Genomic DNA, 69,616 nt, shown 5'->3' with positions numbered 1-69,616 from the left:
CACAAAAGGGTACTTCACAAAGAGGGGAATGCAAATGCAACCTCCTAGATAACTAATTAACTGAAGGAGACAGACAAAGGGGAAGCAGCTTCCCATCTGTGGAAAGAGATGTCATTTTGTAGAGGCTCTAATTAGTTCTGCCCCGTCCCGCAGCCGCTCAGCTGCAGCGCTCGCAGGCTGCTCCTGCTCACAGCTCAGGTGAACAAGGGAGAGCAAAGCTGGGGGAAAAACTGCTTCACCATGCCAAAGTCCCCACAGGGCTTGTGTTTTCAGCAGGGAGCCAAGCAGCAAACAAAGCTGGGGTTATTTTTTGGAGGTGGCCTGGGCAGCCGTGCAGAGCCATCCAGCGCTGGCCACAAGGAGATCACATAATCACAGAACTACTCAGGCTGGAAAAGACCTCAAAGATCATCGAGTCCAACAATTAATCCAGCACTGCCAGGTCCACCATTATACCCAGCTCTTCCGTGGAGAGGGATTTCTGTGGATGCCCCATCCCTGGAAGTGTCCCAAGGTCGGTTTGGACAGGGCTTGGAGCAACCTGGTCTAGCCCTGGCCAAGGTGTCCCTGCTCATGGCAGGAGGGGTTGAACTCAGTAATCCTTATATTCCCTTCCAGCCCAAACCATTGTCTGATTTCCCTCCCTCCTCAAAGCTTTCCAGCCAATTTTGGGCACAAGCATTAGGTTTTGGGCTGTATGCCTTCTTGGGACTAAGGCACAGCTCACACGGACGTGCTCTCCAAGGAATGTGGCACCTGGAAGGAGCACTGGGGTCCATCCCCACTGTGCCACCACCTCCATCTGCTCCTTCCAAGCTGTTCTTTTGCAATATCCAGCTTTTCTTCTGCTCCTCTGCCTGCAAGGGTCCCTTTGCAGCCCCCAGGCTGCAGGAGCCCAGCAGGGTTAAGGCTGAACAGGGCGTGCCATGGGAATTAGTCACCACCAGGACCTCAGTCAAGTGTTTGATTCCATGCCCTTTTCCAAAGACATTTGTACTTGAAAAAGCTGAAGAATTATGAGCTCCCTGCTAGCAGACATGACTCAGAGGAGTGGGGGGCACACGTCACTTGAGTGAGAAGTGTCTTCTGCAGTGTGGATGAGGAGGGGAGAGGGGCTGCTGACAAAGAGGGGTTTGCAGGGAAAAACACCCAAATGGCTTCAGTTTGTGCTGCCAACGGCTTTGCTACAGCAGGAGTGGCTCAGATCACTGATGGGGAGAGCCCACCAGTGAAACTGCTCTGGAGGCTTGGCCAAGGTCTGATGTGCCCTGGTCCCAACCACCAGAGCAGCTCTGGCATTCAGTGCACGGAGCAAATCTGTGCCTGAAACATGGAGCAGGACAATACTCTGCTGCCAAAGGCCACACTGTCCCTCACAGCGCTGTCCTGCCCCTGTGAATGGCAGGAACTCGCTCAGCAAGGAGTTCATGGGACATTGCCAATCCCCTGGAGCTGGCTTTGGACACCACGTGCCTTTGCCAGGCATTACCTGTGACCTGCCTGGTGCACAGGCTTGTGCAGGGAGCACCAGGAGCACAGATATGTGGGGGATGCCCAAGTCCCTGTGTCCACCACAGCAGGTCACTGTGGGGATATCATAGGGGGAAGTTCACAGGAAAAAATTGATAATTGAGTCATCCCTTCTCAACCCATCATTTCCCACCTGCATCCAGCAGTGGAATCACTGGAAATTACCAGACTGGGCATTGTCAGCAGCCAGGAGATGCTGTGCAGAGGGAGTGGGGACAGAAATAAAGTTTATAGGGATACAAGCCTTGAACTTTCTCCGGGCTGACTTAGAGTGCATTACCGGAATGGTGGGGATCGGCTGCCAAGCGGAGGCATTTGGAAATCCTCCCAGCTCTTTCCCAAAGTGGACAAGGAGGAGGAGTTCCCTGAGCTGAGCTGGGTTCCTCCAACCCCTGTGAGGCCCCCGCAGGACAGGCTGGAAGAGGGGACCTGTGGGACCCGGATGGCTGGGACAGGAACGGTGACTTTGCACAATGTGTGCCTCGGTGACTCGTGACACTGCAGCTGCTGGCACAGGCTCTCTGGAGCTGGCTGCACCCGGGTATTATTAGAGCTGATGGTTTTATTTCTGCTCCAGCCAAAGCTCAGCTGGTGCAGTTTGAGCTCTGATGCTGTGATGGGTGCTGGATGCATCCTGTCCCTTCAGAAACACTTGGTGCTGACAGTCACCATGTCCCCTGCTTGTCACCTCCCAGCCATGCAGCTTCCTACAGCAGGGTATTTCCTAATCCTCCTTTTGTTATCACTGAAAAATAAGAAAAGCAATGACCATAAATGATACTAAGCCAGGGCACCAGCTCTGTCAGATGATATAACCCTCCTTATTTACATTCCCTGGGGAAATTTCCTCCCCACTTTGCAGAGATTGAGTTCTCAGAAATCCCTTTGCTACTCTCCTACCAGGGAGTGTGGGGGGAGTGAAATAAGAGCCTACAAATCATCTGTATCAAGTTGCAGCACATCCCTCCACCACTCCTCCGGGGTCAAGCACCTGTGACTGGGCTGGCCTGGGCTTGCAGAGGAGGGAAGCAGGGAAAAAACAGGGCCAAGAATTGGCAAGGGAAAGCAGCTGGGCAAAGTGGGCACTGCTAGGAGTCCAGAAAGACAGGGGATCCCTCTGTGCCATCCCAGCATCTGTTGGGGGGCATTTATGGCAGCACAGAGCAGCAGTTCCTGGCAGCACAGAGCCTGCTCCTTGGAGCTGCTCAAGACTTCCCCCAGCACAGCACTGAGCCTGCGCCTGGAGAAATGGAAACACAGAGGGAAAGTCATTAAGAGCTCTTCCATTAACACCACTGCTGCCAGGCCCAGGGAGGCTGGCTTCTGTCAGATCATGTTATCACCATGACTTCGCTGTTTCCGAACCTTGCTTCCCAAAAGAGCAGCCGCCCCCTCACCCTTTCAATCCTCAGCTATTTTTATTTCACTCCTTGAGATAAAGCTACATGTGTGGGGGAGGTATTTACACACACATGAGAAAGTATCAATGCACATAAAAATAACCTGATGATTTGAGAAAGGCATTTCACTTCCACAGAGCTCTGTGTTCCATTATAAACAGAAAATGCTGGAGTTACTGAGGCCTGCAGGAGGTTCAGCATTGCTCTCAGTGTGGATGCAGAGAACATTCTCTCTGCCCATGCACAGGGTCTGCAGCTGGGGGAAGCAGGCAGTGGGAATGTGCTAAAGGGGGGGAAAAGTGAGATTTTTATGTTCTTAAGAAGTTTATGGCTCGCTGTGAGGCAGATACAGCAGAGATGAATTCCTACAGAAACCCTCCCAATACTCTTATTTCATTCAGGACACATTTCCAGATGTGTAAGTGCCTGTCTTCACATTGCTTTCATCTTTGAAATACCTTTTCTAAGAGAACTAGGGAGGAGAAAGATAAGCACCCAGTGCCTCCAGCCACAAGCTGCTGCTGCCTGCTCTGGGAGCTCAGCTGTGCCCAGGTGTGAGGGCAGGGCAGCATCTGCCCATCCCATAGGTGAGCTGCCCAGGGGCTCACATGCCTGCTGCACACCCCATGGGATGATTCAGCATCCACTGATCCCCAAATTTGGGATCCATCGGGCAAGACCACCCTCTGAGCAGCCTCGGGAGGGAGTGAGCTCACTCACACAGGCAGGCAGGTCCAGCCCGGCTCAGGGAAGAATCTCTGCCAAAACACGGCGGCTCCTGAGCCCTGGGGCCGTGCTCTCCGTGTCCCTACAAGCCACAGCACGCCAGGACATGGCTGCAGCAGCCAGGGAGCAGAGCCGAGCAGCACAGAGCATCCTGGCCGGGCTGTGCTGGGGCTGCTCTGCCAGCCTTGCTGTGCCTCTCCTTTGAGCCACACGCAGTTCTTGGGGACAGGCGACAGCCTCGCTGCATTAACAGCGCTCCACCGCATGGTATTACTGTTATTATCTGGGTTTGTGGTATAATAGGTAGCACTCCAGCCCTCCCTCCAAAATAACCTGGCGTTGGGAGCAATTTAGAGCAAAGATTGGGATATTTGCTGAGCATCCCACGCTGGGATAAACGCGGCAGCGCAGCCCTGAGCCGCGGGAGCGGAGCCGCAGGACTCTGCCTCCAAATCGCTCCCTAATTGCAGGAGAGATAACAGGAAAAGGCTCCGGGCTCCAGCACAGCCTGCCCGGCCAAGGTTGTTTAAAAATACCCAGTCCCAGCCCCCGTGGTTCCTGCAGCTCTGCTGGGAGTCGGGAAGCCCACGCTGGTCATGAGCAGGTGCTCCTTGCAGGCTCAGCCTTTTGAAAAAGCTGCTGGGATCTTGCCCAGGGTCTCTCCTCCCAAAATCTAAGCCAGATCCCAGCTGGGAAGCGCTGTAAAAAACCGCAGCCACATGCCCCGGCAGTGACCTCCGTTTGGTGTTGAGCACAAAGCCAGCTCACCACCCATGGGGAGCATCACCCCGCCTGCTCACGGACCCATCCCACCCGCGGGATGAATCCGACAGCACCGGAAAGGGTTTTTAAAGGACTAAGTAAAAATAACCTGCCCGGAGATGGGCTGGAGGCACATCTGCCCCAGGGGATGGGATGACCCAGCTGTGGTGCAGGTGCTGCCCACGCCTCTGTGCCCACCAGCACAAGCAGGGAGGCAGCGATGGGCAGGGAAAAGGCGTCCCGGGAATGCCAGCACATCCCCCCGGGAGGAACACAGCCAAGGCTGGAATACTTGCTGCTATTGCTCACGGTGTGCCCTGAGCCCATCCCCGGGAAGTGGGACCCGTCCGAGGGGACAAACCAGCCCGCACACCTTTGCTGGGCAGTGACTCACCCAGCTTAAGTAAACAGCCGGGTAAACAGGCTCGTTTTACTTTCAAAACAAAAACAAGGAGCCGCAAAGCCCAGCTCGTCCTCCCTGAGCGAGGCCCGTGTGTAATCCTTGGCTTTGTCCTCCGGCTGCTTCCGAGAGGTGCCAGCGCTTTAAAGCCTGGCAGCCGCTACGAGACAAAGCGACATATTTAGCTCAGGAGCGAAAATGCTGCTCGCCTGGGAATGCCAAGGAGCAGGAAAACAAAAAGCACCTGCGGGGGAAATGCTGGAGAGGCTCTGAAATCTCACCTCAGCCTGTCCCTAAGGCAGGACAGCTCTGGGCATGGCTGGACTTAGGGGGATTCGTGCATTTGAGGGTCTCTGTGTGCTGCTGGAGGTGGCTTTCCAAGGAGAAATGCAGCTCCAGACACGGCACTGCACTCACACTGCAACCCCCGAGGCTGAGCCCTGCCACCCGAGGTTTGCCCATGGCTGCTTTGGTAGAAATGGGTTTGGGAAACCCCTCCAGAAATCCCTGTCACCTTCCCAGGGAGTGGGTGTGGAGGAGCCCTGACCTGACCCTGCTGGGTTTGGGTGTTAAATGCCCTCAGATGAATCAATTTCCCAAGCCAGGAGCTGTAAGGATCTCACTGCTTCATGGCTCCTCTTATGTCATTTCAGCAGCATGTGGTGGAAGTGGGGGGAGGAAAAACCTATAAAATGTTTAACATCCCTTTAGCTTCGATTTATCTCGAGAGAATTCAAACAGCACAATTTCCTCCCGCCATCTGGGTGCCACTTTAAAAGACGTTTTCTCATATCACTGCAATTTCAGAAAATCTTGTTGTACATCTATGGAAATGTGAGATGCTTCCCCTAAATTGTGCATCAGCATGAAGCTTTTTAAACCTCAACAGCAGCTATGATATATTTTGACAGCTCCCAGACGGCTCCTGAGAGAATTTCCCTGCTCCAACACAAGCAGTGCAGGGGGGCCCAGCTTTAGGAGCTGCAGTCCTGCAAGGCAAAGCTATCTGCTTGGTTTTGTACCAATTTCTGCTTGGTTTTGCCTTGTTTTGCTTCAGCACTGTGAAGAAGTTTCCCTTGCAGGTCTCGCCTGAACACTTGAAGCTGCAGGCACACATGTTCATGATGAGTATTTCCCACTCATGCACCCCAAAATAGTTTAGAAACACATTGAACTGCTCCAAAACCTTAGAGACATCTCAAAGGTCCTGATAAACATCCCACAGTGGGGAGTCTGGAAGAGGAGAAAGGCTCCAGTGATGTCACTGCTGCTCTCAGCCTTTCCTAGATACCCCAAATAAGTGCAGGGAGAGCTGTTCTGTGCACACAGCCCCAGAAATCCAACTCCACAGGAGAGGGAAGGCTTTTTCTTCAGCAGCCCTCTCTCAGGGGAGACTCCCAGCCCTCAGCTAGGTAAGAAAGACACCCCAGGCCCCAGCTGCCAGCCTGAGCTTTGCTGAGCCCCCTGAGCCTCAGCCCTGCCAGCCCCCTCCAAACCCAAACACTGATTCACAGCCAGAGGAAGCACCCCAAGAACGAATCAAAGGGTTAACACAGGCCAGGGTGTTTGGTGTCAGTCCCCTTAGAGCTCAATAATCACAGACACACAGCAGAACTCTGGAGCAGGAGCTGGGCCAGGGGATGAGCTGTGTTGGGACAGGGGCTGAGTGTCCACTCCTGCACGGGGAGAGGGCTCAGATCTGGGGTGAAACCAGGACAGGGGGGTGCAAAGAGCCCCCACCATGGAATTACCACAGCACTGCTCACCCCAACACATCCCCACTGCTGCACAGCCCCAGCAATGGGACAGCCCCAGGATGGAGGAGTCACTCTGTCCCACTGGGACACACTGGGAAGGGACAGAGGCATTCGAGAATGGGAGAGATTTTGGTCTAAATCCAGGGGGTTTGCTTAGTTTTGAAGATATTAGTGATTTTTCCCACATGGCTCCAACATGGCAAAGAAGGGTCCCTAATAAAAGCTGGAGCTGACACTGAGCTAAACCCCTGCCACAGACAAGCAAAGTTTTTATCATCAAAAACCCGCAGATTTTAGAGGGGTCTGGTAGCTCACCTAGGGTATGGACTAAACTTGGGTTTGGTAAACCCAGAACCGGGTCTAAACCTGGAAATCAAACCTGGACGGATCTAAACCATGACCCAGTCTCATCTTAGAGCAAGAAGCCCTGTCTTGAGCAATTCCTGCCACTCACAGTTCAGGGAAATCAGGGACATTTCCAATGGAGAAATGGGTCGTCCCTGTGGGACCTAAAAGCCCACATCACATCACAAGAGCCTCAGTTTCCCCAAAGACACCTTGAAACCAGGATGCATCTTTCAGGTTTGCCCCAATGCCATCAGAAACCAGCCCTGGGGACTCAGGTGGGTGCTGGTTCTGTGGTGTTCCTCCCAAGTGTGGCTCCAGCAGGATGCAGCCCCTGGCAGCTGGCTGGGAGGAGTTGAAATGCTGAGCACGCCTTCCCGACATTCACCCTGATTTTCAGAAATTGCACTAAATCAGTATTGCTGCAAATTGCCCTCTTTTTTTGGCTCCAGCTTGATGTAAAAAGGAAAACAAATGGAGTTTTAAAATGCAGCTAATCAAGGAGTTAAAGAGAGGTTAATCCTAATGGATTAATCAACTTGCAGGAGGATGGAAGGAGGCTCTGGTGAGAAGGAGCAGAGAAGCAGCCAAGCCTGGTTCTTCTCCCAGGGGTGATGGAAAGGTTCAGAGAGAGTGTGGAGACAGTGGTGATATTCCTTCTTCCACCTGGCTGCATCCAGCATGGGGACCAGAGGAATGATGTGTCCTGGACTTAGGTATATCCTCCCTGAGAAAACAGAGCCCTCAATGCATCATCCCCCGAGGAAAAGTGTGAAGAGTGTTTGACATCACCACCCTCACCTACAGGAACCAAGAGGTGACAAAACCCAGGGTGTGGGGAGGCCCTGACTGGTGTTAACCCCCCTGCAGAACTCCAGATGGGACTGGGGAAGGGGTTTTGGACAGAGCAGAGCCATCCCAAGGCTTTCAACCACTGCCTGCACCCACCAGGGCTGCTCTGGCCCCCTGCAGGCTCCTGCCACCAATCCAAACATCCTCCTGCCCAAACCATCAGCATCTGCCCCCCAGCACAGCCAGGCATCCTCCATGGGACAAAGCCTCTTTCTTGGCAGCTAATTTGGCTTAGGCATGAGAAGGGCTTGAACATTGTTAGTGACAGTGAAAACAGGGAAGTTTAAAGAAGGTTATTTATGATATACACGCTGTATACAACAGCATAATCACCAAAAAAATATTAGACCCATTAAGTATCATTATCAAGGCCTGGAGCTGATCATTTAAGCTTAATGAAACCTATACATTTCTCCAGCACTGGCAGCAGTGCTCATCCCTTGGAGGGAGGTGGCAGCCAGGGGAGGCTGGGGCTGTGCTGTCCCTGCAGCTTCACTGCTGCACCAATGCCCTGCTGGCTCTGTGTTCCCCAGAGCTCAGCCCCCTTCCAGCTGCTTTCAGCAGCAATTCACTCTCTTCAGCATCAATCTTTTGCTTTGGCAGCTCAAAGACCTTCTGGTCAATGAGCACAGAATGGTTTGGATGGGAAAGGGCCTTGAAGACCTCGTGCCATGGGCAGGAATCTTCCACCAGAGCCCCATCCAGCCTTGCCCTGGCAGGGCTCTGCTCCCACACCTCCCTCCTCTCCCTTGTTTTGAGCAGTCTTTGGAGAGCAGAGCAGAAATGATTTGGAGCCAAGGAGGCTGAGATGATCTCACTGCTAATTATGCAGAGAAGTCGTTTTGCTCTGGCTGAGGTGATGAAGTGATATGAGAGGAGCAAAACCCCACAGCCACTTTGTGCACGGCAAATTAAGCAGAAATAAAACCCCAAGTGAGCAAAGCCAATGCCTCAACCTCTGTGAGCCTCTGTGGGTGCTGTGCTACCCCCAAACCCACTGCAGTGAGGGACAGGCAGCTCAGGCTGGGACTCAATTCACACAACTCAAAATGCCATCAGCTCCACTCTCCTCTTTGTCCATGGCTGTTTTCCACCCTGGTCCCAGCAGCAGGATCATTTTAAAGGGGAGCTGGGGATTAGCAGCATCCTTATTAAAACCACTCACTCACACCTCATTTTACCTTCCCACTAGAGATGATTTAGCTTGATTTATTCTAATTAGTTGTAATTTATTGTTTTAATGAGCTCTTCTGCAGGCTTTTTGTGCTTCATAACCACCCTCCTTGGCTGCTACAATGCATTTCAAGGAGGTCTTCTAATAAGGAGAGGTTTCCAGGGCTGCCTCGGATAGGGAGGTTTTTTTTTGGAGTATGAAAGAATCAAAATTAAGCCAAAATTTTCTCTCCTCCAGGATGGGTTTGCTGGGGAGCATCTGGCTGGGAGCAGGAGGCTGCACTTCAGCACTTCACCCAAATGGCAAGAGAGCCCTTAATTATCAGCAGAGTTTGCAACTGGGTTTGAAGACTGACAAAATAAAACAAACAGGAGAAAACTCTCCTTCATCCAGCTGCAGCTCTGGAGCAGGGAATCTGGGCCTGGAAGGTGCTGCAGTTCCATGGACAGGTCAGGGATGCTCGACACCAGGGAGGGTCACAGGGCTCAGAGCCCCCTCCTGGGGTGGGCACAGGCAGAAACATCCAGAGCACACTGCCACAACCAGCACTGCTTTACCCACAGAGATCCCTCCTCCCCTTCCCTCTGCTGGGATGGGTGAAGCTGCAGGAACTCCTTGATCTGCTCCCAGGGGTGGCTGGGCCATTTCATGGCTTTCCAGCCTTTAATTTGGAAAGGAGGGACAGGCCCTCTGGCCAGCCAGGTGGGTTATTTCTGTGACATTAGGTTTTTCCGTTAAAAAAAATAATAAAAGTTTTTGCTTCTCTGTCCCCACAGCTGTCACATGGCAAACTGTTCCCTTTGGAGACATCCAAAATAAAGCAGATAAGATTCACTTTGCAAGCAGAGACAAAAACTTCATGAAAGCAACACCTCCAAAGGAGGAGAAACTCCCAAAGAGAAACATGAAAACCCCCAAATGGTTTCAGCTGCAGCAGAGAAACACCTGGGTGGTTACAGGATATTTTCTCTGGGAAAAGGGACTGGCTTGTGCTGAAACAGTTGAGATTTGTGTGAGAAATAGTGAGAAACCCTTGGGGAGCCAGGGATGCTCTGGGAAGGAAAATCTCCTGGAAGTGTTACACCAAATCCCCTGTGCAAACCCAGATGGAGTCACTGCAGGAATGGGAACAGCTCCAAGCCAGAGCCTGGAGAGCTGCACATTTCCTGGGGCCAGCTCTGCAGCCCCAGGGACTGAGGAGGAGGAGGGTGGAGGAAGTCAGGCTGAGCTCCTGCATGTGCAGAGGCTCCCAGAGGGGCTGGAAAGCAAAAACAACCCCATGAAACAACAGAGGGGTTTCTGTGGGCACCCACAGTGTGATCCAACAGGGAGCAAGGAGAGGCATCAAGGGTATCCCAGCAGGGTGAAGCAGCAAGGGTGTCCCAATCCATGAGTTAGAGAGAGTGATGCTCCCAGGGCAGGGATGGCCACAGCTCTGCCCAGCCACCACCTGCTCCTGCCACAGGGGCTGGGCAGGTGGAAAATTGGACAAATGCTCTTCTAGGGGAAGAGACTGGGTCTCTGGAGGTGCCTGGTGGATCTGGACAGCTCTGGAGCTTCTTGTGGATTATTTACCCAGCTCCACATGCTGCCAACCAAAATAAATCAATGCAGCTTTTGCTTCCATTTTAGGAAAATAAATCCTCTGGGACAGGCTGGGAGCTGGTGCCCTGCTGGCAGCCATTTCCCCACCCCAGCCCTGGTGGGATGTAAATGGGACTGAGAGCCCCTTGGCCCCACTCACTACCCCATGTCCTGCCTTGCAGGGGCAGAAGGTGCTCCACAGCTTCCCTGGCAGCTTGGACAGACAGCAGGACACAGCTCAGATTTACTGAGCCTCCTGCCACCCAGTGCCTGGGGAGCTCTCCCACGGCTTGGGTGACCTTATCCTTATCTCCTCACATCCTTCAGCCCTCACAGCAGCCAGCTGGAGCAGCAGGTCCTCCAGGGCCACTTTCCCATGATGTGGCCCCTTATCTCATGGTGCTGAGCCCTCTCCATCAGCCCACTCCAGCTCTGTGCTGGCAGCACTGGGAATCACCAGCTTGTGCTGCAGCAGGGATCACCAGCAATTTCTCCCCCCAAAAAAGCTGAGTGGACCACCCACATTTCCCTCCAGCTGCCCAGGAGAGCTTTGCTGGGACTCAGAGGTGAGCTGGCAAGCTCATGGTCCTGGATGCATCAGGAGCTGCTGGATTTCCACCTCAGCCCCAAGCCCAGAATCCCTCTCCTGGAACAGGCACACTCCTTTCTCCTGCCCCATCAGTGTCAATCACAAATTGCCCAGCATTCAACTGCTTAATCCCACCAGCTCTTTCAGATGTGGTTGTGTATTAGATCAGAACTGGCTTCTTAGAAAATAAAAAAAAACATTAAAATCTTCCAAGCACCTGCTCCTGTGTCCTCCCCATGCAGGATGCTGTGTTGGCAGCATCAGTGCTGCTCCAAAAGCAGTGTGTGAAAAGCCAGATTAGGATGGTTCCTCTGTCTCCTTCAGCAGTGAAAATTTGGTCCTGGTTGATGTGGCTATTGGCAAGTCTAGCACTGCTCCAGGACAAAAAAGGGAGCCCTGTCTTGCTGGAATGATTGGGACAGGGCTGGCAGAGAGGTGCTGCTGTGGCTGAGGTGCCCCGTGCAGTGTGAATTGCTGATGAACATAATCCTGTCCTTTCTCCCTTGTGTGAGAGAGGTTCCAAAATGCACAGCCAAGATCTCAGTCTCCCCTGGGCTCCCTCAGGCAGCCCCAGGGTCAGACCCACAGGTTCCCACTCCTCCCCTCAGCCCCAGCCTGCCCAGGTCAGTCCCTCAGAGCTGCTGTTAAGCCATGATGTGCTCTGACACCTCTGCAGTGGCTGCTCTGCTCTCTGCTGTGGGGCTGGAGGCTCCAAACCAGCATCTCACTCACGAGGAAAGGGGAGCAAACTGCTCCCTGTCCCCACCAGCCCCAGCTCTGCTCACCCTGGAACCCCAGAAATGCACAGATCCCACCCCTTTTCCTCAGGGGAGGCTGCTGCAGAAGTGCCCCAGTGTTTCCAAATTCATTTTTGCACTTGCAGAAACACCAGCAGGGATCACTTGTTTAAAACCTCCTTTGCAGAGATAATCAGATCATACTTGAAAAGAGCCTCTGGATCTCCAGTTACAATTATTTCATTAGGATGTGATACTCCAGACCATCCAAGAGCTTGGGCAGCTGCTGTCTGCACAGGTCCAAGCACACTGCCCATGGAAGAGGTCCTTAGTGCTAATTGCAATGCCAACCCCAGCCATTAGGAAATTATTGCTAATGCAGCTTACAGCAGCTTTTATAAGACACTATTAAGGAATTCATCAGAAAGCAGAACCAAATAAAGCAAAAAGCTATTAAAGAAAAACAAAACTCAACAAAACTCCCCCAAACTGCAGGATCAGCAGGAACAAGGGCTGGAGCTGTTGTGTGAGTGCAGCAGCCCCAAAGCTGAGCCTGGAGCTCCCTTTGTGCCAGCACAGGTGTTGCACCAGCCTGGGGCTCTCCCCAAATACCCCAGGATGGGAGAGTGGCTCAGCTGTGGCTCATTCCCCCCTGGCAGCTCCCTGTGGAGTCACAGCTGCTCCTCTGCACCTGCAGCCCTGCTCAGGGAACCATCCTGTGCCAGACATGGGTGCAGGGCCAGGGGGCCACTGGGGACATCCAGCCAGGCTGCTGGGCCTGAGCATGTCCCCAGGGACCCTACCATGAAAAGGGAAAAAAATTAAGGTTGGGCCTGGGGATATTTTTTCAGAAGCCTGATAAAAATAACTCTTTGAAGGGGTAAGGAAGAGGAAAGACAATTTGTGCTGGAGAGGTGTCACCCACAGGGCCTGACGGCTCCAAGTGGCACAAGGACACAGGGCTGCAGCTGTGACTCATGACTTTTTGGCATTCCATCCTGGTGTCAGTGTCATATTTCGAGGATTATATTTTATTCATAAAAATTGCTGTGCTCACAGCCGTGCCTGGCAGAGCTGGGCTGGCTGAGCTTGGGGCTGGCTGTGCTCTCACCATCAGGGGGTCCCAGCTCTGGAACAGCTGCTGGAGTTAAATGGAATCTGCAAAACTGGGTGAGAGTGCCCAGGTTCTCCTCCATGACCTGGAACCTGGGTGCCTTTGTGGCACAGGGGTGCTGGGCAGGGTTTGCAGCACGTGGTGGGTGTTGTTGGTAACCACGTCCCAAATGAGCCAGAGAGGAACACGTGAGGCTGTATTTTTAACTCTGAGGTCCTGGTAACATGGAAAACTGGGTGCCTGGCCCAGGTGCTGCACAGATCCATGGAAAATTTCCTCAGCTTTGCTAAGCCCAGGCACTGCAGTGGTGCTTTGCCCTGGGAATGGTTTTAAAGCTGTGCTCAGAACCCAGCAGAAACCATTTGCCATTGCACTGAGAAATGCTTCCCAGGGAGCTGCAGGTGGGGAGCTGGCATGGTGAGATGGAAATGGGGATGGGGCAAACCCAACTTTCCCAACTCACCACCTCCCCAAGCAGGATGAACATTTTCAATCCCTGAGGAGCTAAGGACAGGATGAGCCCATGGTCCTTGCCAGGCCTGATGCCTCCCCAGCACAGTGTGAGCTGGGACTTGGAATTCCCCCATCAGTGCAGGCACCCCTGCACATCTCTCTTGTCCTTGCCCTCATGGGGATGCCCTGTGCCATGCTGGGAGGTGGCACATGGTGACATTCCCCTCCTCCCCACCACCCTCCCGCAGCCCTACCCCCACCCCACTGGCTCAGCCGAGACAAGCAGAGGCTAAGAACATCAACTGGGTTTTATTCCTCAGGTCTGACAAGTAAAAGCACAAATTCTCTTTTGAAATAAGGAAAAGACAAAAAACAAAAATCCAACACCAAAACCCCAAACCAAGGTTCAAAGCAGACAGACCTTTTCTCAGGATGGAGGCCACGCCACCAAGCTCCGCTGCTGGACGCGTGTCCTTTGCAGAGATGTAGTTAAAAAAAAAAAAAAAAACTCATGGAGGAGGAAAAGACAAAGAGCTACGGGTTTCCATGTCAATTTTAAAGAAAAAAAACAGGCCCTTTTTTTTTGCTACTGTTATAAATATCCCGTCCGAGCGACTCGGAACAAACAATAACCATAAGGAGGAGGAGCATCCTTTCTGCTTGGCCCCGTGGGCACAGATCTCTACCGGCAGGGGTGGCCTGGCCCAGCTCGAGGGGCGGGTGCTGCCATCCCTGCGAGGCTGGCAGGACCGGGGAGGGGACAAGGGACAGGGGACAGGGGCCGGGGCTCGCTGGCTGCTCAGGTGCAGGTGGCCTCCTGGCTCTCAATGGGGATCTCGCTGCCGCTGCTGCCCTCGCCGTACTGCTGGTAGGGGGGGATCTGCGGCGCCTCGATGATCAGCAGCCCCTCCGGAGACAGGGAGGCGAACACCGTGATGGGATCCACCTCGTAGGGCAGCCTGCAGCGGGGAGGAAACACGGGGTGGGTTAGGATGGCCCATCCCCGCTGGACCCCGACCCTCTTAGCCCCGGCGGTGCCGAGGCACAGCGCCGGCAAAGCCTCTGTTATTACTGGAGCGCCTGGGAATGTGCGGGGGATATTTGGAGAGGGCTCCTGGCCCCCGTGGGAGCTCTGTTTAATCTCCCCGGCAGATGTGTTTGACGGGATGTCACCGCGCTGGAGCGGGAGTAAATCCCAGCCCACGTCAGCCGCGAGCCTTGCCCTAAAAGGAGCCCGAGAGCGGCGAGCGCGGGGCTCGCCCCAGCTTTCCCGTGGGACCTGGGCACGCACAGGGCTCCTGCAGGGCGGAAAGGCAAAGCTGAGCTGCTGCCAGCCGAGGGAACCCTTCCCATGCCCTGGGCTTTGATTCCCTGTTCTCCGTGCGAGCCCCGCGGGTGGGATCTGCCCCCCACATCTGCGCTCGCCTCTGCGGTTGTTGTTGCCAAAGCGAGCCAGGGCTGAGTCAAGGCGATAGCGATCGCACTGACATCACGGGGATGCGGGAGAGGCGGGGATGCGCTCGGGGCTGGCGGCGCTGCCAGGTGCCCGCCCGCTGCCCGGGGCTGGCTGCTGCTCCCCGCAGGCTGCAGGAGACTGAGCGCCCCGAAACCGGCCTCCTTCTCCTCTCCCTCCCTTGGGAAATCACTCCGTGCTGCCTGCACGCGCTGCAGAAGGGCAGATTTTGGGGTGCAGAGTGTGTGAACTGGGGCGCAGGGACTGGCAAAGCTCAGCCAGGCCGACCGGTACCTACTGGATTTTCTTGGTGAAGTTCTTGGAGACGATCCCTCCTTCCACCTGCTGTTCCTCGTGTTTGCCTGCAGGGAAGGCCAACACCCCACATCAGCACCTCACCAGGAGATTATTTTTTCCCTAACAAACAACAACAACTAAACCCAACAGGAAAGTTTTCCGACCAGCTGTTTCCCTGCCCCAGTGCAAACTCTTCTTCTGGGGAGGGCTCAGGAAGCCTCTCCGTGTGGGGAAGGAGATGCTAGACACAGTACAGCCACATTTCCAGCAGAAAGCTGGGGTCTCACAGGCTGCCAAGAGCTGGGACTTAAGGAAATAAACAAATAATAAAACCTTTGCAGGTGGCAGCATCTCCCTTGGCCCCACTCCCCAGGACGGGCTCCTTCCCACCACTCTGTCAGGCTGGGGGTCCCTGTACCTGGAGCATCAGCCAGAGGTTGCCTGGAGCCCCCTGACTCGTGGCTTTCCCCCTGTGCTGCAGTGAGCTCCAAATAAACACCCAGAGTGTCAGGTGGCATCTCCCTGCCCTGCCTGGTGATCCCAGCCCGGAGGACCCAGGGACAATGGGGAATGTCAGTGCCAGGCTGACCGGACACTGAGGACACCCCAAAAGTGCTGGACCCCACACCCACTGTTCCCTCCATTCATTGACTTTTCAGGGCCGTGTTTCTGGCCGGGGTGGGTCGGGGGCTGTGAGCAGCTGCTCCCTTTTCCCCAGCCTCTCCCTCGGCCCCTTTAAAGGGAATCTCCCTCGGTGCCGACCTCACCCTGGCTATAATTAACCGAGCAGAGCTGGGGCCTCTCTTGGCCGCTCGCTGCAGGGTGCCGCCAGCCAGGGCACAAAGCAGGGAGATTTACCCCAAAGGACACGTGTCCTTTCTCCTTTTGGCAGCCAGCCACGATGGCTTGGGAGCCAGATCCCCTCTGTGACACCCACACTGCCACTGGAGATACCCCACAGCCCTGCTGCAGCCCTCCCCTTGCTCCCAAGCCTTAAAACAAAAGCGATTTTTGGCATTCTGCAGCAATCCCTTGAGCTGGCAGTGCCACCTCCCCGGTGCCTCGGCTCTCACCTGACACCTCGACGTAGCCATCCTTGGTTTTGACGGTGAGCTCCTCGGGTTTGAAGCTGTGCACGTTGACACACACCTTCCAGGGCTCCCGGGGGAAGGGCGCGGGGCTGCGGCTCTCGGGGTACCCCCCGAAGTGGGAGCCGTAGGCGGGGGCCATGGGGGGCGTGCGGCCCAGCCCGGCGCGCAGGGGGCCCGGCCAGGTGGTGGTGAGCCGGGGCCGAGCCCAGTCGGGCCAGTCCGCCGTCAGATCCCCGGGGAAGGGCGACAAGCCGAAATCATCGTCCAGCAGGCGCGAGGTCAGGCCGGGCTCCCGGAAAGGGTCGCGGAGGCTGCGCCTGCCGGGATAATGGCAGGAGAAGGGCATCTGGCTGTCGGCCATGGCTTCCTTCGGACGGGGCTGAGCGTGTCCTCGGGGCTCTCCGACCGAGCCTCAGCCTCTGTGCGGCCGCTCCTGGCTGCAAACTTCCCCCGGGAGCCTGTCCCGGAGGAGACGCATCCACCCCGGGTGGGATGTGGGTGCGCGGGGATGGTCCCTCCTTCCCGGCACCAGGTGAAGGATGAGGAGAAAATCAATTCAGGCTGAATCACCGGGAGCTGGAGGAGCGCAGGAAGGACGGAGGGAGCTCTCTGGCCGCGAGAAAACGCTTCCTGTCTGGCTGTGATCCCAGGACTGGGGAGAGGAAAATAAAACTTCTTGTCAGGAGAGAGAAAAAAAAAAATAATAAAACCAAATATCCTGAGATTTAAAAGCTTCTCTCTCACTTCTCAATCTCCAGCACTTTATGTACAACTTTCCCTGCTGCTCCTGGGTGAGAGCTGCAATAAATGCCAGAGCCTGGAGCCCAGAAACTTCTCTAACCTTCCAGCCGCTGGGCGAGTACTATTTATATGGATTTCAGAGGAGGGGGGTGTGTGTCTTCCAAGTCCTGCCCTGCCAGCCGAGTATTTTGGAGAGGATGAAACAGCCGTGGAGAATTTGGGCAGTGGCAGCTGACCTCTCCTGCTGGCCCGAGGATCCCGGCTGCCACGGGGCCACGGCGCTTCGGCAGCTGCCCCAGCCCCTGCCGCCCCCTCCCGCTGCTCTGCCCGCCCAAAATAGCCCCCAAGCTCACTCAGGGCTGGCTGCTTTCACCCCGCTGTCACCTGTTAAAAATACCGCGGTGGGGCTGATCAAGCTGCTCCCCTGACTGTAAAGCCACGTGTCCCCACGCCACCGAGCAGCACTGTCCCGGGAAATGGGTCACTGCTGGCACCCCAGAGCAGTGGGACCCCGGGTGGGTGTTTGGGGCGAGTGGGGCAGGGGGACAGGATAACCCTCTCCAGCACTGCTTCTTTGGCCATCTTCACCAGCTGGGCCGGTGAAACATCGCCGAACTGCGGGAAAGAGACGGATCCGGGCAGCAGGCAGGGCGCTGCTCAGCGCCTGCCTCCTCCTCCTCCTCCTCACCCCACCGCATGCCCCGGCCCTGCCGCAATCGCGGTGCGGGCAGGGCGAGGCGTTAATCACAGCCGCGGCCCGGTTATTAATTACAGGGCAGCGGCGGGAGCGGGCTGAGCGCTGCGGGAACGGGCGCGGCAGCAGCAGCAGCAGCACTGGAGGGGGAGCTCCCAGCGAGCATCCACCCGGAGACACGGCCCCGAGCCCGGCCACAGGCGGGGGACGGCTGGCACACCCCGGGGAGGTGATCCAGGCACGGCTCCGGTGGGCAGCGAGGGGTGCGGGAGGATGGGATGTGACCAATGAGTGGCTACAGAGCCACTTCCTCATGCCGCATCCTGGCTCTGCATCATGCTCCTTCTCTCCAGCATCTGCAATTTTTCTAATGGACCCTATGGAAGTAATTGCAGCAGGAAGGCTTTAATGCAGCACAGGCCGCGCAGGGGTGCAGCCGCTGGTCACCCCATGGCATTAATCACGGCAGCAGCGCTGCGGGCAGGGAGCTGCCTGTCCTCGGCTAGGGCAGGGCTAACCCCGAGCATGGAGACACCTGCGCATCACTGGGGAATCCCTGGAGTCCGACGGAGGGGTCCCAGGTGCCGGCCGAGTACTCCTGGTGTGGGGAGGCAGCTGCTGGTGGAGGGTCTGAGCATCACCCTCCATTCCCTTGTCCTGCCCGGCTGGGGGCTCCTGGTGCCCGTGGGTGACAGTACGGGGACAGTCCTGGGGGTCACTGCCACACACAGCCTGAGCTCAGCTGGGCACATCTCAGCTTGGCTGGGGAGATGGATCGCCCCAGCACCCAGCTCTGGGCAAACACCATGGCACGGGGTGAGAGGGACAAGCCCCGAGGTGGTTTCAGGCAGTCCCACGATCCTGCCGTGTTTCCAGGAGCCTCATAACATCCCCCATCCCACGTTTCCCACATAGCTCCAGGCCATCCTCCCTCCCCGGCCAGGAATTCTTTCTGTCGCCTTGTTCATCCCCGATTAGTCACACGTCCCCTCCTCCCGCCTGCTCTCACCCTCTCTGGGCCATCCCAATTTAGCTCCTGTTGTCATTCCAATGCTCTGGGCTGCCTCCCACCGCCGAGCCAGCCCACGACATCAGCTCTGGGAAACACGAAGTGCCATTGCAGCCCCCCTTCTCCTCCGAGGGACCTGGGGATGCTGCCCCGTGTCCCCAGGATCCATCTGTGCCATGTCCAGACCTTTCCTGGGTGCCCATCTGAGCCCTGTTGAGGAGCATGGGGACACAGCCCAGTCCTGCTGCTCCCCTGGGGGACTTCCAGAGAGAAGTCACTGGAGAAGTCTCTTCACTGGAGAGTCCCCAGTGCCCCTGGCTCCTGCTGAGGTGACCGTGGCAGGGCCCTGTGGCACAGGAACTCCGTGCAGGGCTTGGAGCAAGGCTGTGCAGAAAGGGAAGGGCACAGCCCCGAGGAGAGCACTGGTGAGTCCAGTGTGACCTCCAGGGAGAGATGGACACAATTCTGGCTTGGACTCCCAGTGCCTGAACAGGGTGGGGGGATCCAAAGGGGCTGGCAAAGGGCAGCAGGAGCCTGGCTCAGCAGGGAAAGGAGAGCTGCCAGAAATACTAGCCACAACTTTTTTTGCTCCAGTCAGTGCCCTGAGGAGCCAGTCCTCGGCAGCTGGGAGTGGAGGCACATGCCCTTCCCTGTGGAGCAGCTGAAACAACCCGAAATATCCCACTGCACGCACGGGTATCCAAAAGGAACATGATGCAAAGGAAATACTGTCCGAACCTTTATTGGAACCTTTTTCTAACCAGGCTAACAACTCAAACACCCAGGAAGACTAAAGGATACAGAACACATGTGGATGGAGAGCACGGGCAGCTTTACAATGAACTCAAATGAAGAGATGCGCCGGTGTCGTTGGAGGTGGAATCGACCAACAGGCAGAGAACAGACACCGCTTCCTTTGTGGCTTTTCCCACGTCTTGGCTTTTGTTCTACATCTTCATATTCCCCAGATTTCAAAAGTGGAGAGCTGCCCTGGGCTGGTGAGGGTATTGTTCCTAGGCAATAGCCCCAAAGCTGGGGTGCTTGACCATCCCACTTGCTTTGGGGACCGTCCCAGTCATGTGCAAACTGCCAGGTAGCAGCAAAGTCATGAGAATTATTTATTCTCTGGCGAAGAGGTAATAAAACCCCACTGGACACTAAAGGGCAAAGTCTTCCCTTGGGCAGCTGAAGCTGCTCCTTTCTCAAACCAATACCCCGAGAGCCCCAAGGCTGAGCACCCAGCAGCTCCTGGGCAGCTCTGTGGGGACAGCCCAGCTCTGGGCACTGGAGCTGACACTGGAGCCGTGTCCACACTCCAGCAGCACAGGCAGCTCTGTGGGGACAGCCCAGCTCTGGGCACTGGAGCTGACACTGGAGCTGTGTCCACACTCCAGCAGCACAGGCAGCTCTGCCCCAGGAGCACAAACACCTCCCACCCGAGCGAGCACAGCAGCGGCTGTAGCGGTGCTGGAGTGACACTGGGACAGGATTTTTAGCACATCTTATGCTTTGCTCAAAGCTGGGGAGGATGCCTGCAGCAAGCTCTGCTCATGTTGGAGACAACAGGGGAGCCCTCCCCAGTGCTGCCCTGGCTACTGAGCTCACATCAGGGCAACGCTGCTGGCACAAAGCTTGGGGAAGGGGCAAAGCAGGACATGGCATGAGGGTCTCAGGATGGGGCAGGGGGAACATCCTTGCTTCCTGGTGGAGACCATGGCCAGTCACTTCCATCCCATCCTCTTCCTCATCAATGATGCAAAGGGTGACAAGTGTCCCTGTTCCCCAGAGGGAAGATGGGACCAGCAGTGGGAGATCAGAGAACTCCAGGGTTTTTGGTGATGGCAGCCCTATGGCACGTGGCAGAGGAAGAGGAGCAGGGTTATTCCTCCACCAGAGCTGGCCTGTCACCTCTGAATTCCCCACACCTTTCCAGGGGGATGTGATTTTTCTCCAGAAGCTGGTTCAAGGAGATGGAGAGTTTTCCCCTGCCTTGCCCATCTCCATCACAATGAGGTTCCTCTCTAAATACTGGTGGTGAGATCCAAATGAGCCAAATTTGCCTTGCTCTCTCCACCATATCTGGCAACACATCAAAGGCTCCTGCCTTCATGGACCCAACTGCATGACCCAAATAGCTTTTTTAAAACTAATGCTCAATAAATAGAAGAAATAAATATTAAATAGAGGCCAAGTCCTCTCAGCCTGTTCAATATATATACAATGCATAGCAAAATAACAGTGATCGGCTGTTGCAGACAAGTTTGGTATGATTCAGTCCCCAAAACAACAAAAACGTTGAGAAAATTGCAGTCAACATAAAGCAAAGCTCAGCTGAGTGCTGCAACGAATGAAGAAAGAACAGGACAGTGCTTTGAAACATCCCTTATCTTTGCTCCCCAGCAAACCTGCAGAAATGGTGTTGGATTTTCTGAAGCCTGGGGCTGGGAGAGGTGGGACAAGCCTTCCTTTTGGGGGGGACAAACCCAGAGATTTGATGGCTCCAGGTCAAGGAGACATTTAGAAGTGAGTGCTGTGACATGTGCTCTGCCAGGGAAAGGCAGCAGGGATACTTGTGGGATGATTCAAAATCAAGGGTGGGAAAGAACCTTTGAGTTTGAGACAGGGCTTCCAAAAAACAGCCAAGATATTATCCTGGTGTTGTGGGCAGCCCTGAACACCCCTTGTGTGTCTGACCACAGCAGCAATTCACCAACACCAAAATGACCTAGCTGCCTTTCCACCAAGTGAACCTGCTCTTTGCAGAGACACCTGCAGCAATCTGAGCTGTTGGATGCAGAGAAAAAAATCCATAAAAGCAGTGAATGAGGGAAACAACATTAAAAAAATAAAAAAGAAAAGCACTGGCAAAAGGCACAGAGACAGAAAAAACTCACAGCTTCACACAAACCCACAGAAACCCTGTCTGTCCGCTAACAGGGAGGGTGTACTAAAGCTTGTACTAAAAATATTTAATAAGTTAAAAAATAAATAACACCGAGGGAAACTCACATGTATATGCACGTGTGCACATATACACATACACACACAGGCTTGGTCAGGACCGTCACCAGAGGCTGGATTTTGCAAGGACCTTCGGCAGGGATCACTCTCTCACAGTCTCATCTCTTGTTTTCCCATGGGTGGGTCAGGGATAAACCCGACAGGGGAGTCCTGGCGACGGCATCCTCGCAGGGAAAGCGGCGGTGGCTGCGCGGAGCAGCGGCGGCTCGGGCTGAGCGGAGCCAAGGCAAACAGCGCGGGGCCAGCTGGCAGCCGGCCGGCGCGGGCGCGGGCGACACTTCCCCGTGGCACTGCCAGCACCCCGCGCTGGCACGGCCAGCAGACCCTCGCCAGCACCTCCGACACGCCCTAGACCCGCTTCTGTGCTCACACCCGTCACATTCCTGCACAAATCTAATGAGAAACACGAGATTCCGGACTGAAAACGCGCAGCTCTGCCCTGCGTCCCTTTGTCCTGCTCCGGAGAGCGCGGAGGGACGCGGTGGCAGCAGGAGTGACTGTCACTCCTCCAGCACCTCACTGAGAGGGGCCAGAGCTGTAAACCTTTACGCGAGACCCGCGGCATGGATACATTTGAACAAACAAACAGATCCAAAAATAACTTAACGTTAGAAAAAAAAAAAAATTAGAATAAATAAATACTGGTCCATTCTGACATACAATTAAAAATATAATAATAATAAATAAATAAATAAATAAATAATTTAAAGAGGGTTACTCCAATGCAAGTCTGCTTGGGAAACCCCAGGAGCGTTTAGCTGCCATGGACTATACAGGCAGAGGCAGTCCTTGATGTAGGGATCAGCTGGATGAGTGCAGGAGCTGCCACCAGCCCCACACAGCCCTCAGGATCGTCTCCTGACCCACAGGGGGTGGCTGCTGCTAGCCCTGGTGTGGTGCTTTTATCATGTCCCCAGCCATGAGGACTCCAGTCAGGGTGGGTTTGGTATTTACACCAGTTGCACAAAGCCTCTCTTCTTTTCTTTCCTAGTTCTGGATCTTCGGGCTCGCTGCTTCCTTGCTATAGCTCCGTGTGTGCGTTACGGGGTGCCAAGGGCAGGAGGCTGCTCCTGAAACACTGGGAGAGCTGCGGAGGGCTGGGCTCCCATCACTGCTTTTGGATCTTCCCTGGGAGCAGAAGGATGGGGCATTTCAGCATCAGACTGGGAGAGACTCTTTGGGGAAGAAGCGTGAGGTTTTCAGCCCTTTTGAGAGGGAGTTCGCTGCAGAAGGTGGCCAAGGGGCTGCTGTCAGGGCCAGCCCAGGAGGGAAGGCAGTGGCATTCTGGCTTTGATCCCTCAACCACAGCCCTGCAGCATTTGCTCAGCCCTAGCAGGAGTGCTTCTCTCTGTGTCCTACAAAGGGTCTTTCCAAAAGATGGACATATCCCCACTAAGCCACCAACCATACCAGTGCCCAGCTCTCTGCTCAGCCCTCTCATCCTCACATTGCCTGCAGCAAGCAAGGCAGGGGATGAAGGTCTGGGAAAAAGGGGAGCTTTGGCCACTGAAGGCACAGGACAAAGGAGACCAGCACCAGGAAAGACTGGGAAAGAGCTCCCTGACATCAAACTTCCTCTTGTACCACCCAGATGGAATCCCTGCATGTGCTGCCGTACTTTCCAACAGACAGCAGATTTATAGGCTTGTTGAGGCCATCATCCAGTTCCACCACAGCAGCTAGTGGCACTCAGCCTTCCTCCCCTTGCTGCTTTGTCCCTTTTCTGACTGCCAGGGGCCTATAGGTAATTCTGTAGATGGGGGGTGGGTTGTGTTCCTTTCTACCCCCTCTCCTCCCGCAGATGGTGGCTCCACTCAGCCCTTTCTGTAACACTTAAACAACACACACCTCCTTGACTCATTAAGCCCAAACTCGTTAATAATCGTGCAGGATGGAAGGGGAGGGGATGGAAAAAGGAAGGGAGGGAGGGAAGTCTTAAGCCCAAATTAGCGTCTCTAAGCACCCAGGTGTTGTAAGAGAAATAAACTCCTCAGCACCAGCTCAGGCTGTGCTGGGAGAAGCCTTTGTTACCCGGCAAAACACAGTAATTGCGCAGGCAGCTTGGCTGGCAGGGAGACAAAACCCCAGGGCCCAGCCTGTGGCTCCCTGGAAAAACAGGCAATTAGTGGGGGGCCCTTTGTGTCCCCCTGCACTGCTCTGGCCTCCCAGTAACAACCTGGGGCACCAGTGCATCCTGCTGCAGCCTGGCACCGGCCCTGATACCCTGCCCCTGGGCAGCCAGGGGGCTCAAGGAGGAATGATTGCCTGGAATCCTGCCTGAAATTGCTGCATGGTTTGAGGAAGGGGAACTGGGGTATCCTGGCTCTTGCAGTGCCCTTTTAACCCTGTGTGTTCTGACTGCACCCCACAACTGCTATCTCTACACCTCTCTCTGGTCCCACAGCAATGCACTCTGAGGGCAATGCTCCCCAAAGAACCTAAAGCCAAACTGTCCAAGGCTTCCTCCAAGAAGGGAAGCCCATAGCCCCTTTGAGCACAGCACAGCACCACTTCCCCTCTGCCTTGTACCCCACCAGCCCCAGGTCCCCTTCAGACCTCAGCATGTGGTTTGCAAGCAATTCAGCACTGGGGGGATAAAATAACCCTGCAAAAGCTGCTGCTACCTGGTAGGAAAGGGCAGGAGAAAGAGCAAACAGCCTTTTTTTTCCCAGGAAGTATGTCGGGAGGGATTTCTAGCCTTCTATTTATAGCAGGGACTGGCTGACTGGCAAAAAATAAATATTTTCTCTGCAGAGTGGGCAGCAGCTCTGGAGGAGAGACCCAAAGGACCTGATATTTGCCTTGGTGGGGACAGCCATCCCTCCCATCACCAAAGTTTTCCAGCAAACTCCTCCCCAACTGAGTCTGTCTCTCCAACAGAAGTTAATTTGTTGGTTCCTGGTTTGTTAGAAGAGCAAGTAGCAGAATTCTTTCCTTTGGACCTGCTGGTATGCTTTGGAGAGCAGTAGCAATGGCAGATGGGAGCATCAGGGAGGACGGAGCAGGTCTGTGGTGACAGACCCTCTGTAAAGCACCGACCCTTCTTCCAGCCTGGCCAGCGGAGCTGGGACTGATCCACCCACCCCGCGCTGGGGCGGAGGGGCTGCACCAGGGCTCTTACTCCGAACCGGGGCAGGGGGACCCGGCAATGCCACCACGTCAGTATCGGGGATGATTGCTATCGATGGCCAGGTAGGTGGGAAGGAAGCGGAGAATGCCAGGAATGTGGCGGTGAGGCCGGCACCCGGTGTCAGCCAGCAGTGACACTCCCTAACGACGCAGGCTGTCGGAGCTGGCTCCTGAGTCATAGCTCCTGCTCCTGCTGCGGCTGCTCCTGGGGCTCGAGCTCCGGCTGCTGCTCCAGCTTCGGCTCCGGCTCATCCGGTAGCTGGAGTAGCTCCGGCTGCGGCTCGGGGAGCGGCTGAAGCTGCTGTACCAGGAGGAATAGCTGCCGGCGCTGCTGGAGGAGGAGGGGCTGGGACGGTAGTAGGGGATGGGGCGTTTGCGGGCACTGTGGGGACAGAGAGATGTGGGTTACCAGCAATGCAAAGACAGACTTACAGCCAAAATCTCCAAAACGCACTGTTTACTCGGCACAACACTCCCAAAAACGTGATTGTGTTCGTTTAAAAGAGATCAGGTAGCTGATGGGCATTGGGATTCAAACTACCCACCGCCACAGCCCTGGGGAATGTCTCAGCCACTCAGTCTGCTGGGCTCTACTTGCTGTTGTCCCAAAGAGCCCTCTGCATGGAGGTTAGAGTCAATAGTTGACATCTACCACAGGGCAGGCTGAAATGAAAAGCCCGTGAGGGAATGCTCTTGGCACCTGAGTCCCAGCTCTGACTTCATCTTCTTTTTTTCCTTCAGCTACTGTAAATTGAGACCCTCTCCATCCTCCCTGTGCCTCCAGCTGGAAATCCCCAAGCTCTAGAGGAGGGGTGGAAGGGCCTGCTGATCAGGCTTGGGGAAACCGGTCTGCTGGAGAAACCTCCTCTGGCAAGGGCTGGGACCCAGGGACAGCCCTCATCCCCCGGGAAGCTGAGCCTGTCTCCAAAGGACGGGACAGCACCCCCTTGCCTTGTGATGCGCCGAGCTTCCAGGTGGCTGGGAGAGTCTCTCCGGCGTTTCCTCAGGGGGGAGTAGGAGCGGCGGCGCCGCTGCCGCTGCGACTCCTTCTCGCTGGAGCTGTACTTGTGCTCCCGCTCGCGGTCCCTGCGGAGGGCACAGCACGGGGGCTGTCACTGCAGGGGCTTTGGGGGTGGCTCAGGATGGGGAGGCAACGACCCATGAAGGCACAGATGACCACAGGATGCTCAGCTCTAACAGGGACAACTCTCAGCACTCTGGTGGCATCACCCCTGAGCACTCACATAACTAGACAGAGACTGGACACCACTGATTGTCCCCAGGGGCTCCAGCAGTGTCTTCCAGGGGCTTTGCAGCGCCAAGCTAAAATGGCTCCCAGGGACCTGTGTCTGTGGGTGCAGTCTGTATTTAGCTCTTGCTGGCTGTGCTGCTGGAGCTGGCAGGAGCAGCCCTGCCAGCAGGCCCCACGTGAGCTGAGGGCCTGGTAGCCCTGCAGGGCTCTGCAAGCCTTGCCAGAAGGAGTGCCGGTGTTGCTATGGTTTTCTCTTTTGTTAAATTCCCATACACGTCAGCACAGGCCCTTGTGTGCAGTGTGGCTGACTTCATACACCCTGCTCAGTGCCATCTGCAAAGCAATACGTTACAGGTCAAGGGCCTGCCTGATCCCTGCATGCAGGAAGTGTTCTCCTCACCAGCACAGGGATTGTCAAAGCCTGCAAGAATCAACCCTGGGAATGTACAATTTTGAGGTTGCAAAATGTTCACAGCAGCACAGATGCTACCAGGAAAACCTGCCAAAGGCATCTCTAGGGTTGAACTGGGAGACGGTTTTCTATGGTGTATGGAGGGAGTAGAGGTGCCTGGACTGTGTTTCCCTCTGCAAGGCTGTGAGTGCCAGCCTGAGGGTACCTGGCATCTGCCCTCACAGCAGATGCAGATGGGCGCTTCCCCAGGCCTGACAACTCTTTGTCAGAGCTGTGACTCTAAAAAGCAGAGTGTCTTTCATTCCCTGCTTTTCTCACTCTGCCAGGGGCTGCAGCCCTGTTGCAGGGGCTGCTGCTCTGTGGACAGACCCAGCTCTGCCCACCACTCACACCAGCATGACAGTGATGGAGGCAGGAAGAAAGTGTGAGGCAGTAGGTGCCACATGAATGGACAGTAAATACACCAGGAGTGGACAGTAAATACCCCAGGAGTGGACGGTAAATGCCCCAGGAGTGGACAGTAAATACCCCAGGAGTGGACGGTAAATACCCCAGGAGTGGACGGTAATACCCCAGGAGTGGACGGTAAATACCCCAGGAGTGGACGGTAAATACCCCAGGAGTGGATGGTAATGCCCCAGGAGTGGACGGTAAATACCCCAGGAGTGGACAGTAAATACCCCAGGAGTGGACAGTAAATACCCCAAGAGTGGACAGTAAATACCCCAGGAGTGGATGGTAAATACCCCAAGAGTGGACAGTAAATACCCCAGGAGTGGATGGTAATGCCCCAGGAGTGGACGGTAAATACCCCAGGAGTGGACGGTAAATACCCCAAGAGTGGACAGTAAATACCCCAGGAGTGGATGGTAATGCCCCAGGAGTGGACGGTAAATACCCCAGGAGTGGACGGTAAATACCCCAAGAGTGGACAGTAAATACCCCAGGAGTGGATGGTAATGCCCCAGGAGTGGATGGTAAATGCCCCAGGAGTGGACAGCTGTACCTGCTGCGGCTGTAGCGGGAGTAACTGGGGCTCCGGCGAGGCCTGGAACTTCTACTCCCAGGACTTTTTTTGCAGGATTTGGAGGAATAGCTGGGGGAACGTGAGGAAGACCTGGAGATAGGAAAGAAACAGAAGAGAATTAAAGATGCTGGAGGGCAAGGCTGTACCAGACTACTTCAAACCATCAGGGGGAAGAGATATCCCATTCTCCAGAGTCTCAGCCCAGCTCTGCCTGGCCAGTTCACCCCAAGCGTTGTGGATCCCTAAGCACCCCCAAACTCTTACACCTCCCCCTGCAGGGAGCCTGCCAGCTGCAAGAACTAGACACTGCCCTGGGTCACAGAGACAGCTGTTCCAGCGGGCCTTACCTCTTTCCCGAGGAGCAGGAGCTGCTTCGGGAGTAGCTGGGAGAGGCCTTGTGGTGGGAGGAGCGGGAGCGGCTGGAGCCGGGGGAGGATCTGCCCGTGCTGCTGCAGGACTCGCTGCGGGAGCCAGGCCTGAGCGGGGAGCTGTGCGCTGGGGAGGGCAGGGAGGCTCGCTTCTTCTCCTCTGAGGAACCCAGACATGAGGGTAGGCACGCTCTGTGAACACAGATTTGGACACTTTTTGAAGCTGCGGATGAACTGGGACTGGTCCCTGGCTGAGGGGAGCACTATGCTCCAGCAAATAAGTATTCCCATCTTTCCATTCTCTAACGAGGTAAAAAAGCTCCAGCTCTCTCTCTCAGCTCCCCAGGCTGCTGCTGCAGCAGACCCCATGTGTGTGGGTCAGAGTCTGAGCTCACCCTTGGCTCTGCCAGGGAGAAGAGGTGTGGAGGAGCTCTCGGGTGGCACAAGCAGCAGCTCATCTGCCCCATGCCCAACACACCAGAGGTGTCTGGCTGGCAGAGCCTGGTCAGGCCAGCAAACACTGCTGGTCCTGGGCAGGCACTGAAGGAAAAAGTGCTGGAGTATGGCAAAGGCAGAGCATGGCAGGGCAAGGGCTGTGCTCCAGCCTGGCTGTGGAGCAGCGTGAGTGGGCACTGAGCAGGCATCTCCTGTTGCCTTTGGACAGTGCTGTGTGAATTCCTCCTCTTCCAGAAGTGCTCTGGGAATGAACTGGGGTCAGAGCCCAGCAGCTAGGCAGCCTCCCAGCAGCCAGGGCCAGCTGCAATCCCAGCTCCACCCATGTGAAGGCAGAGTTATCCCACTGGAATCACCATGTGAAAAGTACAGACAGACCTAAAATTTTACTCTCTGACTGAAAAATGAGGCTTGTTCTTAGTAAAACCCATTACCCTGGCTCCCTCCTGTCACATTCAGTGCTCCAAACCATGTCCTGGCTCTACCTTTCAACCTTTAGGACCCAAGGGCCTGAGCTGGAAGAACTCCCTACAACCACTGCCTGAGCACAGCCCTGGGTACCAGCCACCACATTTCAGTGCCCTCATTCCCAACATCCCCTGGCAAACCCAGGAATGGGAGGTGGTGATGGAGGCTAGCAGCTTCTCGCCTCTCCTGAAGATGCCCTGTGGCCCCAGTGCAGAGCTGCTGCTGTCTTATCCTGAAGCCAGCCAAGTACTTGTCCCCAAGTACTGTGCTCCCCACTGGCAGGAGATGCTATCTTGTCACCCTGGAGCTCTGCTGGATGAGCTAAGAAGGGGAAAGTTGGATTTGGCTCATGGGACAGGTGAAAGAACAGCCCATAATGATCTTAGTGGAAACAAGCCCTGATTCCCTTCCCCACAGTAGGCAGAGAAGGAGAATTAACATGGCAACCCCCAGATGCTCCTTTCAAATTGTGCCCAGAAGGGCCAGAGACTTTGTTTTACATGGCCATGCCCAGGTGAGCAGGGATGTGCTGTGAACACAGCCTGACCCAGGCCCAAATCCTGCATGAGCCACAGCAATGGCAAAGCACTAAGTAATGTCCAGGGATGTGATGGCTGGGTTTTATCTTCCTCCTCAGGCTACAGTACTGGTCCTTGCTGTGTTCTGGACTCCAGCCTGCTGAGACCGTGGCTCTGGCTGGTACCTGCCTGCCTCCAGAGCACAGAAAGCTCCCTGCCAGCTCACCACGGCACTGGCAGGAGACACAGAGCAACAACGTACCAGGTATTGGGGCTGCCTGCAGCAGCTACTGGCAATCACTGACCTTCGGTCTTGTCCCTGGGCATCTGGAGACAGATTTTCCAAAGCTGTTCCCTTGGTCTGGGAAAAGCAACTGGTGAAGGAATTTCCTGAATCAGAGCTGTTATCGCTGTTGGCCAGTTTGGGCTTCCCGGACGAGAAGGCATGGCCAAAGCCATCATGGACTAGACTTCTTTTCTCCTGGCTGTCCTTTGACCTGGATGAGCTCGTTTGAGTGGAGGGAGGGGAGGAAGTATCGTTTCCTGAGTCATATTCATGATACTCTCCATTCTGGCTGGCTAGGTTGCCAGGCGGGCTGTCTGTTTTGGTAAAGAGGTCAGCAGAAGACCCTGACTGAGAGATCTGAAAGCAAAAAAGCCATTTGGCATTGTTTGAATGGTTTTTGGGGGGGTTGTTTTTGGTTTTACTTTGCTGCTTTTTTTTTTTTTTCCAAATAAACCCAGAAATTTTACCATCATGATGCACTGAAACAAAATGAAAGGAAAGAAAAGAAACAAAGTAAGAAAGAAAGAAAAAAAAAAGAAAGAAAGAAAGAAAGACAGAAAGAAAGAAAGAAAGAAAGAAAGAAAGAAAGAAAGAAAGAAAGAAGAAGAAAACAAAAGCACATATCCCTAAAAGAAATCCACAGTAAGAAGAAACTTATTTTCCCCCTGCTATAATAAAGGGAAGATTTAGAGATCATGCAAAGAGTATCAGCATGCGGTTCATGTTAAACAAAAGAGCTTAACAAAGTAAGCGGGCAACCAAAGAATTAAAATAACTAACTAACTAAATAAAAAAAAAATAATAACAGAGGACAAAGCCCTTATTTAACCTTAAAGAGGGAAGGAAAAAAGGGGGTATATACATATAAAAAACCTACATAATCCTTGCAAAGAAATAAAAAAATGAAACAAAAACTTAGATGAGTGAATTTTTTAAGCTTCCTTAATAAAGTAGCTGAACCAATATCACTAAAATAAGCAACAAGAAACCAAATCAAATCAAATTAAGGGCTTCTGTACAAAGCAAAAACTGGCAAATAAACAAGCTTATCAATTTGAAATAAAAAAATAAAAAAGGAAAAAATAGAAAAAATAGAAAAAATAAAATGAACAAAGAGGGTGAGGGGGAAAAAAGAAAAATCCCTTTGGAAATAAAAGGTATACAGATATTTTTTTGTGTGCTTTTTACCCCCTGAAGAAGAAATAGCTAATGCGCTCAAGTGACCTCTAATAAATTCCCTGGTGTCTTGCGGATAGCATCCACTTACCCATCAAGAACTCCTCCTTTAGTAGGTAAGGTGTAAGAAAAAAGGAAGAGCGGGCAACATAAGTCCATCATTAGAGTCTCAAATTACATGAAAAAAACATAAACCCTCTCTTCAATCCACACTGCTGCCTCCTCTATGCAAATGTCATGACTGCTTTTTGTCTGCTCGCTTGTCTCCCCTATTATTCATTTTTGTTTCCTGCTTTAAATTGGCCTGTCCAGCCCGTTCCTGGAGGCTGATGGCTTGTGCTGAAAGCTGCAGCTTGCACTGAATCCCCCCGGGTTGTATGGAAATGACAAAGGGAACTCGAGTGAGGGAAGAAGCAAAAGAATAGAGGAGGAAAAGTGTCCCCACACTGTGTATCACAGACCTGTGGGGAAGGGAAGGGCAGCTCTGCTCCTGCCAGCCTCTGCAAGGGGGCCAGCCACAGCCTGGCCGGGTTGCTGAACACAGGGCAAGCAAGGACCTGGAATTCACACAGTGACCTGGGCAGGGCTATTCTCTGGGACCCTGAGCACCACCAAGGGGATTGACATCATTTCAGAATTTTATAGTCCAGTTTTCACTGCACTGGCATTTGCCTGGGCCAGCTCAGGAATGTGGCAGCACTGGGAGTGAGGCTGTGTTGGTGCTAACATCTGCCCTTGCAATGGGGTGAGAATTAGGGCCCAATGCACACGTCTGCACTCTCATGTGGCCTCCCCTCTTTCACCCAAAGCCTCCACTCCTCAAACCCACCCATGAGGTTTGGTGCAGGGTTCTTAGAGTGTGAACACACGTTTGGCTCCCCCCACTCAGGACAGTCCTCCAAATGTTCCCAGCAAGCCGTGCTCCCTCAAACACGTGCACATGCCCTCATGCTACACTCTGGGGCACACAATGCCCCCATCTCTGCCATGCTTTCCACACTGGAGACCTGGGCCATGCCCTCAGCAATCTGAGCCAAAAAAACACATTGCAATGTTGGTGCTGCCTCAGGCAGCGGAGGAGACCTGGATCAGCTGTCACACAGCAGGCACAGGGCCAGTCCCTTTGGAAAGTTTAGCTCTGGACTGGATGGCTTTTTCATCCTCAGAGGGGCTGCAGACTCAGCCTGTGTCATGTTTCACATGTTTCTCCATCCTATCAGATGGTGCCTCCATATCCAGGCTCCTGCCTGTGGCATTCAATCTGTGTCCCCAGGGAGAGCTGCTCCCGACCCACTTCAAGGTGCTAACTGGGACAGGGACAGCTGACTCGGACACAGGTGCTGAACCAGCAGTGACTGAAACCAGAGCAGAGCTACCAGTACCCCACAGCAGCTCTCAGCACAGTCTGCAGAAGGATGACTGCCCACAACACTCTGGTGCTCTGAAAACACCTGGAGCTGGAGGATCTCCAAGTATTTTCTGTGTTGCCAGGGAGAGGAGCATATTCTGGGACAAGTGATTGGTTTATCCCAGCAAATCCACAATGAAGCTCCCCATCTCCTCCCCACAATAACTTCTAATTGATGCTCAGTCCCAGCTCAAAAGAATCAGAAGTCCCAGCAGCAAACATAGGAAATGAAGTGATCCTTCTTCATTAGTCAACTTGCACCTTCAATGCAGAAGCCCTGGACAGAGCAGAAATGTCTCCCAAATGTTTCCAACTAGGAATGAGTGGAGACACAGATTGCAAGTCCTCATTTGAGCATCTGGAACTGCTCCTTGCTTCTTCTCAGCTCTAGCAATCCTCTACCAGTCCTTGCTTACTCCAGCAGAAATGGGAATGTCACAGGAGCCTAAGGGATCCTAATAGCCAGCTCTGCTTTTCACCAGTTCTTTCTGAAACCCTGATGCCTTGATGCTTTCTGAAATCCAGAGGCCCAAGAGATCTGACTTTTGTGCTATGGACCACTGCATTCTCCCCAGCCACATTCCAGAAGATACAGGATTGCACTTTCAAATATGTTACCAGACAATTTTCTTAAAAAATGGATTTTGGTTTGCATTCAAGCTGAATTCTAACACAGAGACAACCAGCTTTTCACCACCTTTCACTTACAGGCATAAATCCAGCATGTGAGGTACTCCCTGGCTGCAGGGGTAGGATGAGCCTGGAGTGGGCACAGGGCTGCTCCAAGGGACACTGACCCCAGCATCGCACACAGAAATACCTTCCTTCTGTTCCTTCTCAGTTTAAACCAAAAGGCTGTTATTTCTGCCAAGAAATACAGCAGTTTCTTGGCATTTCTAAACCAGCTTTTCAGACTGACTCCAGGACATCTTTGCTTCTGCTCTGCCTTGGCTGACATCTCCCTTCAAAGAAGCAACTGTTGTCAGCACATCACAAAATCTGTCAAATGACTGGGAGGATCAACAAGCTCCTCTGTAGTTCAGCATCTGTGGCAGCAGCACTCTGGGAAGAGGCAGTGTGGATATCAGTGAAAAATGGAGCTCACAGTCTGGGTGAGGGCTGGAGGGTCTGGATGGGGCAGGGCAGGTGCCAGGGGGACGCAGCAGCTTCTCAGCCCCACCACCTTGGGGCACCAGGCTGTAGCCAGTGGCTTCCTGCAGCTCTGGGGGAGGTTCTGCCCTGCAGCAAGAGCCAGGACAAGTCTCAGGGTGCTCAGCTTGCCTGCCTGCTTAGACCAATTCCCCATATTCCCCACTGGATAACCTTGGCTTTGCTCTGGGTCCCATTTTACTGTTTCTGAAAGTCCTGCCAGCCACCCAGGATGGAAAGAGAGTATCACACCTAAAAAGTCTGCACAGAGCTCAATTGAATCACACCATTCTGTGTGATTCTGAATTCTAATGGCTTTTTGCTTTTCTAGGGTGGCTTAAAAGAGCCTGCTCTTTCACAAATCTAATTCTCTCTATGTGAACATTTGGATTTCCCCCACACACAACCCCTAATAAGTAATTAAACAATCTCAGTGAACTTTGCTTCATCCAGTTTTCAGCAGAGAACATACTGTTGCCCTCAAGGGAAGCCAGGATATATATTTATTGGATTTTTTTGTTTCAAATCATTATTTAATCAAGATGGGGGGGGGGTGGGGGAACAGAAATGACGCCCTCACTCATATTTCAGACTGTAATTCCAAGTACAATCCCAGATCAAGAGGCAGTGCAGTCTAACAGGTTACAAAAATACAATCACTGCTGTCTTCCAGTGGAACTGAACAGCTCCATTTACAGTGCCCAAACAGCCCGGGGCGAGAGATGACAAAGCGCTGTCTCAGGCACCCGGGGACAGCAGCGTGGCACAGCCTCACTCAGAGCCGCAGGATTTCTTCCGTGGGGCTTTTTTCTCTTGTTTTGCAACTCACTTCAAAGCGGAGTTAATTTCTCTTTCAGAGGGGCATAACGCCTGCCTTTCTCTCTTTTTCTAGGCACTGTGCTGATGAAAGGAGTAAAACACTTGTGTCGGTGACCCCGGCGAGCCCCGCTCCCGGCGAGAGCTCGCCGACATCTGCCAGAGCCGCCGGCACAGGGACAGCACCTGCTGGGGCTGCTGGGGATGGGGCTCTGCGCCTGCCCTGGGGCTCCTCCACCTGCCAGAGCCCGGGGGAATGGCCTCACCTCTGCTGAGAACCTGCCCCAGCTGAAAAGCCAGCTTCTGACTGAGTACAAAAAGCAGAAGTTCCGTAGCAATTCAGTAAAACCCCTTTTTGCGCAGTTATGAGTCCCTGACTCGAGGAGCACTGAGTGGCAAAATCCTCCTTTTTTTTGGCTGGATGGGGAGTTCAGGGTGAGGCTTCTGTACCACAAGGGCTAAGCTGAGTCCCAGAGCAGGGAGGCAGTGACATAGATGTCCCTGAGCTTGGGATTTTTGGGGCTGGATGGCGACACTGCTGAGCAGCCTGGCTCACCAATGCGTTGCTGGAGTAAACTCCGGAGAATGCCAAGCAAAGGTTTGTTTCTTTTCAAGGATCTTTTTAGCCTGCTGAGGTGCAGGCATTGCATCTCCATCTCAGCTTGAGCCAGGCTGGCACTGCTTTGGAGTAAGGGTTTGTCTTCCATCACCTCTCTTTGGTAGGTGGGGCACAGCCCAGCCCTTCAATGAATACAGGCACTGATCCTTTCCCCCCAGCTGCTGCTGCCAGCACTGGGCTGTGGATTTGTCAGACAATAACCAGGGGTAACCTGGCCGGGAGGGGGAGATGGGAAAAGAAAAAATGAGAACAACTTCCACATTTATAGAGGGTTTTGCCTTTCTGCTCTTGAAGGGCTCTGTTTGCTGTCAAAAACATGCTGCCTAGCACTCAATAGTTTTTCCTATGTAAGCCAAAACCCAGGCTAGAAAACAGCAGCAGCAAGCCAATATGCAGGTCTGCCATAAGGTTTCCTCAGCCTTCCAGCACACTCTGTCCCAGTCCCTGCACAGCTACCTTCCTGCAGACACGAACACAAAGACAAACAGCATCATTTGGAGCAGCTGTACCCCACTGAGCTTCACTGGAAATCTGGCTCAAGCCTGTGATAATTTGTGGTATCACAAATGAGTTACAGTGAAAGCAAAGGAGCTGGCAAGGAAAGTGTATGCACGGTGCAGTTATCTTCATCAGCAACAACAAAGGCAATTAGATCTGTGCCCTGCAGGTATTTATATTGCACTGCTAAAGGAAAGCAAAGAGGCACAGTCATCCATCTGTGTCGGTGAGGAATAAAGTGCCTGCAGCTGGGCAGGGGTATTCTGTATAGAAATAAATGCTGCACATTGCCCACAGCTTCTTGAGGCACAGGCCCAGAGTCCTGATCTCCATAGGTGCATATTGCGGCTGCACGGGATTAAAGGAGAAGGAGAGGGAGAAGCTTGGAAATTCACTGCCAAAAATAAAAGTAGCAGGGAACTTTGAGGTGTTTCTGCATGTGTACATGCATGTGTGGGTGCATCAGCTTTTGCATAAAGAGGGAAGGAAGCAGCAATGCATAGGCAGGGCATTGTTTTGTGTGCTTTATCCCCCAGCAGTTCCAGGCAGACCTAGTTAGAAATTGTGGCTGTTTCATTACAAAGGAATGAAGACAAATAGGGTGGGGAGGATAGCAGAATTTACCACAAAGCACTTCAAGTTTTCAGAAGCAAAACAGTGTAGAATAAAAACCATCTTGAAAAGCAAAACCTTTGTTTTGGAAGTGCTATAGCATTATCTCATATTTCCCTGTATCTCTGTGTATTTTTCCCTGATACTCCTTGGACAATCCCTTTCCTTTGGAGATATGACAGTGCATCTCCCCAGGTAAGGATGGTTTGGTTTGGAAGCCCAGCCAGATGGAAGGACAGGGAGTGTAACATACCAGCTCTCACAGAGGACTGAAACATGGCATTTTTTAATCCTAATTCTGAATTTTTTAAAAAAATGTTTTATTCTCCAGCTTTTTTTCTTTTTTTTTTTTTTTTAATATGTGATCAACATGCTCTGCAGGAGCACATTTTCATTTCAGGCTGCTCTCAAAGTCTGACAGAACGAAGCTTATTCATAGAGCAACCATTTAACTCATGAAAAGGAAAGGCATCAAAGGGTTGTGTATAGTCATTAATAAATGAGACTAAAGGTTCCCATTCCATTTTTCCCTAGCCACTTTTGAGTACACGATATTTAATGACCTTATTCAGCAAAATTTCAGGGGCAGCTCTTAACCAGGAGCTTCAATTTGAACAAGTGCTTAAATGTGCTCTTGGTGTCCCAAGAGAATGTACTTCTTTTGGGGACAGGGGGCCAGTAGTGGCTTTCATCAGACATTTAGTCATTAAAATATTTGCTCAAGTTATTAACCCTTACTAGAAAGAACACAGGAGTTTCCTGATGACTTTTACTTTGCATCCACCCCCTGCATCTGGAACTATCAAGCTCTTGTCTTCCCTTCCCTGCAGCTTTTTCATTTGCTTCACTCATTTACCTCGAGTGAAGCAAATGGAAAAGCGAGTGCAGGATGCTTGAGTTTAGCTCATTTTAAAGCTTTTAAAATTTTAAATTAGAGTTTATCCTTTCTCAGGAAACAGAACAGCTGGCAGTTGGCCTCACAGGACTTAGGGAGCCTGGCTTCCGAGAGAGGAAACCTAGCACTAATTAAAAACTAGGCTTAGGCTCAAAAGCATTTATGAAAAACACGCTGCTTGAACTAAGCAACACCCTGGTGACATGATGCAGTCTTTGGCTGGTTGTTTCTTTTGGGGGGAGGAGCTCTGAACTCAGCAACACCCCCAGTTCATGACAATGAGCTTCATACCTTGTTTTCCTTCCTTTGCGTGTGCATGCACACATCAGCGTGTGGTGTGAGGTTCTGCTCTCCACGCTGCCTTATAAGGCTTTACAAGCACTGACTCACATGGCCCCACACGCTCTATAACGAGAGCAAATATGCATATCTATAATGTTGAGAGACAGCTTGTGCCTGTCTGTACCCACGTACAATCCCTGGGTATTTTGATCAGCACGCTGTCTGTGTGGGTGAGTGGGTAGAGTCGCTCCTCTTGCTGGCACCATCTCTCTCCTATCTGATGTAGCTCCTGCGTGTGGCTGAGCTATTTCCAACTGATGATTTGGCCTAAAGGAGAAAACAACTTTGGGGCTTGGAGGACTCTATAGTCAAAACACCTCTAGCATTACACATCCACACGTGTGGCTATCAGATCCTGCACTACCTCCAGTCCTATGTAGCAATTTCTCTCTCCAGAGTGCCTATCTGATACCAATACCACAGTCAGGGCATCACACCTCTGCTTTACTGCTGCTAGGAACAAAGGGGAAACACACCACAGAAAAGGAAGACTGATATCCATCTAAAATTTCTCTCCACCTCTTGCTGCCTCAGTTCATGTATAATATCATCTCTTTCTGTGTACATGGAAAAACATCTCAAGGCACTGAGCCTGATTTTAGCCTCAGATGCACATGCAGTTCCCATTAGCATCAATGAGGGCAGCTCGTAAGTTCCAAATTTGGCCCCTGGGCTTGTCAGTCCAGAGGAACAGTGATCCTAGAAGGATCCTGACAGTCAGAAAACATCCCATGCCAATAATCATCAGCTCATTAAATGTAAATGTTCCTTTTGTATATGTTTGATACCCTTTTTCAGCCTGAAGGATTAAACTTTTGGATGTAAAGACCAGTGAATTAAGTTCACATCCAGCTGAGCAAAGACTGCATAACAAACTCTTCCCTCTAAAATATGTTTCTGGAGGCCACTTTTTTTTTTTTTTTTTTGTTAAATGTCCTCAATTCATTATTCATAGGCTAAAGACTTTGCAAGTTTTCCCCCTCTCCAGCCCCACCCTTGGTGTAAAAGTGCTGAAGGAAGAAACGACTTTACATACATTGGAAAACAGCACCATGAATTAATAATACAGTTTAACCAAGTTTGTCTAACATCACTATAATTGAGTTATAAAAATTTCATATCACAGTTCTTGCCCAGATTCCTCTGGCTAATTCAAGCAAAGAAGGACAGTGTGTAATACTTACTACTTCCTTAGAAGACAGGAAGCTGTAGAGTGGGAGGGTTTGGCTGGCTTTTTGACTGGCCTGAACCTCTGCAGAGGAGCTTCTCTTTGCCGTGATCTTTGAATGGTGCCAGGAGTGTCTTCGCCGTGTTTTACGCCCTTCCTCCCGAGACCTGGCTCTGTGCCTCCAGGAGACAGCAACAGCCGAAATGTTATTCCTTAGGACTGCAGCAGTGCCCTTTCCCAGCTCCACACCAACCCTTGGCAGGTCTGTGCTAGGGCTCTGAGTATGGGACAATATTCTTCCATGTGACAACTAAGTGGAGTCATGAGGGAGAGAAAAGGGATGTTTTGCTTTTCTATTTTAAAAGAAAAATAATAATTTTGCATCTAGGCTTTGGACCTTGACCTCAAATTTCAGCTCCAATGCATGATTTTATGGTGGCTGAAGGTAAGCCATGACCCTGGTGCACTCTGGAATGTTCCTATGGTGATACACCTCCAAGAGAAAACACACTCTGCTCTTGCATGAGTACCCCTCCAATTACTGATTGCACTCCTCCCCCCACTGATCCTCAGCTTTTCATTAGAAAATTCCCAGTACTTAGGAGGAGTGAAGTAGGAGAATGGGGGTGGGCTGTTCAAGTGCTTTCAGAGAACATGAAACATGAACTCATTATATGTATAAATCACTTGCTATTGCAGCAATGCTGGGTCTAGCACCAGCATCCACTTAGCCGGCCCCAGGATGCATCTGTCATCCACAGGAGAGATTTTAATCAGGTCAAAGACAATGACTACAGACTGCCATGGGCAAATACATTTTCATTGCTAAGACCATGTTTAAGGGTTTCCTGGGACATAGCAGTACAGAGCCCTTGGGCTGGGGAAGGGACACTAGACTGGAATCAGCTGTCATGGGTTGATCATCAGCCATGGGGATTAGAAGTGACTGTCAGACCAAAAAGCTGCAGCCACTGCTTCTCGAGGCAAAACCCTTCCATGGCTGAGACCACAAACAGCTCAGCTCCCAGTGTGTGACAACTGCTGCTACCAGAATGGGAAGTGGCTGTGCACAGAGAGCCGTGGGTCTCACAGGCTGTCCAGCCACATCCTTGAGCCCAGCAGAAGTGCTGAGGACACTGAGCTTGGGAGCAGTGCCGTTACCTGCTCCGGCAGCTGGGGGAGTGGGAGTCGGAGCTCTCTGAGCGAGAGTGGCAGCGGCGATGCCGATGGGATTTCCGGGCGCGCCCACGAGAGCTTTAAGAAGCAGAAAGGAAAACCAGCGTTAGGTTAGCAAGAGGGGGGGATGCAAAAACCAGCAGCTGAAGGCTGAGATCGATAATGTTCAAATCAGAAGGGAGGTATGCCTTTTAAACCAAAGATATTGGTGCATGAAACACGGCACAGAACATCAAGGCATGAGAAATTCTCCTTCCCTTCACTGCTGCAGTGACATCTTCCTGAGATCTCTGCTAGCATTTTACACACAAGCTATTAGGTTGGCTCTGTACATGCTGTGAGAATATTGGTGGACAAACACGTGGGAGTGCAGCAGCCAGCCCCAATGCTTTCAAGACTTTAGAGAGCCATGTGCTTGCCTTTTATCCTGCAGCCAACCCTGTAACAGCCGGGCAACTCCCCAAGACCTTCCTGTTGCTGAGGCTGAGGGGAAGCACCATCTCTCTGGGCAAGCCATCACAAACCTCCAGCCCTCTCCCAGTGTTAAAGAGCAGTTACAGAAGGACAACTCCAAGTGACAGAGTACACTCAGTAGCAGCCAGCTTTCCCCACCCTCTCCAGGGGGGGAGCATTTAGCCAGTCCTGTGGGCAGCTCTTGAGGTTGCTGCACAAAGTACAGCTTCCCTAAGCACAGCCTGCCTTGTACACGGTTCCTGCTTGAGAAAAAGGACCGTTTCCCTGGCTTCTGACAGGGACCCTGTCATTGGGGCTGCCTTTTTTGACAGGGCCTGAAGACAGTCCTCAGCAAACAGTGTGTAGGGGACAGAGGGCCAGTGCCCTGCTGCAGTTCCCTTTGCACCACCAGGCTGTTTCTCATGGATTACCTGGCCCTGTTACTCAAGGGCTATAGCTGTCCATGCCAACAGCTGAAGTCCAGGGTGAAGAGAGCAGGGTGACAACGGTGGCAGGCTTGCTGCCACCTTCTGTGTCCCATCTCTCTTGTCTTTGTTCACCACAGCAGTTATTTTAGATTTGGAAGCATTTTCATCTGCTCAGGCTGGTATGGCTGTACCAGCAGGCAAGGCTAACTGTGGGTGAGCTGGTGGGAACAGCCTGGCTTCATGGCCACACTACACAGGCACTGACAGCACGAACACAACCTGCTTGGACAGCATTTAGCAACTTGCTGGTATATAAACTCAGCAAATAATTGCTTGAGAACAGCATCTCCCTTAAGACAGAAGGGCAACCTCCAGGGCAATTCCTTCAACTCTGCTTGGCTGTTTTCTTTGATGCTTTTCACACCCAATGATTATATTTAAAAAAAAACTTCGTATTTTGGGATCCTCCTTTCTTATTTCCATACAGCTGAAATCAGCAACACTGAACATCTTTCACTTGTGGTGGATTAGTGTGAAAATCCCCATGTTTGTGCTTAACCCCCTGCACCAGTCCCTCCAATTTGTTTTGCCTTCCTGCAGAAGGGAAAACTGGTCCTGTGTGACTTAGATAACCAGTTGCTCAATGCAAAGATAAGTCAAAGCGGTGTGATTATACAAAAAAATCCTCATGGGATCCATCTGATCCACGCCTGAGAGCAAAAGGTTTGCAGAAACTGGGAGTGGCTGAGCTCTGATTTGCCAGCAGAAGGATGAGCCTAAAAAGCCTTGGCTGGTTCATCCCCAAAGAGCAATTCCAGCAGCTCTAGCTCCATGAGGTCAGGGCACACCAGCAGGACATGGATCTCAGCTTTAACTGCACTGTTAGGGTACTGCTGTGTTAGGCTGGGGAGATGCCTCCTTTTACAGATAACCTAGGAAGTCTCTCTTTTACCACCGAGATTTCTAGGTGCAGGGCAGCCCAATTTGAGGGGAAACTGAGCTGAAACTGTGCCACTTAATGTGCAGAAATCGTAGCAAAAAGAACTGGCTTTCTGCATGCAAAGGAGATGGCCTATGCAGGCAGTATCCCAAAACTGGCCAGGGTGTTAGTGCCCAAGGTTCAGCCCCAGGACTGTTTCCTTGGTCTGAAAGCAGGTGAGAAGCCACAAGATGCAGTTGCCAGAAGACAGAATGAAGGGGAAAACAGAGGCAGCTTGCAGTCCTTCCTTCCATCCTGAGGAACTCCATTTTATACCATGCCCCTCAATTATGTGCCCCACAGGACAAAGATTGTGTTCTGCTAATACTCCAGGGCTGAGCCTCAACACCAGATTTTTGCAAACTCCATCCCCTCCACACAATCCCTTCTCTCCCCCTTGACCCCATTCATATTCTTGGCTGTATTGTATCTCATGAGTAGGTCCTAATGCAATCTCCTAGAGAAGCAAACCAGGAGTTGCTGAGGCCCTTCTCAGTAAGACTGTGCCAGCCTGCCCTTCTGGCAGGTCAGAGTTCAGCCTTTCATGCTGCCCCCACCAGAAAAGCCGGAGCCTTCTCCCTGGGCTGGGTGGACAAGACTCTGCACATCTGTGCAAGATAAACAAACTACAGAAAGAGGTGTCACAAAAGAAAGGCAGAGGAAAGATCTCCAGCCTCTACAAACCCTTTTCCATTCTGGCAAAACCAGAATTGCTGGTTTTAGCTTCAAAATAATCCTGAGAAATGCTTAGAGCTGTGCAGCAGGTATTAACTCCAGGGGCCCCACCACATCAAGCACTTCTAGCCCCACACTGTGCAGGCAGGGCAGAGAACTCCATGAATCACTACTTACTGTTTTTTGTGTTTTCTTTCTTCCTTTCTCTTACTTTTGGGGCTTGAAGAACTAAATAAGAAATGGCTAATTAATTCGGAGATTTCTGTTCCGATAAAAAGCTGCACAATCACATGTCAATGTTACAGCTCAGTTGCCCAAGAGCATGCAGTAAAAATGAAAGGGATTCATGATTGTCACAGCACAGGGGGTCTGAGCGCCTGCTGACAAATCTGCTTCATGGGTTTGGCCAAAACCCTCAAAAGGATCAGCCAATTTGGTGACTTTGCCTTTTTCCACAGAGAAAATGAGTACTTCTCAATAATGAATACACACATACTGGAATCAGAAGAGATCTTCCAGTCCACACCTGGGGAGTCACTGACTCCAGACCCACATGGAAGGGGGGGACCCAAGGGGATCCACAAGGAAACACAGAAGAAACATCTTCTGCCCTCACTCAGTGAATATCAACCTTGAAGAGACCATTAAACTCTTATTTCTAAGGGACCACCCATACTTGCTCAACTCTTACCTGTGCCTTCTCTTCTTTGATGATAACCTGCAAGACACAAATATATACACTGAATACAGGGTCTCACAAAATTGGAAATTTGAGTCCAAGATTGTTTAGGCTCAGACCAAGCACTGAGAGAAGACCTCATGCAGCACCTGGGCAGAATGGCCACACCTCTCCTTTAGCCAGCTGGTGAGGGAGCAGCTGAGAAATGCTGGTGTGGCAGAAATGACCAGCACACTCTACAAGTAATTGAGAATACAGTCCTCAGGATAAGTCTTTAGAGAGATCAGATACATCCCCTGTCTCTGGTGGGTCCTTTTTCTCTGCTACTGCCTCCAGTTTTGCACTACATGCAGATATGGGTCCATTCCCTGATTTTCTGTATGAAGGACCAAATAGCAGTCAAGGGAAAAATCCTCTCTGTGTAACTCCGGAGCAGTCTCACAGCCAAGCCAGCATCATGGCCTTGTCTTGCCTCCTGGAGCTCCCCTGGAATGACACAGGAGACACCTCTCTCATCTCACCCTGGTGGCATGGAGGACACTTCCCTGCAGCAAGGCCTGGCCCCACTGCACTGCATGCCCCACTGTCTCCTCTCAGCTTGGAGCACAACATCCTGCAGGAGACACAGCCTGAAGTCCTGCCTGGAGGGGCTGTGAGACTGCCTCTGGCAAAGTCACTTGGGGTCTGTAGCTGAAATCCTACCAGGTGTCTGGAAACAACCTCCACTGGTCACTAATCCTGATTGGTTTGTATCATGCTGTTTTATGGGATCAGCTCCAGCTTATCCTTGGCTTGCAGGGGCATAAATGGCTACCAAAGCTTCAAAGCCAAAGAGTCTCTGACCCAGGACTTCCATCAGGAGATGGCATTCACAAAACAGCATAAGAATCCCTCCTTGGGAAGAAAGTGTTTTAAAGGAGTTCCTGTATCCTTGTCTCTCCTTCTCCCTTGCTCTTCTTTGGAGATTCAAGCTCAACTTTTCACCCTGCTATCCACTTTTGGTATCTTCTCTTTTTGGTTCAATATATTATAAATACATGAACCTTCTCAGGGAGATGGAATCCACTGTTCTCATCAAATATTGGTTTAACAGCTGAGAGAAAACAGTGAAATATTTGCAATTTTAAAATTTAATCATGCTCTTTGAATTAAAAATGGATTTCAGAAGGAGAAGGTGGAAACAGTCACTGGGGCTGGGAGAGGAGACTGGGATTGTGAGTGTGGGGAATTGGTCTGAGCCTTTTTCTGGTCCTGACACTCTCTGCAGGCTGGGGAGGAAGGGATGGGGACCAGCACAAGCCCTGATCAGTATGCCATTGGCATTCCAGAGGATGGAGACATGTGAGGATGGAGACGTGAACAGGACAGCAAGGAGAGCAGGCTGAGGCTCCACAGACCTCACAGTGATTTGGCTTGTCCATCTCTGTGTCCCCACACCACAGCAGTTCATGATTCCCCGTTAGCACTGGATGGACACCCTGTTTCACACCCTCCTAGCCCAGAAGGACTATGGCTATGCCTCCCCTTGGCTGCCCAGTGCTCACAGCTCATACTCTCTGCCCTCTGGGACCAACAGCTGCTCCAGGCAGCAGCACCTTCTGTCCCTTCTCTAAAACCCCAACAGCCAGCGGGGAATTACATTTTCAAGGAAAAAAATACCTGTTTCTTTTTCGCTTCTTGGAGCTTTTCTTCTTCTTCTTCTTCACAGGTGAGGGGCTGTAGGAGGGAGACCTGAGGGGGCAGAGGGGCATTAGGGACCACAGGGCTGCTCACAGCTATCTCAGCCACCCCAGCTCTTACCCCACCACCAGCAGCATCTCCAGGGCAGAGAGAGGCTGGGGGCTCCTGGCAGGAGCAGGATGAGCCCAGGTAGGAGCTCAGGGAGGAGCCTCAACCCAGCTCTGCTGCCCTGAGGGGAGGGCGAGAAGATGGCGGCACCTCCCTGGACTGTGGAACCCCCAGGCCCTCACACCTCCATCTTATACAGACCTTTCTCCCTCATGCTCAGCTGAGGGCTGCCATGCCCTCCTGCCCCACACACTACCATGGCCACCCTCACATCCTTCACTGCCCCTTTTTCCTCATGCTCAGCTGAGGGCTGCCATCCCCTCCTGCCCCACACACCGCCATGGCCACCCTCACATCCTTCACCAATCCTCTTCACTCACAGCCAACCAAGGGCTGCCCTGCTGGTCTCCTCATGCTTCCATGGCTCCCTCAAGACCCTCACACCAGCCAAGGGCTGTCCTGCTTGTCCCCTCAGGCCACCATGGCTCTCTCATGACTCTTTTCCCTCACACCCAGCCAAGGGCTGCCCTACCAGTCTCCTCACGCCACCATGGCTCCCTCATGACTCTCACACCCAGCCAAGGGCTGCCCTGTCTGTCCCCTCACACTGCCATGGCTCCCTTATGACTCTTTTCTCTCACACCCAGCCAAGGGCTGTCCTGCTTGTCCCCTCACGCCACCATGTCTCCCTCATGACCCTCACACTGCCATGGCTCCCGCATGACTCTTTTCCCTCACACCCAGCTGAAGGCTGCCCTGCCAATCCCCTCACACCACCATGGCTCCCTCATGACTCTTTTCCCTTACACCCAACCAAGGGCTGCCCTGCCAATCCCCTCACACCACCATGGCTCCCTCATGACTCTTTTCCCTCACACCCAACCAAGGGCTGCCCTGCCAATCCCCTCACACCACCATGGCTCCCTCATGACTCTTTTCCCTCACACCCAGCCAAGGGCTGCCCTGCCAATCCCCTCACGCCGCCATGGCTCCCTCATGACCCTTTTCCCTCACACCCAGCCAAGGGCTGCCCTGCCAATCTCCTCACGCCGCCATGGCTCCCTCACCTCCTTCGCTTCTTGCGGCCAGATTTCTTCTTCTTCTTCTTCCCCCGAGCCGGCAGCGGCCGCTCCTCATCACACGAAGGGCTGAGGATGGGGGACAAGACCCAGTAATCATTAAAAGTAATAAAAATAAACCCTGAATGGGCTCCCATGGGACTCTGTTATCCCCACCTCAGGGACGTGGGACAGCAAGGTCAGTGTTCATGGTGGACCAAGGGTGTGGGTGTTGCCTCATTACCCTCTAATGAATTATTTAGCCACTGATTAAATGAACTGTCTAATAGAGATATAACAAGACAGCTCCACTACAGCAATGCTGATTATTTAAAACATGTTTGCTGAGGTTAACGACTCCAAAATAGATTTATAGGTTTTGTTGCTCTTTGTAAATATGCTTTAAATAATTAATTGGCATTTAATTTGCATACAGTAATTATTGCAACCAGATGCATCTAACTATAATAAAGACTTGACATGTGTTAAGTAGCAATTGATTAGAAATATATATATTTATTGAGACACTATGGTAATTGAAGGAGATATGCATCTCTTATACAGTTGTTAAACCTTGAAAATAAACCCTCCTGCAAATTAATTTCTTTTTTAAACATATGATGCTGAATCGTGTTATATTTCAATGAAAAGCAAATACCGTGGTTAATTAATTCAAAGCATTGGGCTGAAAAAAATGACTGATACTCTGTGGCTACTCATTAACTAATGCAAATGCTTGTAAAGACAGAGGCAGCTGGTGGCAGCCTGGTGGCATCTCTAAATCAGCCCAAATTGGCCATGTAGATCTCCAAACAGGTCCCTCTGAATCCCCAGATGGATCCAGGACCAAGGTTTGTGGGGGCACAGGAAGCTCCCCAGGGCCTCTGAAAAGTGCTGGGTTTGTGCTTGGGTTTCCCCTCTTCTCATCCTGCCCCTGGGAAGAGCTAGGAGCAAGGAATGGGTGAAAGCAGCCCCACGGCTGGAGAGTGCTCTGAGATCCTCACTACAGAAACAGGCCAAAAATTGAGCAGCTCTCTGCAGCAAGAACAAACATTATTGCTAATGAAAGTCCTAAAGCAGAGCAAATGACACTTGGCAGGGGGACACTCAGACTCCACCATCCCTCAACACTTGATCATCCAGGGCTTGAATAACCACTGAAATTACACTATCATAAAAACTCAGTTGCTTAGTGCTTTTAATACACTTTGGGGGGGGAAAAAATAAAAGCTCTGCAAAATGAAACTGCAAGCTAATGCTTCAGTTGTGAGCTGTGAATAACAAGTGAATAAAAGTGTTTCTGGTGCAGTAAATCCAGTGTGCAACCATGGCCCCATGGAGCACCCACATTCTCCTCCTCACTGTCTCCTCCCAAGGATTTCACGGAGCAGCAGCAGCACCATGAGAGGATATGGCACACCTTGGGCCCAGTTGGGCCTTCTACCTCAATGCAGACAGAAATAATGCATTTTCCAGGATGTCTCATTGTCACTAAGCTCAGACACCTGCCCAAAGACACCCAGGGACACGGCTGGGCACTGCCACAGCCACGGGAGAGCAGGGAGGAACATCTGCATGTAGCCACAGGCAGTTTCTACAAAGCCCTCTCCCTCTCCCCAGATAAAGTCGATTGCCTTTGATGTGGCAGCTTTCTCCCATGTGCTGATCTGACTTCAATTGTTCCTCCACGATTATAATCAAAGTCTAATTAAAAGTGTGCTTTAGATTATTGTTCTGGTTGGCCTGAAATCTGAAGATATGAAATGTGCTTTCTTGCTCTTTCTTTCCAGCATCTTTAACTGAACGGAGAGGCTTTAATCCCAGAGACAGTTGAGCAGGCAGGGCTCAGAGACCCCAGCTGCTTCATTTACAAAGTTCCATTCATTTTTCCCCTCTCAAGCGGTCAGGGACTAACGACAAGCTGATAACGAGACTGTGTCTTAATGAAGGCAGTGCTGCTGAGCTGATCTAGGCATGGGGAGAGGGGAATTGCTGAGGGCGATTCCCAGCAGACCTGGTAGAGCAGAGCAGCGCTGGCAGGTCTTGGAAGACTCTGAAGGAGGCTGTAAGAGCGAGCCCTGGAGTAGAAATGAACTGCAGGTTTGTCCCTGCAAACTGTCACGGGGATTTCATGCGATCGCACACATTTTCTGTGCACACGCTGAGCCATTTAAACCACCCCCAGCTCTCACAGACCCCAGAGGGGCCGAGGGACCAGCCAAGGACACCCCCCCTGCCACCCCCATGCTCCCTGTTGATGGCCCCAGCTCCTACCTGCGTGACCTGCGGTGGGCATGGTCTCGTCTGTCCCTCCCCTTGGCACAGCCATTGGTGCTGGCAGGCTCCCTGACCACGCAGCTGCTCAGCTTCTCGGGCCGTCTGTCCTCCGCAGGGTACGGCAGGCAGCCCAGCGTCCCACTGCCGGGGCAAGAGGTGACAAAGAGCCGTCAGGAGCTGTCCCTGCAGCTGGGGTCATTCCCCACATCCTGGGGAGTCTCCTTTGCCTTTGCAGGTAGGAGCTGTGAAGGAGAGCTGCAGGTTGCTCTCCATGCTCAGTGGGAAATGCTCCTACAGGGCTCTGGAAGTCCCTATTTCCAAGGCAAGCTGCACTCCAGCCCGGGCATGCTGTGCTCATTGTTCAGGCAGAGATGCCACGAGCATCATGCAGCCAAGAAGCAGCTGGACAGCACAGGGCCAGATCCAATCCAATAGGAAGGAAAAACATGAGCCTGTCAGGACATCTTCTCCTCCATTGTGGGGTTTAGATCACTGGCTCTGCAGACACAGCAGATTTTGCACTCTGATAGAAAAAAAAAAAGCCCATTTCAACTGTAGTTTTCCAAACCTGCTAATGCTTTGGTAACACCTTACCACTCATCCTTAACTGGCACCAAACTTTCCCACTCCTACAAATAGGGTGCTGGGCTAGTGAACATACCTGGTCCTGCTGACAGCTCAACCTTGAGAACCTGGGACAGCCCAGCAGAGTAAAGGGGAACCACCTGCAAGAACCCTGAGAGCTGCCAAGGAGCAGAGCAAAGGCAGGGCAAGCCTGGAGGGAGTGGTTTCTAAGAAACACTGGGGCTTGTGCAGGCTGAAATGGAGAAAAGAAGCCGAATGAACAAAACAAACCCAAACAAGTCTGTGTGCAGACACTAGGGAGGAAAATAAATACGTTTCCAGGCCCTGAAGATGTTTATTTCAAAGAATGAAAAGATTAATAAAAAGCCATAAACCATACCCAGCAGGGGTGCTGAAAATGCTGGGGTTTGGTGTCATGCAGAGCATTATGGAATAGATAAAGCAAACACGGGCATGTCCAGGCCCAATCTGGCTGTGGGGTGATACTCAGGGTAGACTGGGCTCAGCTGGCACTAAAAGTGTTCTCGTTTCTTCCCATTATCATTTTAAAGCCAATCCCAGGACTGGGCTGTGGGTGCCACTTTAGTGTCAGCTCTCCTGCTCTCCTTGGAAAGCAACACCCTGGAACCCTCAGGCCATACGGATCCCACCAGACAGGGGGAGGCTGGGATGTCCCCCTTCCAGCCCTGCAGCCACAGTGAAAGATGCTTTGGCTGCAGAGACCACCACAGCCATCACACATGGGCTGTGGAGATAGGAACAAGGGCCAGGGCCAGGTGTGTGCTGCACATCTGGGGGTTAAGTGGGGGCAAAAGGGTGGTTAAAGAGCAATGGCACGTTAAAGAAAAACCCAGTTAGGCATGGCCAGAGTCTTGCATACCCAGGGAACATCCTGCTGCCTGCCTCAGCCATGAATAACACTCCCTGGAGTTGGCACAGAAGCACCTGCAGAAGGGTCACCCCTCTCTTCCCACCTGTGTTTTCTCTCTCAACAAGCATCCACTTTGTCTAACAGCCAGCTCCTCCTTGCAGCCCATTTTTTAATGCCTTAACATTTAAGGATATGCACAGTCAAATCAAAGGGATGGGGATCAGTGGAGGGAAGCTGGGTGAAATATTTCTGGCCCAGGACATGCAGGAGGTGAATAGTCCCTCTTGCTTTAAAAAGTCTGTTTGTAATAAATCCCCCAGTTACTTCCCAACATCTCCATTATTTTTAACTATCCAGGAAGCTACATGGTTAATTGTTTTCTGTGTGCCAGCTAATTGGCTTGTGGCCTTTCCCAAACCCCTTTTAAGAACAGCCTTCTGAGGCTCAATCATTAGGATCCATTAAAAATGTCCCCAAATTAATGACCTGTGCAAAGTCTGAGCTGGATGTATTCCAGCAGCAGAGGCAGGAGAGATCCTCCCCAGGCTGGCAGCAGGCTGCAACACCACTGCCAGGACCTGGGCACGGCAGGCAACATCCTTGTCACCCAGCTTCTAATGGGATTTCCAGGTCCTGGGGTTAAAACATATTGGCCTCGAGGCAATCAAGGACTCCTGCCCTGCAACATGCCAGGAACCATTTCTTCTGGGCTTGGAAGTAATTATTGATGGAAATAATTATTTTCCAATTCCATCAAAGGCTGGCTTCCATTCAACCAAATGTTCTCCTCTGATGGATGCTGAGAGTCACTAATGCTTTAAACTGGCTGGTAATCCCCTGGCGTGGAGCTCCATAGACATTGATTGAATATATATATATATATATATATATATGTAAAAAACATTTTCTTATTGTCTTTTGTGTCTTTCATGACTGATATAAAAGTGATGCAGTTTGGTGTGAATGATCTCTGTGGTCTCAAAGGAGGGATTATCACACCTTCCCTGCTGCTTGTGCCTGCAGCAGAAAAGAAAAAGCCTCTGTGGGTGTTTTTTGCTGGAGCTGGCCCAGGGAGAGCAGCAGGGATGCACAGCAGGATGCTGCTGGGAGCACAGGACTCACTCAGCCCAGGGGATGTGCCAGAGGAGGCAGGAAGAAGAGGAGGCAGGAGGGATGCCCTGCTGGGGGACAGCACTGCTCCAGCACTCCTAGTGAGGAGCACAGCCTCTCTCCCCAGTGTGCTGCTTGCACGTTTATCCCTAAGGATGCACTCCTGGCCACAGGCAGTCAGACCAGGACAAGGCAGCTGCCCACTCTCCCACCTGCCCTCCAAGCTTCTCCATTTCCACTTGGCAATTCGATCACTTGCACTGGTTTTTCTTTTCCCTCTCCTTCTCCCATGCAGAAATCCAGCCTATCCATCAGACTGTCCAGAAGCAGCACAGCTGCTCCTGATGGAGGCTCCCCACAGCAGGGCACCTGTGGGCTGCCTGCCACCCACTCAGTGCAGAACATGCCCCATGCAACCACCCACCACAGTTGGCTCATCCTGTCCCTTCTCATCCCAGCAGCCTCTGGTCCAGAAGGAGTTTTTTTGGCTCATGGCAATTTTTGACAGTGCTGCAGTGGCTGCAAGAGAAGGCTCACAGAGCCCCCCCAGCACAAGCCTCTCACAGCCCAGCTTGCCCACCTCCACATTGTGGAGTCAGATTTGGGCTCTCACACGTATTCCCTCTCTAATAGAATGTGTTGGCAGCAGAGGGGGATGATCTATTGCCTACCCTAATACAAATGATGCAGGAAAGGTCACTGGTGGGAAGGAACCCAAATATTCCTTATTTGAAGGTGGATGAAACCACCATAAACCACTATGGCCACATGGAGGAGAAGGGATGGGTGGCTCTTTGCTGCTGGCAGTGCCCTGAGGCCAACCCACTCTGCCTCCCTTCCCTGGGGAAAGGATATCACCCCCAGTGTGTGGGGATACCACAGAGACCAGTTAAGCACTGCCCTTGGCCACAGACAGACCCTGGCACTGTCCACAGAGAACAGGACAAAGGCAGGGAGCAAACCCCAAACCATGCCCATCCCTCCATCCATGCTGCATGCCATGGCCCAATGCCACCTCATCAGGCCATGACATGTGGCACTTGGTGACACACGCTGCTTGGGGAGCTGAGCCCAGCAATACCTGTCCCCCCTGGCCATGCAGTCACAGCACTCAGGGCAGCTTTGCTGTGCACTTGACATTCCCTGGGTGCTGCCATCCCAGACCTCTGCCCTCCCCTGCCCACAGGCTCCTGTGTCCCAGCCCAGCCGGCCCTGCGGTGGTCTCCTGCCACAAACCTTCCATCAATCAGCCTTTTCCCTGCAGTAACTCGTCTCAGGAGGAAACAAAAGCAGGAAGATTGTCTCCCTAGTGACCTTTCAGCTGCCAGACCGTGGCACCAGACCATCTCCCCACTCAGCCACATGGTCCCTCACCTCTGCAGGATGGACCCCAGAAGCTCCAGCCATCGGTGGCCTTGTGCATCCCCTGTGCCCTTCCCAGCTGCCCTGCAAGCAGCAGTGTAAGCAAACCAGGTCTGGATGCTAACCAAGCAGTTTTGGGGGTTTTTTATCCTTTATTTTCCTTTGCATGTGCATCTGGGTTGGGTGCTGGGTGCACAAGCACTTCAGAGGCCTGGGCACTGAGTGCACTTGGCAGACCTGCACTGGCAGCACTTCCAAGGTCAGAGGACTTGGGATAGTCAATACAGAAACTTTACTACATTCCCTGCTTCAGCCCTGCCTGGCTTCACATTCCCATCATCTCTACAACCCTCAGTGAAAAGACAGGAGCAGCTTCAGCCAATCAAAACCCCCAAATGAACAAGGTTAAAACATCTCTGTGAATGTTTCACTGACATTAAACGATGAAGTATGGAATCCTTGCCTGGAACTGGGAACATCAGAGGGGAGGCTGGAGAAACTCCTGTGCCTGCAGCTATTTGCACCAGGAATGTTCTCCCACTTCTCCTGAGTAACATGCAAAAAGTGCATGGACAGGTGACAGAATATCTCATCTCCTTTCCTTACCTGGAGGTTTTGGCTGTGCAAGAGAGGGAGTGATGGGTCAGGATCCCTGCACTCTCTGCCACAGCCACATCACTTGTGCTTCTGCCCTGGGTTCTGGTGAGGTTGATCTGAGCTGCTCAAAGCGTTTCTAAAATCCACTCTTTGGGCTGAGAAGCCTTTTGGCACTGGCAAATGAGCCTGTGATTTTCTCCCTCAATCTCTGGCTTTGCTTATCTGATTGAAAAAGAAAATTGTCAGACCATTCCCTTGTCCCCTGAGAAGGAGGGGACAGAAAAGAGTGTTGTAAAGACATTTCCCAGCAAAAACTCCAGCAGATGTGTTTATGTAAAGCTCTTTGAAATAGGCACTAAAAATACCTCTTCAAAATTAGGAGATGAGGAATATTGTGAGTGCTTCCCACAAGCACACCATACACACACAAACACCCATGGCAGGTTCTTTGCCCACCTCATTCAACCCGTTATTATTAGTGCAGCAGGAGCCCTGCGGTTTGTTATTGAAAATTATAATAGCAAATCACCGAGATACTTTCCTTGATTACACAGACTCCAAGCCAGTTCAATTTTAATCTTCTCCCTGCTATTTTTTTCTGTGCATCAGCAGAGGCACCAGCTGCAGAAAGGCACGTGGGTTTCTTGAGGCAGTTCAAACACAGAGGAGAAATACAATTCTGTACTATACATTTTTCATCAAATTTTTTGCCAGTCGTGACTCTCCTCCCCCTCCTGGGAACCCTGTGTCCTGGCACAAGCCTGGATGGGGCTCCTTTTCCTCCTTGCACTCCAGCAAGGTTTAACGACCGCTCTCAGCACACCTCGGGCCAAAAAAGCAGCTTGGCTCTTTCTTTTGCAGCAGTTGATTTACTATGCATGGTTGGATCAGAACACAGGAGCTTCCCTGCTGGAAGAGGCCCCGGTGGCGGGGCAGGATCAGTGCCAGATGCTCCGGGGGATGCTGAGAGGTGGCAGCCCACGGGGAGGGCTCTGTCCCGGGCACCAGCTGGCAGCAGCGGCGGCTCCTGCTGTGCAGCACGGGATGGACAGAGAGGAGGGGAAACTGCACGGGGGAGAGCGATGCCTCCATGAATCACCCTCTCAGGCACGAGGGTGAGCACAGCTCCCCAGGCTGATGGGCTCCTGGTGCCCATCCCCTGTCCCCCTTCCTTCCTTCCTTGCGGCGCTCGGTGTCCCTTTCCCTCGCTGCCAGCGGCCCAGGATGGCTTTACTGACTGCCTGCCAGCATTAACAGCGAGAAACCTGAGGGATATGGCACATGGTCACATTGTTTCTAAAGAAAACCTAGCCCGCTGCCCCATCTCGAATGGTTCCTACGGCATCTTGCGCCTCCCACGCTGCCGGCTCCGCGGTCCCTGCGGAGCCTCCTGCCCGGCAGCACCTGCACACTGCCGGCCAGGCTTGCTCTCAGGGGCACAATCCTGTGCCGTTCCTGTCCTCAAATCCCCCTCCTTAGACAAACACCCTGCGGGTTCCCATGGCTGTACAGGCGCTAGTTTTCTCCTCCATCAGGAAATATGATTGAGAGGAGCTTTGGCTGTTTCAGACACGTGTGCCAGACCGCAATCTGGCACATCCCTGATCCATGTTTTGGGGGACCCCAGGCTCCTGGGTGACCCAGAGGCTGAAAGCTTATGCCAACCCCACCCCAGCCCCACAGTCACTCTGCTCGCAGCAGGCCTCAGGCACCACTCCTGGATCCTTTCCTTGCCATCACCCCCAGGCAGCCTGGAGCAACTGTAAGGGGGTGAGCTGACAGCCAGGCATGGGGGCAACCTGGAACAGCCCTTGCAGAGCTTGTGATTAGGAAAAGTCTGTGTCTCAGCTTGTGTTTTCCATTAAACACTTGCCCACAAGCAGCACAGGGCAAAACCAAGCTGGGCAAAGGTCAGGACCAGGGGGGCTGGGAGGGAGCCCCCAGAGGCTGTGGTTGAGCACTTCCCAACACAGCATGGGGAACCAGAAGCTGAGGAGCGCCAGTGGATGATGCTTAATACTTTAGGAAGCGTTTAACAACAAAAAAAAATGAACTCATGGATGCCATAGAAAAGAAGTGCTTTGGCACTACTTGCAATATGGTCAGGCTGAAGAGCACCTTCACACCCAAGGGGCTGCACAGTGCCAGCCTCTGCCCCAGGGACCATCAGATGTGCCTGTTCCCCCCATTTTCCAAACTCCAGGCTACTTGGCATGGCAAACAGCAGTGAAATAGTGTATTTGCCAATAACAACTCATTAAATTTTAATCAAATAGGGAATTGTAAGCACACAGTTACCCAGAGCTCCTGGGAGCACTGAGAGCTCGCTTTAAAAATGAATTAGTAATTAGGCACTTTGGAAGCAGTAAGGAGAAGGCGGCTGGAGAAGATCTACTTGGAGCAGCAATGCTTTCTTTGCCACTCACGTAAAGTTTTTTCTCCTCTCCCTTAATTTTCTTCCTTTGAATTGTCACTGGAAAAGGGAAGAACACACTGGAGGTCCCAACACTCAGGCAACTCCAAGAACACAACCTGTTCATGCAGCTGCCACCTGTCTGCAGAGCTGCCCTGGAAATGCCTCTGGTTGAGTCTCTGCTGCCCCATCCATCCATCCATCCATCCATCCATCCATCCATCCATCCATCCATGGGACAGGGGCACTCAGGTCACCAGCTGTTCATAAACCAGCCCCTGAGCCACCCCATGTGCCAGAACACTGGCATGGTGCTCAGTAGCCTGTGGCTACAGAACAGTGATTCCCAAGAGCTCAGCTTGAAATACTCCAACGTTAAAAAATGCTCAACCCACCAGGACAGACTCAGGGGTGCAGCCAAATGGGTGCCCCCAAGCAGGGCATCACCTGCTGAGGAGGGGTTTCCTGGACATCCTTCTCTTTGGGACTTGTCTCCTGAACACCCTGCTCCCTGTGAAGCACAGGGCTGCACTGCCAGGGCCAGGAGGGCTCTGTGACACTGTGAGGAGCAGATGTCCCCATGCAGGGGAGTGTGGGCAGAAATTAGCTCCCATGGAAAGGAATTAACCAGCAGATTTCTGCTGCTGAGCAATAAGCCTGCAATGTTCCCAGCCAAGCAATGGATGTGGAAAGTGGGCTTTAAACTCCCATCCTCACTTGCTGACAGGGGGTCTTTATGGCCAGAAGAGCCCTTTGCCTCCCTGTGTGTGGTGACATCTGAGCTGGGAAGCTCCTGAATTGCAGATTCACTAGTGGGAGTGTTTGGTTTGACTCCAATCTCCTTTCCCTGCAACAGCCCTGGTCCTGGTGTGAAACACCTCAGTGGTCAGGCTGCCTGCTCAGGAAGGACTGGTGAGGAGATTTTGAATAAATGAGAGTTTCTGGAAGGGAAGACAGGGCCTTTTCTCCTCCCACTGTGCTCCAAGGAGGAAAAGGTTGGTATAGTTGTGCCATCCCTGCCACACAGAGGGCTGTGGGGTGCTCAGTGCTGTGGAGGAGTCAGAGCCAGAAAAAAACCTCCTGTCTGCTATCAGGTCTGCAGCCATCCATACCACCCTGCAACTCTGAACATTGTTTCAAATCATCCCAAAAAAGAAAAGGGGGGATATTTGTTGGCTTGCATCTTCCTAGGGGAAGATTTGGAAGAGGCAGGTGAGTCCCCGTGGCAGACCCTGACAGGAGGGGCTGCAGAGAATCATTTCAGTTTCCATCCCATCCATCTTTAATTGGGTGTAATAATAATTTTATTGCTTGCTGGGATTTGTGAGGCTGAACTAATATTTGTAAAATGCTTTGCTATCCTCAGCTGAAAGGCAATCTAGAGTGGTAAAGCCCTGGTGTTATTCACATTTGGATAATCCAGAATTATTCATAAACAAAATCAAGATTATGCAAATATATTCATTAGTTCTCAGAATACCTCCAGGAGAAGAGAGGAATTAGTTTTGTTAACAATTATGTATTATGTAAGTGTGTGTCTAAGCACGCACAGCTCAGTGCTGGGGCACATTCGCCTGGGACTCACCCTGGGACCCCAGAGTGCTGGAGAGCAAAGATTTAGCCTGTACAAAGCAACCCCCTCAATTTTGGGATACCCTGATGCCCCACAGCAAATGACAGCACACAGCACAGAGCCCTGTGCCTTGCCAGGGTCCCCCTGTTTGCTCTCCTGTCACCCCCAGTGCCCCCTCTGTACCCTCAAAGACAGCCCCCAGGTGAGCAGCACCACCTTCCCCCCCAAACCAGCCTTTCCTACCCAAATGAGGGTTTTACAGTACCTGCAGGGCCAAGAGGCTGTGGCTTTGGCATCTGGGGGCAGCCCCCTCACCCAGAGTCTGCCCTTTGTGCCCAGCACAAGCCCTCACACGATGGCAGCTTGTGCCCAGCCTGGCTTTCTGCAGCGTGTGACCGTCTATTTGGGATGTGCTGGGAAACAGGAGATAAAGGTGCAGTGAAAATACTGCATGGCTTAATTAATGCCACATGCCTTTCACTCTATAGGTTGTGTGGATGGTTAATTATTTTTATAAAGAAAATAATTAGTCCCAATCAAGGCAGAAGCTCTCCAGAATTACAGCTCATTAACTGCTCTCACATTTTTCTGTTCTATAAAAAGTCATGTGGTGCTGATGAAGATTATAGACCCTTGGAATCAGCATTAAATACAAATTCAGACAGTGTTACCATCCTATTACCATCAACTGCATCGACTTGGCTTCGGTAATTGCAGCTGGAGATGAAGGGCAGGGATTTCTGCTCCACACAATCTCTGGAAACAAGCGCCCTGCCCATCAGTTTGCCAGAAACAATGTGACACCAAGCCCTGACTTGGCTGAGTGCATCCCTGAGGAATGACAGCCACCAAGGAGAAAGGGGAAAGCTTGCTGGGCATGTGAAGATGAGGAGTGCTCAGGGTTGGCTCAGTCCCTGGTTGCAGTGGGGCTGCTCCTGCACACAGCAGGAATGACCCTGAATCTGCCCTTGGGCAAAGCCACCTGCCCAGGAAATGTCCAGGAAATTTCCAGTCCAGGAAATGCAGAGGGGACAACCTTTAAGCAGTGGGATTATCCTCATAGGACATGGGGAAAATAGGGCATGGAGGGATGCTCTTGCCAGGGATGGGGGAGCATCTGAAGCATCTCCCTCTGGGCCCAGGCACTGGTCCAGTTCTATTGAACGCTGCAGATCCTCGCTCAAAGCCTAATTGAAAGAAATCACAGCACATTAAAGGGAGTTCAGGTCAAATCAATACCACCGTGGTGGGGAGGGTGAGTGGGGGGAGCAGGGCACTGGCTGGGTCCCAGTGCCAGCTATGCAGACAAGGCACAGGCTGTGTCCAGGGGCTCCACTGCTTTTCCACCACGGGAAGGTGAGGTGAGACCTGCTGTCCTCTGCTCTGTGCAGGACAAACCTGGCAGCAATGCCAGCCGAGGCTTGGATGTGGCAGCAGCAGTGAGGAAGGGGCAGGGGAGCCACAAGTCCTTAGGATCTTGCTTTTCAGTTTCCATTAATCAGGGATGGATGTGCCCTGGGTGGCAGTCACAGCCCAGAGAGCCAGCAGCCAGCACTTTGGACCACAAACCTCCACTGCAAAATTAACCCACCCATCCCCGTGGCACAGCTCCTGTGTCCAGAGCTCTTGAGCACCTGATCCCTCTTGGGGGAATGGGGAAATTTGGGCTCTGGGTGGAAAAATAACTTGTGGTGAACTCCTGAGGCAATGGGGGAATAACTACTGCCACAAGGCAGCACACAGCAGGAGTTAAACCTTCCACTGGCACGTGCTGCCACTGCTGTGACTTTGGCTCTGCACCTGCAGGTGCAGAGATGCTCCACACTCACAGTGAGGGCAGGGATAGAGACAAGGACCCCAGCAGCCTGAACTCACTAAAACATCCAAAACCACTCCAAAAATTATGAAGAGCATCCTTCACTGCCACTGGCTCCTTACCCACATGTGGGAAATATTTGGGAGAGCACAAAGATTGGTCCCACACCAGTCAACAACTTCTCCAGCCACCAGACAGAACTGAATCCCTGCATGTGGGGATGTCCAGGGATCCTAGGGGAGATGCAGCCAACATATCCTGTGTCCAGCAGAGCTCAGCCCCACACAGGAACCCCCAGGGAGCAGAGGAGGTCACCAGGAGACCAAGCTCATCCTCGATTAGGAGACAGAGTACAGAGCACAGCCAGCTGACAGCCCATGGGTTCCACTGCTCCCCAGCAGGTCAGCCTGCAAACCTCCCCATTTCTGGGGTTCCACCACAGCTCCCTTTGTTCCTCCTCCCCTGGCAGTGCCCACCCAGACCCCCTGCCCCTCCTTCTCTGTGGCATTATCCTCCTGCCCCTCTGCTCCACTGGCCCTGCACTGTCACCCTCTAACCCAGCCAAGGCATGGCTGATGGGCAGACAAAGGCAGGGATGAGGTGGGTGCTGAGGGATAACCACAGAGGCTGTCCCACACACAGGGAAGGGCAGGTGACACATGGTAAATTTTCTTGCTTTAGGGTTTTATTTTCTCTAAGTTGCCTGTCTTGGAATTTTCTGAAGAATAAAACCCCCATCCCTTCAAAGAAGTGCTGAAGTTGTGTTGCTTGTCCCCATCATAACAATCCTGACCAGGCTCTGAGCAGAACAGGGGGATTTGAAGAGGGCAAATGCTTTATAGGCAATAAGTTCTCTGAACTAAAGCACCAGTCTTAGGGGTAGATTTGCCCAAATCCCAACTGCCTCAGCCATGCCCATGCCCTGGCACAGCAGGGTTGCCCCACTGGCTGCAGTTGATGGAGCTGTGGAGAATAAATTCTGTTGTATTTACATGCCCCTATAGATCAGTGTCACACTTTCACAGCTTTGGAGGGCAGGGGATTGTACAGCAGCTCCAGCTGACCCACAGATTAATGCAGCAGGAGCTCTTTAACTGTGAAATCTCTCTTAATGCAAAAATATTTCTCTTGCTGGGCAGTAGCTAATTCTTCATGCTGATGGTAATGTAGCTCAAATCCCAGCTTCCTGCCCCACTCTGTTCCAGTCACCCTCCAACACACGTGGGCACAGAGATAAATTCAATACAACCAGCCCATTGCCAAAGTGCCATCAAGTTCCAGTGAGATGATGGCTGCTGGAATTTGATGTTAGTGGCAGTGAAAACCCATTTTCTCATCACTGCCTCTGGGTCTCAGAGCATTTCAGCCACCCTGAGAGCTACGAGATGGGCACCTGACCCCAGCCCTGGAACCCAGCAGCTGAAAGCCCCCACAGCCCATATCAGCAAGTCTCTCTCCCAAGGAGGAGAAGAGCAGCCCCACAGGCAGCAGGACCCTGCCCACAGTGTCCCCTCTGCCCACCCAGGAATGAACGAGGAGATGCCCCTGGCTGGGGCTGGGCAGCAGCTGCTGCTTCTTCCATTAATGACAAGACATAAATTAAACATGGAGAGTTAAATGTGTCATTGGTGGAGCCCCAGCCTTGCTGCCTCTGACCAGGGGCTCATTTCAGCCAGTACAGTTTTTATTAGAGTTTTTTGCCACTTGCATTATTTTCTGTAAGCCCTTCCTGCAGTCCCCGCTGCGCTGGCAGGGAAAGCGTTCCCGCCGCGTGCGAAAGAAACGCTATTTTTAAACTGCCCGTGTTTGTCAGCGCTCTCAGCTCAAGTGGCTGATGGAGAAGCCAGTTCTGCAGCACCCGGTGTCCCACAGAGGGTCCTGTGGCCTTTGCCAGGAGATGGTGGCACAGACCTGGGCACTGTGCTGGCAACAGTGCCAGGGGTGGTGGCCCAGCCTGCTCATCCCTGCCCATTCTGGATGCTGTGCTGCTGGGACCCACCACTCCCACCACCTCTGTGCCTCTGCAGACACCTATGAAATCATCAAGCAAGGCTGCAAACACAAGCTGGCCCCCAGGATTTGGCCTGTCTCCCTGCTCTGTGCTGGCAATGCCAAAGGGCTCCATTCCAAGCACCAAACCCAAGGATTTGGGGCCAGAGGAGGACCCAAGGGGGTGGGAGCTGTGTGTGGGTCACAGGGAAGAACTGTGGGAAGAACTGACCCACAGCAGTCTCAGAACAGCAAAGAGCCCCTGGGGGCTCATGCCAGAGCAGAGACTATGGCAAAATCCCTGGCATCCTCTGCAGCTCAAACACTAGTGGGATTTTCTGGCCCAGGTCAGCCTTTGCTGTAATGAAGAGGTTTCAGTGCCCACAGGGAGAAAAAGGAAAAAAAAAGGAGAGAAAAGGAAAGGGTGGTCATGCATGAAATTATTTCATTTCAGTGACGTGGGAGTTGCATTTGATAAGTCCAGCTTATAGAGAAATGGAGGGACAGAAAGGTACAGCCACCAGCCATGGAGATGTGGGAATGGGGCTGAGCAGAGAAGGCCAGGGAACTGGTGAGAGAGGGGACCCACACACAGTGAGACTGGGATCTGCAGAGTCCCTTTCTGGGATCAAGCTGCAGCAGGACAGGCTGTCCCAGATGATGGGGGCAGGATGGTGACAGCAAGGAGACATGAGCAGCCACAGGACCTGGTGCTGGGCAGAAGCTCCTTAGCAATCCCTGTCATCAAGGTCATCACTGCTATTTATTATTTAGGGCCTCAGAGCCCTAAATATTCATTAGCAGGACTTTGTGGGAGGGGTGTGAACACATGCGTGGGGTTCAAGTGTCCTGCTCTCCTGCCTCTCAGGGATGGGATAAAAGCAGGGATGGGGACTGGCTGGAGCTGCTGCTGCTACCTGAGCCAGGCAAGACCCTAAATTGTCATATTTCACCCTAGCCTGATTCTCTATACTCCATCAAACAGCCTCATGCAAGTGCTGGGATGCTGCTGAGCCAGGGAGGGGACCCCATAGCCAGCACAGCCCCCCGAGGTGCCAGACTCCACCAGTGGTACCCTCACAAACCCAGCACCCCCAGCATCTGCAGACATGGGGCTGCCTGGCAGCCAGGGCAGTGTCTTCATGGGTTTGTTCAAGGGTGAAATCAAATATTTCTACAAAACCATCCTCCAGCCAGCCAGTGGAACTGTCCTCCCTTTGCTTCCTTCCACCTGATTTCATCCCTCATCTGAAGAGATCGGACACGGTGCTTCCCCTGGCACAGTGTGGACACCGCAGGCTCCCCCTTGGCCAGAGGTGGGGCAGCAGCAAATCCCGGATTTAGGGAGATGCTCATCCCCTGTTTCCTCAGCAGCTGCTGTGGCCCTTCACTCTCAGCACCAGGGCCAGGTTGTGCCCATGTTCTTACTGGTGAGCTGGGAGCTGGACCCATGATTTGGGCCCCAAGCAGAGCTCAGCAAAGCTCTCAATTGGACTTTCACAGGTCAGAAATGACCTGTCCCCAAAATCACAGGGCTCCCCAGTAGGGTCACAGTGCCAGCACCAGCCCAGAGGAGAGGCAGATGGACAAGGCCGGGGGAAAGAAGGAGGATGAGGATGATGAAGGCTCTGCGGGCAGCAGGGAGCGCGTCCTGCGGGCATTCCCAGCTCTTCCCCTCACTCAGCTGCCCCCAGCCTCCCGGCAATTCCCGAGCTGCCTAATTAGCTCTCCCAGCTCCCAGCGCCGTCCAGCTGGAGCCGGAGGGCAGGGGCAGACAAAAGCCTCGCTATTGACAGCCCCTCCGAGGAAGGGGCTTTTCTTCTCCCCCTCGCTTTTCTTTTCAAGCCCCTCTCCCCCCTCTTGGGCCGGGGCCACGGGCTCATTAGCACTTGGGCTCGTTGGGATGGAGGCAGCAGATGGCAGCCAGGCGGCTGCCGGCCCCTCTTCCCGCGGAGCAGATGCCCGGCCAACAAGGGGGAGGATTAACAGGAGTGGGGCCATCCGCACGGCAGGGCTGCCAGCGGGGGCTTCCTCCCGGGCAGCACATCCAGCCCTGCCCAGGAGCTGCCAGCCCGGCTTTCCTCCCCAGCAGCACACCCAGCTCTGCCCAGGGACTGCCAGCCCGGCTTTCCTCCCCAGCAGCACACCCAGCTCTGCCCAGGAGCTGCCAGCCCGGCTTTCCTCCCCAGCAGCACACCCAGCTCCTGCCCAGGGGCTGCCAGCCCGGCTTTGCTCCCCAGCAGCACACCCAGCTCTGCCCAGGAGCTGCCAGCCCGGCTTTCCTCCCCAGCAGCACACCCAGCTCTGCCCAGGGGCTGCCAGCCCGGCTTTCCTCCCCAGCAGCACACCCAGCTCTGCCCAGGGGCTGCCAGCCTGGCTTTCCTCCCCAGCAGCACACCCAGCCCCTGCCAGCCCGCTGGGGACTCGCGGTTGCCAAAAGGTGTCTTGGGAAGCCAGAGGTTGGGATGGCCAAAAGTCACTGCAAAGGGCACAGGAGAACTGCAGCTGCTTTCTGCACTCGCTGGGGTGACCTCCGACACTGCAGTGCCGTGGCTGCTCCTGCCGTGTCCCAGTGCAGCAGGGACACGTCACCCTTGTCCCAGCACGCCTGCAGCAGCACCCAGACTCCTCTCCAAGATCACCCGCAGTGGCAAACTGGCTTAATCCCACTTCAGCAGCACATCCCTCCCCCTCCGTGCACGGTGCATCCCGGGGGATTAAGGGTTAAAGCACAAATCCCCAGCGCTGCCCTGATGTGACCCACTTAGACCATCTGGCAGGGAGGGATGCAGGAGCCACTCACTCGCCATCACTGGCTGCCCCAGGAGCTGACACCAGCACACACAGGCCCCAGCCCCAGAGTGCCCAAAGTGGATTTTGGCTGGGTTTCTGCAGACAGGGCAGCTCATGGCGACAGCCCTGTGGCTGGCAGTGTGGCAGAAGAGAACTAAACCACCCCCAGAATCATCCCACAAGCCAGCAGGCTCCCACCAGCTCCAGTTCCTGGGATACCCTGGAGCATCTCCCACCTGGATGGCCCCAGGTCCCGGCGCTGGTGCTGATGAAATTCTCAGCAGTGCTGGGAGAAGTCAGGATTCCAGGTGGGACAGGTGGGACAGCCACGCTGTGGCTGAGGTCACGGCCAGGGAAGAGATGCAGACAAAAGCCCAGCCCAGAGGGAGGAAAGCAGATGCTGCTCTGGGGCTGGGGCCAGAGCGTGGTGTTCACACCCATCCCCAAAGGCTGAGCACAGGCTGGTGTCACCTCAACACAGCTGATTTTAAAAGCATTTTCAGTTCACCAGAGCCAAAGCCCATCCTCGTGTTCCAGTGGGAGAGACTGAGTTTTCCCGGTTTGGCAGAGGGGCTCAGGGCAGGGTTGGTGGTTCCTGTCCCTGACCCCATCCCTCCCCTGCACACTGGGCACAAAACCTCCTCGAATCCCACACTGGGATTTTGCATATGCTGGAGCAACTCCCCTGCAAAAGCAAGCTCTGGGTCAGCCCCAGCCTTTCCCAGCCTCCTCTCTCCACCCAGTCCCTCACCCTCAGCTGAACAGCAAAGCCCCACCAGGCCCCATGTGAGAAAAGGTTAATTGGAAAAGCCCCTTTCCCCATCAGCTTGGTTTTTCCTTTCACACTGCAAACTGGTCAATAATCCATTTACTTTGGCAGAGCTCTGCTCTGGGCACAAAGCTGTCTGGGGGGCTGGATTTCAGGGCCCCTCCAGCCCCAGCAGGAGGGAAGGTATTAATGTACTCTTTTGTTCCAGGATGAACCATGGGTTTAGCAGAGCTTTAACCCTCCAAACCTCCAAGACAGCTTGCTGGGAATTTAGATGGAAGAGGCTTTACGTGCAGAAGCAGCAGAAAGGTAATGGTGAGAGATGGGGCAAAGGGGAAAAAAATAACTTTCTGTACAGGGAACCCCATTGCTGCCCCAAAATATATAGGATTGAGCCCTTAGCTATTCTTGGAGCACCTTGTAGGGATGGCTTTGGGCTATGGGCACACCATGCCACAGCTGAGCCCCTTGACCCTCCACAAGGGCACAGGAAAACTGTAAAACAATAAAAACTGATGGGGAGGTGGGCAGTGCTGGCCTAGAAACCATGGCAGCATCTCCACTGCTGTGGGAAGGATGGGGCCGGATCCAGGGCAGAGCGTTTGCAGGGGACCAGCTGTCAAGTGTGGGAGAAAACAGGAATCCAGATGGTCATCTTAATATTTCATTTGGCTAACTGGTCTCCCCATCTCCTCTCTGGCACCACAGTAATTTGCTCTTAAATTAGCCGGGAGTATCGTCAGGGAAGAGAGGCTGATCCAAGCAGTGGCGCAGCAAAACCTTCCGGAAAAACAAACCCAGAGAGGAGCCAGGCACGGAAACCACTACAAGAGGAGCTGCTGCAAGCCTTGGGTCTGCTCTTTCCACAGATGGGGAGCAGGAGCCTGGCTCTGGCTATTGCTGGACTACAAGCCTAGTGCCAGCTTGGGGACATCGCTGTGCAGCCCAGTGGGGACCTGCTGCAAAGCCCCGGGGGTGTGAGATTTGGCATGTCAGAGGTGTGATCCTGCCCAGACGGCAGCTCCGGGCTGCTGGCAGAGCCCTGTGGGATGTACAGACTGGTGAGAAGAGCTGGGAACCACAGCATCTCTGTGGCCGAGACAGGGTGAGCGCAGCGAGTGCCCCGGGGCTGGCCCCGCCGGGCCGGCTCCGCTCAGCGCAGGGAACATCCCGGGCCCGCCGGCAGCGCACACCGCGGGGGGACAAAAGGAGCCGGGCTCTGCTGATGGCCGGAGCACAGCCCGCACCTGCCGATGCCGAGGTGCAAAGCCAAGCTGAGAGCTCCTGAGTGTTTCACTCCCACCGGAGCTGTCACTACCGACAGCATGGAGAGGTTCACGCATCTGGGAACTTTTTAATGGATTTACAAACACCCCGAGCCGCGGTGCTCAGCCCCACCAGGATGTCTGCGCAATCCAAACTGCTGCCTAGACAGAGACAGGCATCATTCCTGGCACCCAGGCTGGCTGTATTTTCCCCAAACCCGAATTTGTCGCCGTATTACACCTCCAACTGCAAGATATTTAAGCTCACTCAGGCACCTTCAGGCAGGAGTGTACGTGTAAGCCAGCCCTCAGCCCTTCAGGTGCCGACCATACCCGATGCAGGGATGGAGAAAAACACGGTGGTTCTCCACAAAGGCTAAAGCCCTGCAACCACTGCCTGTGGAAACAAGAGTTGCCCTACTCCATTGGAGACCGAAGCCATGCTTTTCCCATTTTCCTACTCAGATTAATAGAAATCAGAGAGATTGGAAAAATTCACACTCAGCAGCTGGGCTGCAGAGGCAGGAGGGATCCTCACACTGCACAAGCAGCAGGACCCCCATCCCCACTGCTGCTCACAGCCTCCACTGGCACGGGAAGCATCCGAAATGGCTCATTCCAAAGGATCTCTCTCCTCCCTAGTACAGGCTGAGACTCCAACACCCAGCCTGCTGCAGACCGAGCCCCCTCCTCTACAGACGCAGCACCTCCACGGAACTTTGGCTGGTTCCCCACACCAGCTGGGCAGAAGTCGCCAGAGAAAATACAGCAAAGAGAGAGGAGAGCCGGCAAAAGCGTCCTTTCTTTATAAAAGCAGCACAAACAGGATATTCTTAACATGACAATCAGCTGGTCTAATTTAGAGTGTGCATGTCTGTGAGGAAGCCACACGGACTTTTGCCTGTGTGACAGCCTGGCAGAGAGGCTCAAAGGCTACCTGCAGCCCCCTCGCCTCTTTTCATGGGTTTCTCTGTTGCTCAGCATCTGGTAAAACATGGGGGCACTGATTTTCCTGGAGCAGGAGGACAGGACAGGTATTGGATGAGCAAAGTCAAGGCTGCTTGGCTGTGGGACGTGGGGGACCCCATCCCCAGAGCTGTCCCGGTCCATGGCAGTGACCAGGCTGCGTGCACTGTGTGTCCCTGGGGCCACCAGCCTCCCCTGGGTTACAAGGCAGGGTCCAGCCCTAGGGGGCTGCTTCCCTCCCCAGGCTTCACCTTCTCAGGGGTCCCAGGTGAAAGCCACCAGCAGACACACAGCCCGGGGCTCTGCACCGCGGGGATGGAGGTGGCCGCACTTTCCACCACTGTCCCCTCCCCGTAGCCCAGCTAGAGTTTTGCAGACCCTCACCCTGCTCCCCTTAGGACCCAGCCAGCTCCCAGGCTCCAAGCACCACCGAGCCAGAATTTCCCAAACCTGCTGTGCTCTGGAACACAGCACCTGCCCAGGGAGGGGGCTCAGCCAGCCAGCATCCCCCAGCCTCAGGCACGGGGAGGGTGCCCCAGCCACGAACTGCTGGTGGCGGGGAGACACACTCAGGACTCTCTTTATGGTGGGAAGGAGACTAGGGGTGAAGAAGGACTGGGGGTCTCTCAGAGCCCCCCTCCCTTGCCCCAGTAGCCCTTACCTGGGCAGCGGCTTGCGGGCAGTGATACTGGCCACGATGATGCTCTCGGGTCGCGGCGTGGCCACGGCTTTGAAGGTGCCTCTCCAGAACTTCTCGAAGAGCTGCTTCTCTCCCTGCTGCACCCCGGCCATGGCCCCAGACCCACGGGCACCCCCGGCCGGCCCCGCCGCTGTCCGCGGTGCTGAGCGCTACATCCCCCGCCCCGCTCCGCTCCGCCCGGCCCGCAGCCCTGCCCGCTGCGGGGAGTGCGGCCGAGCCGCCCCCGCTCCCGTTTTGTGCCGCCGGGGCGGGCAGAGGGGCCGGACCCTCCCCGGCACCGCCCCCGCCGCAGCGGAGCCCGGAGCCCGGAGCCCAGCCCAGCCCGGGGAGGGGGCGGCTCCGGGGCCCCGCTCGGCTCCTGCCCGCTCACCCCCTCCCGGCGGCTCCTGGGGGGCTTCCACCCCCTCGCACCCCCAGGACCGTCCGTGCGCCATCCCCATCATTCCTCATCATTCCCCATCATCCCTCATCATCCACTTCCAGCTCGCTGCTGGTTCGGGGACACGGCTGCACTTTGCCCTTTGCGGGGCACACACCCTCCAGGACAGAGCGAGTCCCTGTCCCCCCGCAGAGGCTGCCAGTAGCCTTCGTGTTTGTGCGGTCCCAACCAGACACGAGTCAAGAAAACGAGAGCCTGGAGCCACAGATGAGGGAGAAAGCAGCAGGAGGCCGTAGGGACCACTCTGTAACTCGTCCATACCGAGACCCATATGGGACAGAGATTTTGAAATACAACCCCTTTTTTCCCCTCTTTCCACCTCCCTTCCTATTTAACTGGGAAGGGGCAGGGATGGAGCATGCTGTTCCTTGGCTCCAGTGCAGTGGCAGGCTGAGAATCCCACAGTGGGGTCCCAACCAGCACAGAAAAGAATTCCTCACCTTCCAGGACCGCGTGGGGAGGGAAGAAGAGCTGGGGCGGTGCAAGTGCAGCGCTGCGATTTCCCTCAGCCTCTGCGCTGAGTACAATAAAAACGTCTTTAGGAGAAAACGCTTCTTCTACCACATGCTTTGAAGCGCAAGTAGAAGCTGGTGACCTTGGATGAATGAGACTCTCTCTATTGTGCCTCAGAAACCCGCATGATACGTTTATGTAAGCGGCGGGGGGATAATGGAGCCGGGAACAATAGGCGGTGGGAGCCGGAGAAGGAGGAAAATCATGGGGAAACTTAATCGCTTCTTTGCGACAAATACATTAGCAGAAGGCTCGTTCTGGTGCTGCTGTTTGCCAAGTCCTCCTTCCCTTCCCCGTTTTGCTTCCTGTCCCCTCTGTGCCGCTGTAGCCGGGGCCAGGAGCGGTGTCCCCGCTCCCGAGCCGCAGCAGCGCTTTGTGCCGGGGGCCACGGGCGGTGTACAGGGATGCTGGGGAAGCGGCAGCGGGGAGAGCGGGCACGGATCCAGCTGGGCTTAGAGAAACGCTGTCAGCCCTGCCAGACAATGCCTAAAAACCCGACAGGGAAGGACAGCGCAGCGCAGAGACGCTCGCTGGGAGGCTGCTCCCCCCGGGAAAGGCCGGCTCGGAGCTGCGGCTCTGCGCTAGCCCGGGGCACGCTGCACATGGGCAGGAGATGTCAGAGCGGGGATCCTCCAGGACAGAGAAAAGGCAGAAGGAGCAGGAGAAAGGGCTTGAGAGAGCTGTGAAAGCAGGGCTGGGGAGGGCACACACAGCACCCCAGGACACTCAGCAGTGGCCCAGTGCTCTCCTGCAGTTGGGAAGGGAAGGGGACTGGTTTTCCTCTGGCCGTTCCAGTCATTTCTACAGAGCACAGGAACCTGTTTCCCTTCAGAGCACATTAAACTCAGTAAATAGAGATCAGGTGTAAGTGCACACACACACCCCAATCTTCCTGTGACTCGTTGGTGAGGTGAGGGTCAGGCAGGAGCCCCAACTCCCAGCCCGGCACTGTCAGCCCCAGCCCTCCGCTGGTGCCTCATTAACCATACACCCTGCAAGGCATCCCCACCCCTGGGCATTGCAGGATGAGCCCAAGCACCCCCAGCTGCCCCCCAGGGCATTTCACCCCCTTCCACCAGCCATCCAAGAATGGCTCTAATCGCCCTAACACAAGTCCCAAATAAAAGGAATAATAAATGTTTGCACTATTAAATTAGCAGCACGGGTGGTGTGTGGGCAGGAGGAGGGCTGCGATCATTACAAGAGCCCTCTCTCCTGGCGTACCTTGTGGAGACATCAGTGAGCCAATTAAGCAATTGGCTCGGTTAACAGAGGCTCCCAGGAATAGACTTCCCTGCTACAGAATAACTGCGCAGTAATAAATTGTCTCATAAATAAACAGCCTGAGAAAGCATTACAAGATACCCAGACAAAGCACTTTATCATAAGCAGAAAGGATGCTGTGCACTTCTGGTGTGTCTGTTAACCCACGGCATTGGCAGCACGTCTCTGAACTGGGGCTGGGGGCCCTGTGGGGGCTGTGGGACTGGTGCCATGGGGCTGGACATGGCCACAGCATCCCTGGAGCCCCCGGAGGTGCTGCCTGCCCTGTTTGCCAGCAGCACAGAGCCCTCAGTTACTCACCCATGGGAGTGCCATAAATGCCAGCCCGGGTTATTTACAGCTCCAGCTGCAACGTGGGGCTCTGCCAGGTTCAAATGTTTGCAATAAACTGTAGCAGAGTGAATGAGTCCTGGGATGGGAACAGGGAAGCTGGGACTTAAAGGATAATGACACTTTTTAATCAGAACCTATTAATAACAAAAAATATAGTAGTAAAAAATTAAATAAAAATTATACAAAATATAAAAAACTGTCTTCCTCAAAGAGCTCTTCTTTCATTATTTGGGGTTTTTTTGAGTGGCACGAAGGGCTTCCTCCCTGTGCACAGGGGACTGCAGACCAGGCTCTCCCCAAGGCTGCTGGCCCCCAGCCCTGCTTGCCACACCTGGCCCTGCAGCCCCACAACCCCTGTACCCCACAATTAAACACCCAGAACCCTCCTAACCTCCAAAAC

The 69,616-nt window shown here is 53.2% G+C and overlaps 2 protein-coding genes across 3 annotated transcripts; both read right to left on the bottom strand.

Annotated features, from left to right (window-relative positions):
* Positions 1-13,713: 13,713 nt before the first annotated feature.
* Positions 13,714-17,120, bottom strand: HSPB8 (heat shock protein family B (small) member 8). Of its 2 annotated transcripts, XM_056504189.1 has the most exons (4): positions 17,009-17,109; positions 16,247-16,916; positions 15,175-15,238; positions 13,714-14,382 (listed from the first exon to the last, which is right to left on the bottom strand). In XM_056504189.1, exons 2-4 carry the CDS (start codon positions 16,623-16,625, stop codon positions 14,223-14,225), a joined length of 603 nt encoding a protein of 200 aa, XP_056360164.1. In that variant the 5' UTR covers positions 16,626-16,916; positions 17,009-17,109; the 3' UTR covers positions 13,714-14,222. The 2 variants fall into 2 exon arrangements, with proteins under 2 accessions (XP_056360164.1, XP_056360163.1); XM_056504188.1 differs by having other exon boundaries at positions 16,247-17,120.
* A 7,513-nt stretch (positions 17,121-24,633) lies between these two features.
* SRRM4 (serine/arginine repetitive matrix 4) lies at positions 24,634-66,739 on the bottom strand. Its single transcript, XM_056504183.1, has 13 exons — positions 66,609-66,739; positions 47,836-47,979; positions 45,571-45,651; positions 44,375-44,446; positions 42,728-42,754; positions 42,214-42,264; positions 39,487-39,579; positions 38,342-38,504; positions 29,662-29,999; positions 27,897-28,109; positions 27,529-27,639; positions 25,810-25,944; positions 24,634-25,240 (listed from the first exon to the last, which is right to left on the bottom strand). Exons 1-13 carry the CDS (start codon positions 66,737-66,739, stop codon positions 25,000-25,002), a joined length of 1,800 nt encoding a protein of 599 aa, XP_056360158.1. The 3' UTR covers positions 24,634-24,999.
* Between the last annotated feature and the right edge of the window lie 2,877 nt (positions 66,740-69,616).

Source organism: Oenanthe melanoleuca, chromosome 15, assembly GCF_029582105.1.
Source record: "Oenanthe melanoleuca isolate GR-GAL-2019-014 chromosome 15, OMel1.0, whole genome shotgun sequence".
NCBI lineage: Eukaryota > Metazoa > Chordata > Aves > Passeriformes > Muscicapidae > Oenanthe > Oenanthe melanoleuca.
This window is presented reverse-complemented; position numbering and strand designations above follow the sequence as displayed.

What these genes read in the sequence shown, in the direction of transcription:
- SRRM4 (XM_056504183.1), bottom strand. Translation starts at nt 66,739, where the DNA reads ATGGCCGGGGTGCAGCAGGGAGAGAAGCAGCTCTTCGAGAAGTTCTGG. An exon ending in GCCCGCAAGCCGCTGCCCAG is followed by an intron (nt 47,980 to 66,608) that starts GTAAGGGCTACT and finishes TTGCCCCGGCAG; the next exon opens with TGGGACGCTGGGCTGCCTGC. An exon ending in GAAAGAAAACACAAAAAACA is followed by an intron (nt 39,580 to 42,213) that starts GTAAGTAGTGAT and finishes TGCTTCTTAAAG; the next exon opens with CTCTCGTGGGCGCGCCCGGA.
- HSPB8 (XM_056504188.1), bottom strand. Translation starts at nt 16,625, where the DNA reads ATGGCCGACAGCCAGATGCCCTTCTCCTGCCATTATCCCGGCAGGCGC. An exon ending in TGGCTACGTCGAGGTGTCAG is followed by an intron (nt 15,239 to 16,246) that starts GTGAGAGCCGAG and finishes CCTTCCCTGCAG; the next exon opens with GCAAACACGAGGAACAGCAG. An exon ending in AACTTCACCAAGAAAATCCA is followed by an intron (nt 14,383 to 15,174) that starts GTAGGTACCGGT and finishes TCCCCGCTGCAG; the next exon opens with GCTGCCCTACGAGGTGGATC.